Source organism: Erigeron canadensis, chromosome 8 (assembly GCF_010389155.1).
Source record: "Erigeron canadensis isolate Cc75 chromosome 8, C_canadensis_v1, whole genome shotgun sequence".
In the NCBI taxonomy this organism is placed as follows: Eukaryota; Viridiplantae; Streptophyta; class Magnoliopsida; order Asterales; family Asteraceae; genus Erigeron; species Erigeron canadensis.
Window position 1 is genome coordinate 37,132,356 of NC_057768.1, and position 54,411 is coordinate 37,186,766.

At 33.0% G+C, this 54,411-nt stretch overlaps 6 protein-coding genes and 1 non-coding gene across 8 annotated transcripts; 5 read left to right on the forward strand and 2 right to left on the reverse strand.

Moving 5' to 3' along the window:
- Window positions 1-5,786: 5,786 nt before the first annotated feature.
- LOC122578260 (protein kinase PVPK-1-like) lies at window positions 5,787-10,090 on the forward strand. Its single transcript, XM_043750176.1, has 3 exons — window positions 5,787-6,032; window positions 7,353-8,349; window positions 9,145-10,090. Exons 2-3 carry the CDS (start codon window positions 7,394-7,396, stop codon window positions 9,965-9,967), a joined length of 1,779 nt encoding a protein of 592 aa, XP_043606111.1. The 5' UTR covers window positions 5,787-6,032; window positions 7,353-7,393; the 3' UTR covers window positions 9,968-10,090.
- A 3,964-nt stretch (window positions 10,091-14,054) lies between these two features.
- LOC122610756 (secreted RxLR effector protein 161-like) lies at window positions 14,055-14,600 on the reverse strand. The gene has a single exon (XM_043783716.1). The coding sequence runs from the start codon at window positions 14,598-14,600 to the stop codon at window positions 14,055-14,057; it is 546 nt and encodes a 181-aa protein (XP_043639651.1).
- A 4,017-nt stretch (window positions 14,601-18,617) lies between these two features.
- On the forward strand, window positions 18,618-23,067 carry LOC122579615 (altered inheritance of mitochondria protein 32-like). Of its 2 annotated transcripts, none has more exons than XM_043751818.1 (5): window positions 18,618-19,089; window positions 19,203-19,288; window positions 21,228-21,527; window positions 21,625-21,708; window positions 22,430-23,067. In XM_043751818.1, exons 1-5 carry the CDS (start codon window positions 18,745-18,747, stop codon window positions 22,767-22,769), a joined length of 1,155 nt encoding a protein of 384 aa, XP_043607753.1. In that variant the 5' UTR covers window positions 18,618-18,744; the 3' UTR covers window positions 22,770-23,067. The 2 variants fall into 2 exon arrangements, with proteins under 2 accessions (XP_043607753.1, XP_043607754.1); XM_043751819.1 differs by having other exon boundaries at window positions 18,986-19,066.
- Window positions 23,068-24,638: 1,571 nt separating this feature from the next.
- LOC122578451 (putative glucose-6-phosphate 1-epimerase) lies at window positions 24,639-29,591 on the forward strand. Its single transcript, XM_043750422.1, has 8 exons — window positions 24,639-24,837; window positions 25,796-25,870; window positions 26,618-26,674; window positions 26,754-26,911; window positions 27,029-27,160; window positions 27,794-27,896; window positions 28,624-28,723; window positions 29,159-29,591. The coding sequence occupies exons 1-8, from the start codon at window positions 24,757-24,759 to the stop codon at window positions 29,374-29,376; spliced, it is 924 nt and encodes a 307-aa protein (XP_043606357.1). The 5' UTR covers window positions 24,639-24,756; the 3' UTR covers window positions 29,377-29,591.
- An 8,784-nt stretch (window positions 29,592-38,375) lies between these two features.
- Window positions 38,376-41,841, forward strand: LOC122579576 (serine/threonine-protein kinase STY13-like). The gene is made up of 6 exons (XM_043751765.1): window positions 38,376-38,670; window positions 38,856-38,988; window positions 39,087-39,282; window positions 39,521-39,645; window positions 39,956-40,114; window positions 41,246-41,841. Exons 1-6 carry the CDS (start codon window positions 38,537-38,539, stop codon window positions 41,561-41,563), a joined length of 1,065 nt encoding a protein of 354 aa, XP_043607700.1. The 5' UTR covers window positions 38,376-38,536; the 3' UTR covers window positions 41,564-41,841.
- A 295-nt stretch (window positions 41,842-42,136) lies between these two features.
- Window positions 42,137-42,208, reverse strand: TRNAD-GUC. Its single transcript has one exon. It is a non-coding gene; the product is annotated as a tRNA-Asp (tRNA).
- Window positions 42,209-49,197: 6,989 nt separating this feature from the next.
- On the forward strand, window positions 49,198-52,853 carry LOC122580477 (SUPPRESSOR OF GAMMA RESPONSE 1-like). The gene is made up of 6 exons (XM_043752749.1): window positions 49,198-49,311; window positions 50,490-50,625; window positions 50,721-50,904; window positions 51,274-51,758; window positions 52,085-52,246; window positions 52,519-52,853. Exons 1-6 carry the CDS (start codon window positions 49,304-49,306, stop codon window positions 52,570-52,572), a joined length of 1,029 nt encoding a protein of 342 aa, XP_043608684.1. The 5' UTR covers window positions 49,198-49,303; the 3' UTR covers window positions 52,573-52,853.
- The last annotated feature ends 1,558 nt before the right edge of the window (window positions 52,854-54,411 follow it).

Here is a 54,411-nt window from a genome sequence, read left to right on the forward strand (position 1 = left end):
ACATTATATCCACATTATTTGTCTTATAACCCCACACCCTCCTTCCAGGACATCTCACCAACCAGCATTACCAGCCCAACCCAAAAACACATGTGGTCTTGGTCCAAAGCTCCAAATGCATGAACAAACCTTTTCACAAGTACATATTTAATTTGTTTCTTTCCTTTTGATACTGTTACTTTGCTTTTTGGGTACCAATAGAATAATAGAATTATATTATTTAAGACGCTGATGAAGAATTGCATAAAAAGATTGGCATGTCAATATGTCACCAATAATATATATTATTTAATATTGAATTAATAAAATCGAAACCAAAATCAAATTCAAATCCAAGTTTTGGAATATTGTTGAGCTTGAAAGCATACTGAATCGTGTGTGTATTGTTTTTGTTCAAATAGAAGTTAGCTAGAAAAGCATACTTATTAGGAAGAATACTCGCTATAATTTACTTCTTCTAACTAAATTTCTAAACAAGGAATACGATCGATGGATAAGTTAAATATTCAATTAAAAAAATGATGTGTTTAACATAATAGACACATGTCCACGCAATGCGAGTATGCGACGACGATGTCGGTAGTGGTGGTAGTTGTGACGACGACGGTGGAGATGAAGGGCAGTGATGGTGGCCGTAGCGGCGGCAGTGGTGTGAATGTGTGATCGTAAATGTAACAGTAATTGATGTAAAAATGATAGTGTATTTATTTTAAAGGTTGAAAAAATTTATGTTGTAAATTATTTCATTGTAATTATCATATGTATATTAGGTGAAAATGTTTAAGCAATAGACGAAGTTTAGGGGCATAGTAATGGGGAGGGGACGGGTTCCCCCTCCATAGGTAATATAGATATAAATAGGGTTAGGGTGATCATGTTAACATCACCCCTTATGGCGACGACGTCTTAGACCTGATTATGACCTAGCTTGTGTCTGATTTGGACGTCATTTCTTCTTCTTTTATTTTCCCTTTATTTTCTTATTTTTCTATTTTTCCAACTAATTATATACTTGATACTATAACCTGACAGAAATCCCCTCACCTTTGGAATTCCACCATTTTGGAAGGGCTTCTTAGGTGGTGATGTGGCAACACATGGCGTAAGTCTCGATGCCTCACTTGACTTATTTCCACTAGCCTGGGCATTACACTTTGCTGTTTGCTTTCTAAGATATTTTTATTCTTTTATGCTTCAAAGTTAAGTGTGCGTAATCTACCTACTCTAGCTTCAGTTGAGTGTGATCATCATTTGGAATGCGTACGTACTTCTTAAAGATGTGTTAATTCGTATGATAGAGAGTATAATTTAAAACCTTGAACTAGCTAATGTTGCGATTTTCAAAAGAGTTGACAAGCCGTATCAACATATATTGTACATCTGAATCTGAATTTACAAAATGGTAATGATCCTAGATGGAAGCTTTCTCACCACTATTATACCAACTTTTGTTATGGATGCTCCGAGATGGAAGTTGTCCACCCCATAACTATTACATATGCTTTAAGAGGGGAGGGAGTGGTCACGGGGTGTGTGTTCCCCGCTAGCGGCGCCGCGCGGGCACACCGCCGCCGGCCATTCACCGCAAGAGAGAGGGAAGGAAAAACGGGGAAAAACACAGATGGGGGAAGAAAGGAGAGAGAGAGAGAGGAGGGAAGAGAGATGGTGTGATTGGCTGATGGATGTGGTCATAACCTTTCTCTTTCTTTTTCTTTTTTTTTTTGTTGATAATGGTGGGAAAAAAATAAATACATATGTATATATCTATACAACTGCTGCAATGGAGAAGAAGCAGATCTCAAACTTTTCTTTTATTAATTCTTTATTTATAATAATTACATTTCAGTCCATGTAGTTTGTTTATATATAAAGTTTGTCACTACATTTTTATCATATTAATTACAGCTTAACCCCTATACTTTTATTTTGTTTCCTTATAAATTATATGTATGTATGTATGTATATGTTTTATTTTTATATAGTTTTAGATTTGATGTATTAAAATAAATAGAAAAAGAAATGATGAGGTGGATATGGGGGGAAGATAGGAGAAAAATGGAGAAAAATGAGGTGACAAAATTTTATTGGTTAGTGTTGGTGGAAGAGGAGTGACCACTCCCTACCCCTAAGTTTAATAGTTTTTCTATTATTCCAAATTTCTATTTGTGTAGACTCAAGAAAAATAAAAGGAAAAGGAAAGAGCAACCAAAAGGGTAAAGTCATGAAAAGAAAATGTGTGTTAGAAAGGAAACCTCTTGATTAGGTTGGTCATAATCATGTATTCATGTCATGTGGAGTGTTTTTGGAAATTATGTTTTTATAAAATATGTTGCCAAGAGAATCCTGCCCCTTAATCTTGTGGCACACCACCCACCTTTTTAAGTCATCAATAAGTATTAACCATTCTTTCCTTTAATCTTGAGGCACACCACCCACCTTTTTAAGCCATTAATAAGTGTTAGCCCTTCTTTTTACATATTCATATTCATTCTCATAAGGTAATAGTTAAGTGTAAATAAACTTATAAAAGTGCCTTTATGCTCTTTGGATTGAATGGACAAGCAGCATTCAATCTCAATTAAGTATATGTTTTCTAAAGATGACCACACCAGATTGCTTTATCAAATGAAATGTCAATTGAGTAAGATAGATAAGAGTTTTTCCAAGGTTTCTATAACCTTTTTTATGTCCTTAGTTTAATAAATATACCTGAATTGATATTTGAACTATAAAGTAGTAATTAAGTACTCCAGTCTCCATCACATTTTAAAATAACTTTTTGAAGCTGGCATGACCCATGTCACTCGTTGAACGGAAGAACAAGCAATTCTATGACTCCTTGAGCTAATTCCAAATGGCAAATGGCATATATGTATAACCAAACTAGTAAACTACCAAAGAAGCTGAATCTTTCCGTGTGGCATTGATTTTCACTCCTTGAGCTTTCAAGTTATTGTCAAAATTTGACTTGCAACTTAGTCAAGTGTCCAAGGAGTACCTTAAAATGTTTAACAAGATAATGTTTTTTTTATCGGTTAAAATCTTCTAAAATTGATCCAACTTTACCTATAATATATATTTTTATTCACTATTTATATTTGCATATCACATATGAGTATTAGTGTATTACTAAATCATTCCACATTTTATTCCTACTCCAACATTTCTAAGTATAGAATCAATGCCATGTCCTTAAATCTATTTCTTTCACCGTCACGCATTATGTTATAGATTAGTTACACAAATTGTAAAAACAAATATCATTTCTATCGCCTATATATCATTTTTGTCTTATAATGGGACAACAATATCAAAAGTATAACATTGTAACTTGAAGACTGTTGCTCTGTACATATTTATCGTACCTTCTATCTTTATCTATAAGTACAAAAATATAATCTTAAATATGAAACTACAAATGATAATTTTACTTAATTAAAACAATATTCGATGGAATGAAGCTTTACGGTGTCGTTTCAGGGGCAATGAATACAATAATAAGCGCCGAGCGGCCAATGACAGCCGGATGCACATGGCTCACGTGGCACGGCGGCACTATTTGCGGTCATTTATATAGTTTAACAATAAAACCCATGTGATTACTTTTATTATAATTGCAGTCCCTTTATAATAAATAAATAAAAGTTAATTTCCATTCACAAATTATTTCGACACGAGTCAATCTTGTACTCTCTCACCTAGCTGTCTCTGACACGTTACACTATAAAATCCAATGTGCTCATTCACGAGGCAACCAATGAATTACCGTTACAATGTTGTTAAAATGAATTACTCTCATCTTATTTTTTTTTGTAAGTCAATTACTAGCATCTTATGGTTTCCAGTGTTCAATAGTGAGTTAATTTGGATAGGGCCTTGTAGTTGATTTCTACGTTTTATTTGTAATCACAATAAATATTCAATTTACTTTTAGTACCACAATATTTGTTAGGATAGTAAAAATTTATTGTTAACAAGTCTAGATCTCTAAGATACCTTGTTAAAATATTAATAATTTAAGGTAGCAGAGTCCCTATTTAACCAAATTGGGTTAATTATTGTAACCACATTGGTGCGTTCGTTTATCATTTATGATACGATAATTGACGATAACTAAAATCACTATGTCTAGTAAATATATAATGGACGTATTTACTCTTAAAAACATACTATAGGGTTTCCCATTAGGTAATTGAAAATAGAAGACTAACAGTGAACACATTAAACACCAAAGAAGTTGAAAGTATAAATACTCTCATTATAAATAGAGTCATTAACCTCAAGTGAGGTTAATTTTTTCACTAATCCCTCGCTAAATTTCGTGTGTTTTCCTCTGGGAAATTCATGCAGTACTTCTAACCGAATTTCTCATCCCATTATCACTCAATCATTTTGTTTTGGAAATCCCGAAATCAATAATAAATATATTTAATGCCCTTACAGGTTTCACAAGATCAACTGGTGAGTATTATTACTTAAATTGAATTATGTTTATTCCAACCGTAATAAGATATATTTTGACCTTACTTAGATAATAATTAAAAAATGTCGAATTCTTATTATATTAGTAAGATCACACGATGCCAAATGAATTATGAATCCTCAAGTATGTTAGTGGTATTGTCTCAATTTACCATTGTAGTCGTTACTTAAGAAGAATGTTTGATATATACGAGACACGCAAATTATCAAGATTAAAAGCAAATATTTGTCCACTTGTAAGTTTGGGATCAAAACAAACCTTTTCGTTAACAATGCTCGACAACATAATTCAAAAAGCCTTACACTAGATATTTTTAGAAGATAGACAACTCATCAAAGCATTGACGATTAACTCTAAGCACATGCCTCATTCAAGACAAAGTGAAGTAGCATTCACAAGGCCAAAATGTAGACAAAAAAGTGAAACACATACTATTTATTCTTAGTGTAACAATTGGTCCATTCTTACATCAACAAGCATGTATTAACATCATAAGAAATGGCCAGACAACACCACGATACCAGGACTTTGAACCCAGTTGTAACTTGAAGATATACGAAATCAATATGAATTTTGAAGCAGCATGTTAGGTCAAAAACACTAGATGACGACTTAAAAACAATTTTTTCATGATTCATTGTGATAAAAGGGAGGTGAATATACCTCACATCACTTCAAATAAACATAACTTATACAATACCTTGAGAAGAGCTACTTATATTCATACGTATTTCAAAAACTTATAACGGGCCATGCTAACAAACCATCTAATTTCTCAAGCGTAAAGTTCTTCTTTTCAAGTCTTAAAACTGACTTTGCATATTTTCTAGATATCAAGATTGTGTTTAATAAGTAAACATGTAAGAGATGTTTATTTTTTTTTATAGGATTATTAGGATTATCTTAAATTGAAATGAAAGTTGATTACTTAAGAATATGGTTTATTGATTTATATTATGCTTTCATGTTTGTATATATTTTTAATATTACAGTATCACTTAAAGAAGATAAATGATATATCTACAATAATTATTTATCATTTACAATAATATAAGCTTTACACAGTGATAAACTCTACGGTAAAACATGTATATTGGTTATAAATGGCTAATAGATGTCGTCCTCTAACAATTATTTGGTTTATATTCCGGATAAAAATGCTACGAGAAAAGGGCTCTTATAGAAAAGAGAGAAAACATTAAGGACCAAAGTATTAAGTTGCAAATAAAAGACGGCTTAATAGCTGCCCTGTTCTTGTGCTTTGCTTTGTGTAGTTCTTGCGTACAAAGTTCTTAATAAGAAAGAGAGAGTAGAAGAAACAAAGCACATTTCCTGATTCTTTTTAAACCAAAAAAACTACCATATCAATTACACCAGATTATCATTATTTTTATTAACCTAATACTATCAATCCAGCTAATTATTGCACAAATGCCATCTGGGTTATGAAATTAATCCCAATTAGTCATCAAGGATTCTATCTTTTTTCGATCTGATCTGTCAAAGGAAGCACAAGTTCATTTCTTTTCAGTTATGAAATTTTAATCAGGTATGCTTAATGTTAATAAAGTTTTAATCTTTATTCAATGATTTAAAAAACCCAGTTCAGCTTTTGGTGTTTTTGGATTTGTTGTGCATTTCTGTGTTCTGTGTGATTAATTTTTTGTTAGTTGTGTTCATAAATCTTGAAACTTTTTTTTATGTTTGTGTTAATTAGTTTTGTTGTGGTCTAATAAATGGGGTTGTTTTCTTGACTAAGTTGGTGGATTTATGAAGTTTTTTAAGGATTTTGGTATGTATAAATTATTGTACTTTGGAAAAATTCGTCAGCTGAAAGTATTTACAATGCTTTTGTGATTGTTAACCATAACCCTCAGGGCTATCAGTAATTTCTTATGTTAACTTGGAAATGTTGAATAGTAGTTTGATGTGGCAGTTTACAATGAAATTAATTTACTTTCACTTTGATTTAGAAAATCTTTGCTTAGATGTTAAACTTCCAAAAGTCGTTATTTGGATGTTTAAATGACATCTACATGTATTATTTTCTTGTTAAAATTACCCAAATGATCATTTTGGTGAGCTAATGTGATTATAATGAAGGTTTAGAAAGTCAGGTAAACCAATTAGATACAATTACAAATAATATGTACTACTTACTAGATGTTGGGTTTGCAGATTTAAGACAGTTTTGGTGATTTTTTGTCAGCTTTTAAGTCCCAAGGCCATTTCCAACTATATCTTTATTTCTATAAATATAGAGGAACAAGAGTATCTTTAAAGCATATTCTACCTATAAAAAATCGTATCTCCAACCATTACTCTATAAACCTTACTCTATTTGCAATAAGCATATAGATTACAAACAAAAAGTAGTTTTAGAGGATGTATAGTGATCCTTTATATATAGAGGAAAGTTGGCTTCCTCTAAAAATTTCTCTAAATATAAAGGACCAGTTGGGGTGAGTTTTTGGTCCTATAGAGATAGAGGAGAGGATAGAGCATGCCATTGGACATGACCTGAGTAAGTTGATTTGAGTGAAGTGCAATAGGTAGCTTATAGCTAACAAACTGGTATTGTATTTGTAACTTAGTCACTGACTCATTGAACTAGACTGATTGTATATAAATACTATCCATATTTAGAAATCCATTATAGAGATCACGAGTTGGTTGCATTCTTTTTGTTAGTAATTAGTCAAAGCATTCAATTTCAAAAACTATAGTGGTTTTATATATCTCTATTTAAATCCATGTAACCAAATAAAAGTTTAAGTTGAATTATGTTAGCGTTTATTGCAATTTTTTGCTTTTGAAGAATTTGTAGGTAATATTGTGTTAATGTATGCTGATACTCTTCTTGTTATAGTGTTTGATTTTATCTGATCAGGGTGTGGCAAATAAATTTGAATGGATTCACTTGTTGATGGAGTCGGTTCTTTGTCAACTAGCCATGCTTCCACAACATTGTTAGGGTTCAATAAACCCGGAAAAACCCGACCTCCCCATCACCCTTCAAAGCACTCAAAACCCGACACAATCCACACGTCCACACACTCAAGTGGCACATCAAAACGATCTCATAAAAGCTCCTATGATCATAAAGGAAAATCAGAAATTGTGGGACCCAATACCGTTCTTGATCAAACTGCTAAAGAATACTTTCACAAACAAATATTAGCATTAGAAGCCAAAGCTGGCATCAAACATGATGAGCCTGAAATTATATCTTGCCCGAGCCCGCAAAGTAGTTTATACTCCCTTGCTAACTTCACTGAAGCCAAGCAAAGCTTTACCAACACCGAAATTAGTGATGGTGGTAGCAGCATCGAGAAATCTATTGAAAGTGGTGACGTCGGGATTTCAGGTGATTATGTTGAAAGCAATAAAACGAGTGTATATAGGGAAAGCACCGGAAGTGATCTTAGTGAAGAAAGTAGTTCGGGTAGTTTCACCAGTGCAATATACAAACCCCATATGCAAAATGACTCAAGATGGGAAGCGATTCAAGTTGTGAGGTCTATAAATGATTCTGGTATGTTGGAAATGAAGCATTTTAGGCATTTGAAGAGATTGGGATGTGGGGATATCGGGAGTGTTTATCTTTCTGAATTGATTGGGACAAGAAGTTATTTTGCCATGAAAGTGATGGATAAAGCGGCTCTTGCAAGTAGGAATAAGCTATTGAGGGCCCAAACGGAAAGAGAAATTTTGCAATCTTTGGATCACCCGTTTCTTCCCACTTTGTATACTCACTTTGACACAGAGAAATTGTCGTGTTTGGTGATGGAGTACTGCCCTGGTGGAGATTTGCATGCGCTTAGACAAAAACAACCTGGGAAATATTTCTCCGAGCATGCAGCAAGGTTAGTGATTTTCTTTCCATTCTCATGCTTTGCGTGCTAAATGCTTTCAGTATAACTCACTTTCCTAATTTGTCTGCCATTTTAGTTTGCTAAAACGAATTTTGTGGATTGTACAGTAATTTTTGTCATAAAAGCAGGTTGGATCGTGTTGAGACTAAAGTCCTAAGCACTTTCATTCACATTTTTATACATAATTGCTAACTATGAAAGCTACATTATTACAAAGTTTAATCTAATTCTGTATGGCTAATCGAACTTTTTATATTATATGATATAAGAGGTTGTATGCATATTAAATACGCTTTTAGATACTTCCTACACATTCCAACCCTAAACCTATTTATAAGTAAATGGATTGATAATGCTGCCTATAATATCTTGTTTTGTGGGAAGTTGGGTTGGGATGTCCAAGGCTTGAAGAAGCTATACATAGTGTCATTAGGAGGACACAATACAGGTGTTTTTCTAACATGACACTGAGAAAACATAAATTCTCATGTCATGGTGATTTAACTTTCAACAACTTAGTTACGATGATTTAGTTTTGTTAAAATTTAGGGGTCTATTGATGTGTAGTTCAATACTTTTAGTGTACATTGTCACATAATTTCTACCTATTAAATTATCATTATCCTGACCTTTTTCATCGTTTAAGCATCCATTATCATCATCTGAATTACAAAATCGGAAACATAGAGTAAAGATCAGAAAGAGAGCAAATCTTCGTAGCGCTTTAGTAGTGAATATTTGAATTTTCCACTTTTCAACAATTAATTTAAAATCAATTATTTGTAGGTTTTATGTGGCGGAAGTTCTTCTTGCTATGGAGTATCTGCATATGCTTGGGATCATTTATAGAGACCTCAAACCGGAAAATGTTTTGGTTCGTGAAGATGGTCACATAATGCTCTCAGATTTTGACCTCTCTTTGAGATGTGTCGTGAACCCAAAGCTGGTTAGATCTACAAATGCTACTGTGGAGACAAAGAATTCCGGCTACTGTATCCAGCCGTCTTGCATTGAACCATCTTGTGTGGTTCAAACCGCCTGCATTCAGCCCTCATGTTTTGTTCCCCGATTCATGAGCAAACCCAAAAAGGAAAAGAAACCAAAGCCCAAAACTGAAATATACAATCAAGTCTCGCCGCTTCCCGAACTCATAGCCGAGCCTACAAGCGCCCGGTCAATGTCGTTTGTTGGGACCCACGAGTATTTAGCTCCAGAAATCATTAAAGGTGAAGGCCATGGGAGCGCTGTTGATTGGTGGACTTTTGGGATTTTTCTTTACGAGCTCTTGTACGGGAAAACTCCCTTCAAAGGAAATGGTAACCGGGCGACTTTGTTTAACGTGGTCGGCCAACCCTTGAGGTTTCCCGACTCACCATCAGTTAGTTTTGCGGCGAGGGATTTGATCAGGGGTTTACTTGTAAAAGAGCCGCAACATCGGTTGGGTTATAGGAGAGGGGCCACGGAGATAAAACAACATCCGTTTTTCCAAAGCGTGAACTGGGCGTTGATCCGTTGTGCTACTCCTCCGGATATCCCAAAACCATCATCGGAAAATGTTGGAGTAGATGTGAAGCCTTCTGGTAACTACTTAGAGATTGATTTCTTTTAACTTTTTTTTAAGGAGTTCATTGATTTCAGAGGAACACAAAATATGTGTTTTCCTTTTCCTGTTAATGTTTATTGTGGGTTCCAATTGGCTTATGAAATTGCAAATGCAGTTTTCTTTATAACACTTTATCTAGTTTTATTTACGTTTTCAAGAGTCACTTTTTTTTTTTTTTTTTTTTGATAACAAAGTTACAAGGAGTTGTCTTTAAATAAGAATACTATATTAAAGGAAACTTGGTTAAATATATTTTAAAAAGTTTTTGAATTCTTAAAGCTTAACATAAGTTGGACGTAATTTCAGTATTTCATGTTTAATACGAGTAACATTTTTAAGCAATAAAATTGAATAAAAAAATAACTCATATTATCAAATTTGTGTCTCTGTCTTAAATTTTGTTACACATGAATATGTCAAAAGAAAACAAAGAAATGCGTGCATCCCATTGTCACAGTCAAGACTAGAATATACTCCGTTTTTAGGCTAAGTTGAAGTTGAATTTAATAACTGGTTGAGTTATATAAAACTTAAATAGGTAAACGAATAAAGTCACTATTCAATTATTTGGTGATGGCAAATGTTTTTTTACTAACATATATATACAAGAATTAACCATAAGTACGAATAGGATATAAAAGTTTGATAATATTTTTGGCTAATATATAGTCTTTTCATTTTACCTGAAGTGGAATATGTTAGATTAGAACAAATAAGAATGGACTTATTATTTGATGAAAAGTCTGTGTGTCTTAGAGAACCAAAAATTTGATATAAAGATATGGGTATCTTTGTAAAAGTTTATTGGTCACGTTATAGATCACGAGACATGATTGATGAGAAATTATAGAAAAGATTCTCATCCACATAAGATGGAAAGTTAAGACCATATATATGCATAGCCACGTGTAGCCTAATTCATCCAAAAGCATTATATACCATTTTTTGTCGACAACTAGATGATTAAAACTAGATTAATACCTATTCGAAAACAACCTATTTGACCCGTCAAACCCATTTTGAGTACTTCATCCAAAGCCAACTCAATACAGATCGACCCAATTGACAGCCATAACAATTTGGGCTATCAATTGACTCAACCCGAAACCATAACTGGAACCCGCACGAAAATAACCGAGTTAGGGTTGTGAAATCTCGAAAAGCCAACCCACTAACCTTATTTTTCGGGTTAGGTTTCGGTTGGCCTATTGGGTTAACAGGTGGATCCTCCAACGTGAAAATAATTTTAAGTTTATATAAAATTTTTTTAACAGGTCGACCCATCAACCCATTTGACCTGAAATCAACCCACCAACCCATAACTCATATGACCTAACCTTAAAGTCGCCAACCCGTCAACCCACCAGCCTATTTGACCCGACAGCCCAAAATTCGACCTAATAACCCACCAAACCAATTTTTTTTTCAAGTTGATGGGTTGGTTTGGGTTGACATGTTGAAGGTAAGAGTTGAAATTTCTGACCTGAAATTTTTAATAGGTTGGGTCAGGGTCACAAGTTTTTTACCCATCAACATGCCAACCCGAACTCATTGACAACTTTACTAACAATAGTCGTTATTTACATATCTACATACCTTTTATAAACCACAAAAAAGTTGATTTGATATTTTTATTTGAAAGTTAAAATAAGCTGGGCCTGTGAACTCGCCAACCCATGTATTAGTCTGGTTGATTCGAGTCGACCGGAGTCGGGGCCAGGTTGAAGTATCTGATCTTAAATTTCAACCCGCCCTAGTTACCCGATCGTTAAAAGTTACATAATAATATGTACATATAACAGACATTGCAAAAAATATACGTCTTATCATATATCAAAAATGATGTTTAGTATGAAATCGAACATACATTTAAGATAATCTTTAAACACTTGTACAATTTCAAGTATAGTATGTAATATATAGAATGGGTTTGATATACATAAATAGGGTTTTATGACCTTTTATAGTTTAAAAATATTATTATTGAAAAAAAATTATAATTATAATTTGAAAAACATTTACCATAAGTAGTTTTAATAAATATTAACTATTGTGTATGTATAGAGGCTATATACATTACTCCATTAAAATGTTGTAAATGTATGATTAAGTTGTTTATACACAATAGTCAAACTGTCAATAATTGACTCAACTTGAAACCCGACTTGAAACTATTAGAGATATTCAACCCGTTAACCTACTAACATGATATCTCGGATCGGTCCAGGTTGAGTTTTCAAGTTGTTAAGTCGACCCGCTAATCAAAATTTTAAGTTTGTTAATGATATTATTGATATTTTTTTTTAAGTTCAAGGAGTTGTTTAAGAGAAACGTATTTTTTTGGTAATGAACATTTAGTTATATAATATTTGAAAGTAGTCAAAATATTGTATTACTTGGGTTATTATATTCAATCCGTTTTACAAAATACTTCATGCCAATAATAAGATAAACTCTGTTAATCAATTAGGGCTAACTCTTCAACTCTCGATAGCCTTCACTAAAATGTGAAATGTCGCGAGGATGAAGTATAAACAAACACAACTTTATAAACGTTTTAGAAACACACATACCATTATATTAAGCCCATTTCACTAAAGTGTAAAATGTCACGAGGATAAAGTTTAAACAAAAACAACTTTATAAATATTTTTGAAACACACGTACCGTATTAGATTAAAGGCTTTTTAATTAATTTTATATAATCTTAGAACAGAAAAGAATGTATCTAATATCAGTTCATTTAATGTTTATTTTAGTGGGGGAAAATAAATAATCATTGTTGATAAATAAATAATATATATAAATTGATAAATTTCTTAGCTACAAACAAAATATAATTTGCCTTTTGATTTTTTTTAATGTACAGATGTATTACAAAAGTATGAATTTATGAATGTTAAGTTATATTATAAGATTTCTAACTTATTAAGAATTTGAATCTATTTTTTATAGTTTTTTCTTTAAATTCAGTTGTTACCAAATATAAAGATGACATTAATTTAATAGTTTCTAAATATAATCCAACCAATCATAATACAAGAAAATAAAACTCTCAGCCAATCAGAAACGGAAGAATTCATTTTTTTTTCTCTCTACTCTATTGGTAATATATATATATATATATATATATATAATATATATATATATATATATATATATATAAATTTCAACAAAGATTTCGATCAATGTTATGTTGAAGATAACGAATTTATCAAAAATATATAGTATATTTAATTTTTGTTTTCATTTGTTAATTTCCCTTCCTCAATTGATTTAGTAACGACATTATTGTCGTAGTTTTTTAAACTATGAATGTACTACTACAAAATCTTTAATGTACCTTATTGATAATCTTATGAATTTTGAATAACAATCTGGATGACATATAATAATAGTCATAAATATGTTATACTACTAATTTAGTTCTGGGTAGGTGCTAAAATGTGTACTTTTTATTGTATTTCTAGACTTTGTAATTGTGACCTTTAGCGACTTGCTAGTGGTTATTTATTATTATTATTAATATAATTTTTTGCTGTTTTAAAAAAACTTTTGATTTAGTGAACTACAAATACTACATGCTACAATTCGATTTGTCAAATATTTCACAATGTGTTAACTTGAATTAAACTATCACAATTATAACCTAGTGGTTAGGTGTTTTTTAAAGAATTCAAAGCCTGGTATCTTTTTTAGAGTATTATGTTCGGTACACAGAAGGAATAAAACCTCCTGATATATATATTACATATAAGTTGTCTTGATGAATAAGAAAATGCCTAAACTTGGTAAAGATATGTACTTATCAATACCACAAAATAAGAAACTAAATATGGAGGATATACTCCATAATATTCGAAAACTAATACTCCCCCTCAAGCTGGAGTGTGTAAATTAACAACACCCAGCTTGTCAAGTAATGAGCGAAGTTGAGCAGCTCCAAGACCTTTAGTAAGAAGATCAGCAAGTTGAAGTTTAGTATCAATAGGCATAGGACAATCTCCTTAGATTCAACCCGTTCATGAACGAAGTAATAGTCCATCTCAACATGTTTGGTGCGTTCGTAAAAAACTGGATTGTTAGCAATGTGTCATGCTGCTTGGTTGTCACAGAATAGTGTGGTGGAGCTAAGTTGAGGAAATCCCATCTCTTGTAAGAGCCATCGCAGCCAAATGAGTTCACTCACAGTTATGGCCATTGCACGATACTCAACTTCAGCGGAAGAACGCGAGACAACATATTGCTTTTTGGTTTTCCACGAAATGGGAGCTCCACCAAGAAGAACAATGTAGCCGGTTCTGGAGCGTCTAGTTAGAGGACACCCTAGCCAATCTGAATCAGAGTAACCAACTAAATTTGTACCGCCCTCCTTTGGTAAAAGTATGCCTTGACCTGGAGTAGTCTTGAGATATCGAAGGACTCTTGTACCAGCATCCATATGACTTTTACGCGGATCTGAAACAAATTGACTAAGAGTGTTAACCGAATAAGCTATATCAGGTCGAGTAGCCTCGAGATACAGAAGTCGTCTTATGAGACGACAATAAGAACCTGCATCAACTTTCGGATCCTTTTCATTAGTAACAAGTTTTAGATTTTGCTCAATGGGAAATGAACTTGGTCGACACCCCTCCATTCCACTATCTTCTAAAATATCAAGAGTGTAATTGTGTGACTCAAAACAAGACCACGATCAGTTCTGGCCACCTCTATTCCTAAGAAGTACTTGAGTTGCCCAAGGTCCTTTATGCTGAATTTGTCATGCAAACATTGTTTAAATTCTTGTATCCTTTGGAAATCATTTCCAACTATTATAACATCATCAACATAGATGAGTATTGAGATGAAAATATCACCAGCCCTATAAAAGAATAGCGAGTGATCTGCCTTGGACGATACAAAACCAAGACTAAGGAGGGCATTAGTAAATTTTTGATATCAGTTGCGAGAGGCTTGCTTGAGGCCATAGAGTGACTTCCTTAGGCGACAAACACGTCCTTCCTTTTCAGTTGAAAAACCTTGTGGTAGTTTCATATACACTTCCTCATCAAGATCACCATGAAGAAAGGCGTTGTTGACGTCAAGTTGGTGTATGAACCAGTTCTTCTTAGTAGCTATTGATGGTAACGTGCGAACAGTCACCAATTTAGCCACTGGAGCAAAAGTATCATGAAAATCTTCTCCTTTGACCTGAGTGAAACCCTTGGCTACAAGCCTTGCTTTATATCTTTCGACATCTCCATTGGGTTTGTACTTGATCTTGTAAACCCATTTAGAATCGATAGCTTTCTTTCCAATTGGCAAGGGCTCGATAGTCCATGTATTATTTTGCTGAAGAGCTTGAATTTCTTTCTTTATGGCTTCAATCCATTTTGGATTGTGTACAGCTTGCTTAAAAGTTTTTGGCTCATTAGTAGTGGTGATGGCCGCCAAGAAACGTTTGTGAGTTTGAGAAAAATTATTATAAGAAATATAATTAGTTGAGGGATGTACCATCGAGGTGCTTTGAGTTGATGCGGGATGTACGTGGTCAACCGAAGGAGGAAGATTGACAACAAAATCAGTCAAGTATTTGGGTTAGGCTCAACTTCTTTTTGGACGATCATTACCTGTTTCCTGGTTAGAAAGTGCCAAGTCTTCATTAACATGATCTGGTCTTGTTTCACTTCTTTCAAGGTTTTCTGGGTTATTTTCTAGGCTGAAGTCAAGCTCATCATCAGCCCTTTCATTTGGATTAAGCCCCTCACAATTCGGACCTTCAATATCTTGGTTTTCCAATGGAACAAAATAATCCGAATGATTCCCAACTTAGATTTGGGCAGGAAATATAAAGGTACCTTCATGGAATCTTACATCTCGTGACACCACCATTTTCTTATCTCCAATATCATATATTTTGTAACCCTTAGTCCCTTGAGGATAACCTAGGAAAATACCTGGTCTCTCCCTCACTTCGAACTTGTCACCCTTTGTTTCAATGCTCCAAAAATAGGTAAGACAACCAAAAACTCTCATATGATCATATTCGGGTTTTTGATTGTGTAGGATTTCGTATGGAGTTTTATCACCAAGGGTTTTAGAAGGCAACCGGTTAATAATATAAGCCGCCGTCAAAACACATTCTCCCCAAAATCTTTTTGGCAATCTAGCTTCAAAACGTAAAGCTCGAGCCGTGTCAAGCAAATGTCTATGTTTACGCTCAACCACCCCGTTTTGTTGAGGTGTGTGAGGACAAGTGGTTTCTAGCAAAATGCCTTGCTTAGTGTAAAAATCCAACATAAGATTGGACGTGAATTCCCCACCATTGTCACATCTTATTCTTTTAACGGCTTTACAAAATTGAGTTTCAACCATTTTACAAAAATTCATCAAACAAGTACTAGCATCACTTTTATACTTAATGAGAAAAATCCAAACATTCCTACTGAAATCATCCACGATGGTTAGAAAATAATTTGCCCCAAAAAATGAAGGAACTCGATACTTTCCCCATACATCACAATGCAATAACTCAAAACAATCATTTGTCTTAATTTCACTTAATGAAAAAGGAGTTCTGGTATGTTTAGCCTTTGAACAAGAATCACAAACATTATTCCTAAGATCGAAAGAAACACCTTTCAAAAAATCAACTTTAGCTAGTTTTTCTTGAAATGTGTGACCCAACCTCTTATGCCATCTTTCAATAGTTATTGCCATTGCTTTCCTTCCTTCCGCGAACATCCCCATTCGGTATAGACCTCCTTTGCACTTACCCGCACCAATCAAGTTCCTCGAACGGAGACCCTGCATAACACAAAAATCAGGAAAGAATGTTATAGAACATTGAAGATCCTTGGTTAATCGGCTAACCGATAGCAGGTTACATGTAAAATTTGGCACGTGCAATATGCCTTTGATCTTAGTGCCTCCCGGGAGAGTATAATCACCCTTTCCCTCAACCGAGATGGCGCCACCATTGGGAATAATCACATGCATCTCATGTTTATCTTTTCTTTTATTAACAAGGATGTCACTTAGGTGGGTTGTGTGATCAGTAGCCCCTGAATCAACTATCCAATCACCATTATCATTACACTTACCTGTCATGTTGGCTAAACGCTTTTTCTCTTCGTCACCTGTGATAGTCTGATCTTCAAACTGTTTTAAGAATGCATTATATTGATCGACAGTGAGTCCGAGAACTGGGCTGGAACCTCCTTCCACATAAGAAACCTTTGGTTTAGATTTGTTACCCTTCGCCTTTCCTGGCCACCAGTCAGGATAACCAATTCGTTGAAAACATCCTTCACGAACATGTCCATCTTTATCACAGTAGGCGCAATGAGGTGTTTCTTCTTCATGTTTTTCAAGTTTAAAATATGGTTTGGTTTTCTGCTGTGAAGAAGATGAGTTCCCGCGTTTTTGAGGAACAAAAGTCTTAAAAGCTGCAACTTCCACAGAGGGTTTTTTTTCTTCCGTTATTTGTTTCTGCCGTTCATCCTCCGCAACCAGATGATAGGCTGTGGCGAGACCAGGGGTCGGACTTGTAGCTAGGATTTGTGTTTTGATAACTCCGAATTCATTGTCAAGTCCCATAAGAAACTCATACAACCTCTCCTTTTCTTTTCTTGATGATCAATGAGCCGCTTACCAAGGTCACAAGTACATCCGTTGCAGGTGCACTTTGGGATGGGAAGCACTAATTGAATTTCATCCCATAAAGATCGAAGCTTGGTATAATAGGCCGATATTGAGGCTCCGTCTTGTTGCATGGCAGCGATCTTGTTCTTCAATTCATATGCCCTCGGTGCACTCTCTTTTCCAAATCTTTCACGAAGATCCTTCCACATCTCCGCAGTGGTAATTGCGTATTTGACACTACCCCTTATTTCTTTCTCCATAGCAGTAGTCAGCCAGCCTTTAATCATAGCATCCACTCTCATCCATGACATGTAGTCCTTGGATGTCTTTTCTGGCTTTTTTATCGATCCGTCAATGAAGCTGATCTTGTTCTTTGCAAATAGAAAATTCTCCATCTCTTGCACCCAATCCGTATAGTTTTTATCTGTCAAAGCATCGTTAACTTGTTGTCTTGGATAATCGGAAGGGTGAAGATAATATGGTGAATTATAATCGACGACATTGCCGCCACTTGTTTCTGCATCACCGGATTTATCCCCGGCCATGGATTTTGTCAGAACAGCAGGATCACTGTTCTGAGACCATAAAGAATTCAAAGTCTGGTATCTTTTTTAGATTATTATGTTCGGTACACAGAAGGAATAAAACCTCTTGATATATATATTACATATAAGTTGTCTTGATGAATAAGAAAAGGGCTAAACTTGGTAAAGATATGTACTTATCAATACCACAAAATAAGGAACTAAATATGAAGGATATCCTTCATAATATTCGAAAACTAATACTTTTAAAAAGGATTTATGTTTTAATATATATTCAACAATAAGTATACTTATGTTAAGAATGGTTGAAAAAACATGAGAATGGATAACCGATATGTATCACATACATCAACTATATTTTCCGTATAATCTTGGAACATAAGAAAACGAAAAAAGACCTTATCCTAAACCATTTATTTATTTATTTTCAATAAAAGAGGGGGGTTTGAACTTTGAAGTACCTAAGCAGTGAAATACAGGTTGTTCAACAGTAGAAAAAAACACAAGATAGATAAAGTCAGACTGACCTACCACATCAAGGACTCATCGATACCTCTCAAAATTCATACATCAATATACCCCTATCGATATACAAAATACATATAAATACAAATGCTAACAAATCCTAATCGGTTTCCCGCCGTTCACTTTACTATCATCTATTCTCTCTCCCCCTCTCTCTTTCACTCCGTCGCTATGGCCGCCTTACCGGAAAACGGTACAACTAACGGAGCTCCTTCTCCTCCGACTAACGACAATCTTAACATCGGTTTCCAGAGGCCGGAAATGCACACCGAAAAGCTGGCCGGAACAGCTATAAGTTACGACCGGCATGTTATATTGTGTTACAAGACGCATGACACGTGGCCATCACGTGTTGAAACTTCAGACTTACATCCGTTGCCTAAGCTTCTTGCTGGAGCTCTTAAAGCTCGTAAGAATGATATTCCTGTTAAGGTCACTCTATTTTTTTTTTATTAATTCACTTTTTAATCATTTGTGAGTTTTTGTGATATGAAATTTTATTAACTCTTTTTTTTTTTTTTGAAAAAAATAATTTTTGTGTGTAGACTTTGTTGACGATATGTGAAGGAAAGGAAGGTACGGAGATGTTGGATGGAGATGTGTTGTTGTTTCCTGAAATGGTCAAGTATAGGTAATTTCATATACCATTCCTTTTACAGATCCAGGTTTTCTAGTTCAGGTTATCCGAGTCGATTTTTGACTCAGATGTAACTCTAAAGTGTCATTTGAGTAAAAAACTAATTCTAACACCAAGATGTTTATCTAGAGAGGTTTGAACCCGAGACCAGGACTACACCTGTGCCCTTACTCAATAATTGTCCATGCTACTAATTTACTTGTTATAAATTATGGTTAGCTTAATTCATTGATTAAGCTTTCCATATTATCTCTAGTTAAAAGTTAGTATTACTAGATTCAAAAAAAGTATCAAGTAATGACTTGAGTGTAACAAGTAATTCTATAGCATTTACGTTTTTCTTTAACCGTGTGTTTTTTTGTCAATTGCATGATTTCCCTAAGGTTTTAGTTTTGTATAAATATACTTTTATGTGCAGGGTATTTAATTATTTTTGTATGTAAATATGCTTGTTTAATGGATTGAGAATTAGGTTTATGACTATCATCTATGGCCTTTTATTTCTGATGTGCAAATGGACAAGACCAGGAATATTTGAGATTATCTGTTCTGTATAGTGTAGTTTATAGCACATGTTTGGTTTCAATGCTGGTTTGATCTCAAAATGTACTGTGGACAGGAGTCTGACCTAGTGATTTTAATTTTAGCCTGGCTTTTAACCATAATGGACTCGTTTAACTAGAGTAAGAAGGAAAAAAGGTCTTCACTATTGACCCGGATCGTGACAGACACGTTCCATACTGGAAACTAATATTTTGGACGCTGTGAGTTTTTGGTATCACTATTTCAGTTTGAGCTTTACACATTTCTAGTTATTATGAATCTGATATAGAATCTGGTCCATAGTTGGCATAGGTATCAATTTATTGAGGCTTTTTGTTCATGCTAAATGTTTGTTTTATATATAATTATGTTAAAATAAAGAGACTAAAAGTTACAAGTTTGCTTGTTGTTACTGCTCTCTATTGGCTTCAGAATCACTTATTGAGCGTTTCTTTAACAAGGTTGGCATTTTATAATGTCCATGTATAAGTGAATTAATGATAGAAGCTATCCCACCCTTTGGGTCCCTCCACCTCGACCAGTCCCATAGCCAACACAAGGCTGCTGAATTACCTAGAGGTAGTTAATGATGTTGTTCATTTTTGTATCTGGCTAGTCATTTGTAAACAGGAATTCGACAATTGTTTTGCTATGTGGCAAAGGGTTCAATGGATTTGGGTGTGTCTACATGGATACTGTGTACCACATTAGCTTTATGGTTATCGAAAAAACAGGGTACCAAATTACTAATCTATTAAAAAAATATTATTGTGCATATACCCTTCATCACAATATAAAGAAGTGTTCAACTATTTTGTATTCTGAAAGAGGTACGTGACTATTTGTCAAATTTATAAATTGGTTTTTGCTAAAGGAAAAGTACGTTAAGAAATCTTATAAATTCATAGTTCAATTATTAGTGATGTTAATGGTAAGCGAATACAAAAAGGAACCTAAATTTGTGACATCCTAAAAGAAACTTTTCAATTTTGTGGGGTATTCCAATGATAAGGTTGACCCAAAAGTATAGGGTATTAGAGTAATATGATATATAAAAACAAACACTAACAAACATCTTGAAGCTTTTAAAGAGAGAAGAAAAAAGAGAGTATTAGTGGATTGTTGTATGATTTATACCACACATTTTTGCATTAGAAGATAGAAAGATATCTCAGGTAGTCAACTTATTAACAACTAGAATTTATCTATTGTTTTCACATCTTGTCATTGTCTATAGTGTTGAGGAAGCCATGCAACTGTGCTGCTATCTATTATTTCTAAATAAATTATATAGTCTTGGAACGTAAAGCTTATAAGCATGTAATCCTATTGTTGTCTGCAATTTTAAAGTGACCTGATAGTTTACTTACCTAAGTTCCTGTGATTGAAGGGGATTGAAAGAACCAGACATCACCAGTTTTGTGGAGGAAGTGATTGTGAATAGAAAACCATGGTCTACAGGAGTTCAGGAGACCATGACAGGTTCACATATATTTGTCTGTTCGCATAGAAGTCGTGATAAAAGATGTGGCTTTTGTGGACCGATATTGATAAAAAAGTTTAAAGAGGAGGCTGAAGTAAGGGGTCTGGAGAATGTGTCTGTGACTGCTTGCTCACATGTTGGGGGACACAAATATGCAGGAAACTTGATCATTTATACTGTTCGAGATGAGAAAGTTTGTGGTCACTGGTAAGATAATCTATTGCGATAGTTAACTTTTATGAATTTCAAAAAGTCATATCCATTTTGATATGTTTTAATAGGCTGTGCGGTTCTTGCATTTCAGGTATGGTTATGTTACCCCAAATGATGTGGCTGATTTGCTTGACAATCACATTGGAAAGGGTGAAATTATTGAGAGGATTTGGAGGTACCATCATCTTATGTTTTTGCTTGGCTCATTTAGTAATTTATTGATATTAGTCTGCTCTATTAAGAAGTTGATATAGATTAGTTTTTTATCTTGAAATTCTGAATTGCTAGAGATGGTTAGTTTTCATAGAAAGTGTTGGTATGAATTGTTAAAGTGTAGTGTGGTTACTGGTTACTAACTGAACTAGTGTGGGACCTGAACACTTAGGCATCGACAATATTTGATTGTAGTCATAACATCAACTAGATTCTTATGTACCTTTCAGGATATTCGTTCCCGTATGTAACAGTTATGCCAGGCTTTTGTTTTTAGTGGCAACTTTGCTTTGTTGGTAGTAACAATGTCCAGGACTCAAATTTACCATCACTGGCAATTTCGACGCATTTACAAATGAAGTTTATTTATTACTTGTTACTGGCAAAATAAAATTCAACTAAACAGGAAGTGGTTCAAAAGTTACCCAAAGTGTAATTATGCATAAAAACTCGTAAAACATCTCAGTTGAAAACCTATATCACTAATTCACTATTGAAACAATTAAATATTCTTTTGTCAAAGGACTATCTGAGACACTAATTTTATATGTATATATTGAATTTATGGGGCAGAAGTGTTTTAAGGTCTACCAAACCTGACATGTTTTGACGTGTCTCCGAACACGGTCTAATCCTTCCATTTTGCCACTTGTAACATTTACGCTCACGCCAATCAATTGCAGGGGCCAAATGGGCATTCCCCCCGTCAAGAAAGCTGAACAGACAATTGAACAAAAACTTCCAAATGGAAATGATTTGAAGGTCAATGAGCAGAGTAATAAAGCAAGCAATACCAAAGAAGAGACAGAAAACGGGGGAGGCTGCTGTCAAGGTACCGCCAATGGGTTCTCGTGCTGCAGAGACGAAATGTCAGGAACAGAAAAGGAGGTAAAGAAAGAATTCAGTAAACTTAATATCTTCACGAGAAAATGGGAGAAACATGAGGTGCTTACAACAGCTGCAGTAATTGGGGCGGTCGTAACTATTGGTGTGGCCTACAGCTTTTATAAAAGGGTGAGATGAGAAGTGGTCACATATCTTTTGGTTGTCGGTCTATTCTTGCTTTGCTTTTGTGGGAGATGTGTATATATGCTTACTGTGGTAAAACAATCTTCAAAAAGCCACATATTTGTGAAGGTAAAGCACACAGAACACAAAGCATTCCGTGTGTTTCCAGTTGTATAAAGTATTTATGAAGGTAAGAACATGAAACGTAACACTTTTGTGGTACCAGTTGTTATGGTACTGATGCACTTACCTTGCTACATGATGATGTCCCAAATGATTAATGATATAGAAAGGTGCCTATTTTGGATTGCTATTCCTTGTGAATCATGTACTCAGACTAAGAACATACATGATCGATATGTGTGTGTGCCACACGCATTAGCACTTGGCAGATATATTTTTTGAAGTCCTAAATCTGAATGCTGCCTTATGACCAATTGAATTTGGTTATGATCAATGGCCAGGCAAGAAACACAAATTCACGTTTCATTTTTTTTTTTTTTTTTTTTTTTTAACAGCAGATTCATTTTGTATTGAAGCACAATCTTTATCATGTTGCCAATTGATTGCATCTGTAGACTAGGATTAGGATTTTATGATTGTTGTGAATGTTTTAATGAATGGTTTAAACATGATTGTTTATGAATGGTTGTAAGTCTAGTAATGAGGAACATGTAGCGTGAAATTATAAGTTTGAGGTTCAAATCCGACCTCATGTGCCTTTAATCATAGTGCTACTTAATTTACATCTTTCTTATGTTGGAAACCTGTTGGTGAGGACTTGATAATAAATTAGTTATCCACTACTATAAGAAAAAAAATATATATATATTATAAACTTAATTAAAATTATATTATAAACTTAATTTATCTTTATTTTTAATATAACAAGTTATTTTGAATTAATAGACATGGGTTAATTAATATATAATACTCGTATATAATTATTTTAGGTTTAAGTATGGAATATCTACATAAGTTTCTTGTTGAATATAAGTTAGCACTATAAAAATTTTATCATCTTATGCGTCCAATGAACTTTAAATTTTGTACACAAATTATACTCGGGTGATCTATTGAGCAGTTTAATAGGTAAAATTCATAATTAAACATCCCTTGAGATTGGTATGCTTATCCCAATTTCAAATCCTGGTGTTAGATCTAAAGGTTTATTATCTCACTTTTTGGATGAATATAATATTAAAAACATGTAATTAGAAGGGATAGGCTGATCAAGATTGAAGGTTTTTTTCTACCTTTAGTAAAACCTTTAAGCAATTTTTTTTTACTTTTGTTAGGAATAAGACTGTCTATATCTCAATCTCCTCATTACACCGTCAAAGACCGTATTAGGATGTAAACATGTGAAAGACAACGTTGGGCTAGATCTCAACCTCCACATAGACCGTCGATTGAGACCCAAAACATGTGGAAGACCGCACTGAGAGTTACTTTTAAATTAAGATGATAAAAAACGCATCACATATAGTATTTTAATGAATATAAAAAAATGTTTCAATAATATGAAAAGATAAAGATAAAAAGAAAAACTAATAAAATCTAAACAGTAGCATAGTTGTTGGCCAGTCACTCAAAGACGGAGCGAATCGATTCTGTTATTATCATTAAACAAAAAATTAAGCATACCATTTTATCTAGTTTATATCTTTTCAAACCTTAAGAATTAAGATAGTGACGTTAATAGTTATTTTATTTATATAAAATATAAATAAATAATCATCTATGTTGTTTTTTATTCGATTTTATTTTAGTAACAAGATTAATTAAAGTATGTCAAAATATAATTAATTAATTAATACGAGTAAAAAATGAACGGATGGATGAAAAAATACGCGCTAATGTAATATTGTTATATGAAAATAAATATATTTTGGGGTGGTTATTTTCTACCACCGTTTTCACAGAAGATTCTCGTTCTTGTTGATCATCATAATAATAAATATTTGCAGATTTTGTTAATTGGTGTCACACATATATAAAAATGTCGATTAATATCATCAGCGATGGCGATCGTTCACCCAAAATTATATTGCGTGAACCAACAACTGGATCAACCGCCGAGGTGGTTTCTCATTATATATATTCTTTCTGTTTCTATTAATATTATTATATGTATAAATAATGTGTATGTATTGTTCGTTTCGTTGCAAATATATATTTTGATATGTTGATTGTTGGACATTTGGATAGTTTTTATGATTATGTATCAAAGTTTATATTATATGAAATGATGATGTGTATGTATCTATATATGTATCATACTTTGAAACCTAACGTCTAATGTCCTGGCCTGATTGTGAGACCGAAGGGATTTGGGGTTAAGTATAACCGTGAATAGGAGTGCATACTTGTTTCAGCTGATTTGATTCCGGCTTTTTTATTTTCGTAAAACTAGTATACCAGTTTTTCTTGTCCCGTTATTGGTGCTTTTTCGGTTTAGATTTTTTATCCAAAAGACACACCTTTTCACCAAAATGTGTGTAACCTTTCATGCACTATAAATGCAGATCTCTGGTTTTAAGATTACGAACGAAAGCTCATATACTCTCTGTTTAGAGTTGTGCTTCTTTGCATTGAAATGAAGTTTCAACATTTATCTTATCCCCATTAAGATTTTGGGATATTCTACGGCAATTTGTAGGGTTGAAATACTTTATTGTACAAGTGTACAGACACGATATCCAATTTTTCTACATCATGATATGTAAGTAAACTTTTGATGTGTTAAACAAAAATGATATAAATTTTTTTGATACACGGTACAACATTTCATGTAAGTATGATTCATTGAAAAACACTTAAATGCATTATTTTGTGCATACTTTTTATTGTTGGGAAATATCATAAAGTTGTAGGGCGTTGACTATGACGGTGAAACTGAATGGGCGCCTTCACTTTACATTTCACATTTCATCTTTTTTACTCTATTGCCATTAGGGTATACTAAGCATCACCATACTTGGTTTGTTAGAACGGTCTTTGGTTAATGATTTGGATTCATTATATTTATTTTCATATAGGTGCTCCTGTATGGAGGTCAGGTTGTTTCATGGAAGAATGAACGTCGAGAAGAGCTACTTTTCATGAGCACTAAGGTGAGACAGTTTTGTAATTTTTATATCCGACATATCTTTATCTGGAACCCTTAAATTCATCTATGTTACATTGTTACAGTGTTCTATTTTTATGTTCCTCATATTCTTTACTGTGGGGTTTTGTGTGTATTTACATGTAGTTTTAATGGGTACCATATTCACTTGTCACTGCATCAAATAAATTTGACTGCTAATCACATCATGTAATTATGAAAATGGCAAAAAAGCCAAATTGGATGTTAGCAATTGATTGAATATTCCACCACAAAAATGCAGAATTATTTGATATAAGAGCATCTTGTGTATAAATGATTTGGGTGATATTAGAGGATTCTATTTATGCTTGAAAGGACTGATCACACTTTTAGGTTGACTATGGCTCTATGCGTGAAATGCCTAACTGCCAATGAACTAAGCTTTTGATAACTTGGGATCAATACAAGACGATGCAATTCAATGTTGGTTATAAGATAAGATTTGACTGTATGAGATTAAGATACGCATTAGTTCCATTTCTATGTGACCATGGAAAATTACCACAGTTTATGGATATGTGACATTGCAATAACAGTGCTAGCCATGCTACACGGGTCCAAATGTTTTTCATTGTGAAGTAGGTTTTGACTTATGTGGATATTGTTTCTTTTAATTACTGAGATATTGCTGCATTTTTTAGTTGGTTCATGTTTCTGTCTCTCTAATATTTCAAGAATGCATGATGATCATGATGACATGCTCTATTTGCAGGCTATTTCAAAGCCACCAAAACCTGTTAGAGGAGGCATACCCATTTGCTTTCCTCAGGTTTGCATTCCAACGGAACATTATATCATTTTCATCTGTCTAGATAATGTAGTTATTAACTGTAGTTTGCATATTGTAGGTCGCAAATTTTGGCACACTGGAGCAGCATGGATTTGCGAGGAACAGGTTATGGTCGTTGGATGAAGATCCTTCACCTTTGCCTCCAGCTAACAATCAATCAATGGTAGATCTTGTATTGAAATCTACGGATGATGATTTGCATACTTGGCTGTATAGGTACTTCTTACATGGTGTGTTTTAAATATTAGTTTTGGTTCCTTTGGCTGATTATGTAACTGGAGAATCATATTGAACTGGGAGATAATAGCTTGTTTGCATTTGTTTTTCTTTTAGATTTGAGCTGCGACTGCGTGTTTGTATTGGTGCTAACAAGCTCACTCTGATCCCTCGTGTGAGAAATGTGGATAGCAAAGCCTTCCCATTTACTATTGCTCTGCGTAATTACTTTTCTGTATCAGATATCAGGTATGCCTTTGATTTAATAGTTTAATTTCAGATTTATCATCCAAATGAACTAGTAGATATGACATGATGGGTGGGTTGGGTGGTTGGTTAAAGGGTTGAAATGGGTCATTGTTAGTATTTGTCGAAATGAAATAGCTGGGGTAACTGGTAATGGATTTGGACCAACATCTTTGTCTATATCTTTATTGTTTCTTCATAGCTTATTGATTTCATTAATATGATAACAAAAACAATATTATGTTAATAATAAGTTAGTTTTTTGAAAAAAAGTTTTACTAACTTATATGCACTAAGAAAAGAGTATTTTGGTGACTTTCAACCCATTTAACCTGTTCTTTCAGGGTTATATCTTTTTAGTTTTTACCCCTTTGAGGTAAAATCAACCATGTGTTAAGCAGTTGTGTCAAAAGTGCCTACTCTGTGAAGTAGCATCATAAGAACTGTTAGTCATTACACTAGAGTTGGTGTAAATAACTAAATGACATTACTGTCCAGTGTCCACTACCATATTATATTCGGATGATGTCTGATATGCACTTGGTCGTATATTAGGTTCAAAGTCTATGACCATGCTGCAGAATTCTCTATCTGTATTCATTTCAGACAGGTTTCATAATGTAGTTTAATTTTCAGTGAGGTACGTGTCGAGGGTCTGGAGACACTTGACTATCTTGATAATTTGTTAAAGAGGGAAAGGTACACCGAGCAGGCAGATGCCATTACCTTTGATGATGAGGTAAGATTTATACACTACCTAGAGTGGCAGGGGGGATTGGGGGAACCAATGGGGTGAAACCCCAGTGGTACCGCCCCCTAACTAAGAGTTCTAGGCAGCTAAAAGGCACGGGTTCGAATCCTTGCTAAGCAGATTCCCTCTCACCTAGTTCTCTGGGGAGTCACCGGGCTGTAGTCAATGCGGTAGTGACTCAGGGTACTTATTCGGTACACGGGACCAGAGGGTTCCCACCCATTTACCCTTTTTTTAGAGTGGCAGGGAGGAGGGGTAAACAGGTCAACATGGTTTCTGGTCAAAAAACTTTTTTTTTTCATCGGCTCAAAATGGGCCAGATTCAGCATATCATTCCATCGTTTTGAATTTAACAAAATCTAATGTATTAAACATTGTCGCAAAAACTATATAATTGAAATGATATCTAATTTGTTTTGAATTTTAGGAGGTTGAAAACTGTTGACAGTTTGTGTGACTTTGAACCACTCGACCAGTTTCATCTTATGCCAAGTTTCAAAATGTCTCTTTGGGGTTAAAACATAAAGAACATCCAGATGAATCCATTTTGAAGTTAAATGACACCTCTGGTCCTTATAATGAGTAAATTATCTCATATAACATATTAGAGCTCTACAAGTCCTTTCATTTTTTCTAATGCTTATGTGTAGTTTTTTTTTTCTCTGGTAATCCATCATCTATCTTCTTCTGTAAAGATTATCATGCTCTATTTCAGATTGATCGAGTGTACTTGAGCACACCTACTAAGATTGCTGTAATAGACCACGAGAGAAAGAGGACCATTGTCCTACGTAAAGAAGGCATGGTGGATGCAGGTTTTCCTCATAATCTGACGTTAAAGTTGATCTTTTTGTGGTTAATTATAGAAAAGTAACTATCTTTGGTCTAGATACATTTCCGATATCAGATAATCATCTTTCATTTTAGACATTAAATCTTAAAACTTTCAAGAAATTGATTCAAGGTCATCTAGCAATGACACTCAGTATTTGTGAAATTGTTGACTTTGTTAACAGACTAGGATGACTTGTGCCTAAGGGTGCAATGAATTCTTTCCTTTTTTCGGTAATGCCAGACAAATTAACAGAAACTGGTCGGCTCCGTGACAGTTTAGCTTCAACCAAAATTAATTTTTCCGAGGCTTTTTATTTGTGAAAAAAAGGTGGTTAACTAAATTAAAAAGCCAAAAGTTCTACAATTAACCTCTCAGAGTTTTTGCATAACCTATTATGATGTCTTGCACTTTGTAGTTGTGTGGAATCCTTGGGACAAAAAGGCAAAGGCAATCCCAGATTTAGGTGACGAAGACTACAAAACCATGCTATGTCTGGACGCTGCGGCTATTGAAAATCCAATAACCTTAAAACCATGTGAAGAGTGGAAAGGTCGCCAAGAGCTGTCTATTGTGTCCTCTAGTTATTTCAGTGGCCAGCTAGATCCAAGGAAGGTTCTTAATGGCTTACGCTGATATTTCATTTCAAATTTGGATATCAATTTCATTGTTTTGCTCCGTAGTAAGTGCATCTGCTGCTAGGATATTACAGAGTTAGAATATAGCTAATGGGATGAATGTTACATTTTTGTCCGTAACTGATCCATTAAACACCATTTGACATGCACAACTCGTTTGGTTCAACTGAAAATATCATCTTTGCATTGTTAGTGTATTTGGAATAATTGAAATGCATGTATCTTGCTGCTGTTATGCATGTAGTCCTGGGAATCGCAAACCATATGGTTAGAGAAGTGCGTGCTTATAAGTAGGTTTTTTTAGCAGTTTTTCTACTAGTATTATTTTGTGGGTTGGCATACGCACAGTTGCTCTTTAGATATGGAAAACTCTATTTGTTAAGTTATGGGCCACATTAAGTTGTTCATTTGACATTATGTGTGGAATAGGGCTATGGGTTTATACTGGGCCAACCTTCTTAGTGTTTCATTGTGTTAAAGTGCTTTAGTCTGTTTTTCATGGTTTTAGGTCTCAAGTATGTGATTTAAACCCTATTACTTAAAAGGTTGCCCAAGGTAGTGTTACTCTTTAGATCCTGAACACTATTCGACTGGTGTTCCAACTTGTGTATTGCTACTTATAACATAAGTGATGCTTGTGGCTCCAAGCTAGCTTCAGCGCCGAAGTTGTAAACAGCTCAAAGCGCACTATAGCCCAAATAGGTCAAGGACTTGAATCGCGTAGTGCACGTCCGGGCACGGACCTCATACATGTAAGCCGCTGCACACCGTGTGGAAATAATGTTATAAGAAAATGTAAAGAACCCAAAAATCATCATAACATTCAAAATAGTATATAAATATGGGATTAATCAGAGGATGACCAATGTATTTTTCCTAAATGTTGATATGTATTACCAACACACTTTTCAATTTGGAAATGGTTGACCATTTGTTCAAATCATATTTATCACTGTTTATCTCTCATACTCATGTCTTTATATATGTTTCTGTCTCTTCTTCCAAAAGAAACCCAAATTCACTATATACAACCACGATTTCAATTATTTCTCTCATTCTAGTTCACTAAATATCTCAATCCATAACAAAAAAGAAAATAAGTAAATGAATAAAGTGGACTTGTCATCAACAACAACACTATTTGGATTGAGATCCTCTAAAGTTATTATTAACTTTAAAGGTAAAGTTGGTGATTTTGACCTTTGGATAAAAATCAAAGGTTAATATTCAAGGTTAAGATTTTGACCTTTGGATAAAATCAAAGGTCAAGATTCTCTCAACTTCACCTATGAAATTAATAATAACTTTAGAGGGTCGTAATCCCTATAACAACATGTGGGTCTTTAAATCCAAGGAATCTTGATGTTAAGCTTACTAATCATAACCTGTCATTGGTAGTTGAAAACGCGATACACGTGTTGCAGCTGGTTCAGATTTATGCTGATGGAAAAGTGACGACGGATAAATCTCCAGTGGAGAAGGTGTGGCGGAATTTGACGAATAGACGTTTGGAAGATCTAGATGAACTGATGAAGGTTCAAAGTTAGGTGTTATTCGGTTGTTACGGTGATGGAGGAGGTGTGGTTCTAACTTGACTTTGTCTTGAATATGCTTGAAATTAGACACTTTTTACTTGATCAACATTTTAAGCCGTCTTTTATCCGTTTTAGCTTCTAAATAGCACCATAAACATCCAAATCTCCCAATGGACCTGCAAATATATTTATGCAAATAATAAGTCGCTAAAATCACATAAATGAGACTTAAAATATACACAAATAAAAGATATTAGCCAAGAATTGGGTATACAAAATATGTATAATTGGACTAATATCAAGTTCAAAGTGTTATTTATTGATATAGAAAATTTATGTACACTTTTTTGCTCCATGAAGGTTCAAAGTTTTCATATAAAAATGATTTTGAGCAGTTTAGGGATATCTGGTTGTTACGGTGATGGATTGATCTAGGGGTTAAAATTTACAGTGAATTCCTTTTAATTTTATTGTTGTTAATTATTCAAATTAGAAGTTTAGGGATATATGGTAGTGGTATGTTCACCTGTTCGGTGTATATGGGTTTTTTTAGAAGAGAGAAGGAGATATAAAGACATAAGTATGAGAGAGGAGCAGAGACGCATGTGATTTAAATATTCAGTCAACCAAAATATAAATTTGAAAAGTTTGTTGATAACATATATCATTAGTTTAGTTTAATGAGCAACCATATACAAAATGAAAAGTACATTAGTCATTCCGTGATTAATCCATAAATAATATATTAAAAGATGCATAATATTGCTCTATTGTCATTTTTGTAATTTTCGTGGTTGAAAAAAAAGTCTTTTTTAGTGTATTTTTTTCTTACCATGTTTTCAACAATTGAAGTAAACCATTTTTTCAAACAAAAAAAAATAAGGTTTTCCAATAAAGATTACCTTTTTTAAAATAGGAACTTACCTTTTTGACTTCAAAAATTGGCTTTTCTGTAAAAAAAAAAAAAGAAAAAGTAATTGAAGGAATCCTAACCTCGGTATCACAACCCATCAACTCACCCCATATGAGTCATATGGTGTCGTTACAATACCTCTATCTTAATCCCCACATGATCAGGACATCTCGAGTGATCGAACCCGCATATTTAAACCTCACATGTGAGCATAGACTTCATTGGTAACAAATACCTTAAATGAATTATTTTTTGTGCAAAACAATGATCAAACCTGAGAGCTTAAGCTCACCAAGTGTTTTCCTTATTACTACACTAACTCTTTATTGGTAACTGGTTTTCTGAATGAAACTATGAATTATTCAACAAAATATTTTTTATATAATTGTCAATATTAGCCACTCAAACAATAGAAATGAATAGAATTATAGCATCCAAATATTTCTTTATCATTTAGATCCTAAAATACCTAAACTATCTATATTTTATCTCTTAAAATAGTTACAATATCCTTTCAATAAAAAAATCTTTGTTCCTAAACCGTACTCACATATTGCCTACGCCTCCTTCACCACCACCGGTGCTCGTCAACATTGCTCCGCCACAGCCATCGTCCCGACACATTACGTAGACAACTTACTAGACACTAGTATCATATTATACTCTCTACGAAAACATTTCTCAGTGGCTTTACGCCTTTAGTGTAGTCACAGTATCACATTACATTTTTATGGATGTTCTTAGACGATTAAAACAAGATTTATGGTAATCTCTCTATATAACAAAGAGAGAATAGTTTTTTTCCTAAGTGACACTCCTTTTTTCGTGTCAACTAAGCTTTTTGTTTATGTGGCATTTTCTGGTACTGTTCATGTTTTGTCGATATATTAACATTTAAATCTATATTTTTTAGCGCTTATGTGTCACTTAATTTGTCACATCATCATTTGTCTACATGGATATTTGTTTTTTTTAATCAATTTTAAATAACATATAAAAAAGTCATATACAAGATTAAAACTCATGACCTCTAACTTTTAATATTATGCACATACCACTTGATCTAACTTAATATTTGTTTATTTTTTTACAAACTACGATAGATATTTAGTGAATATTAAAAGTTATTAAAAGGCATTTATTAATACTTTTAATATATATATATATATATATATATATATATATATATATATTAATTAATCATTGTCTTCAAGTAATATTACATAAAATCTTATATTTTATAATCAATTTAATGTAATGTGTATATTATCATGAATCGCATGAACTTAATCTAGTAATGTAATAAACGCTTTAAAAGTCTTAACTTTGATTTTATAATAAAGAGTGGGCCTTAAATAATCGTGGACTTAAGGTAGATATTGAAACTTTCAACTAAAACTCCACCGCACACACACAACACACTTACTAACCTACGTCGTCTATTCCTCGTTGCCTAATTCCAGATTTAAATTTTTCATATTTGCTAGAAAATACTTATTGCAACCCAAACCTTGTCCTTGTAATAAAGTCTTTATACTTAGTGGTGTCCTCCACAAGCAGAATTCAAAGGTGAATGTTTATTATTATAACTTTATAAGAGAAAAAAGTAAAACAAATGAATTTAATTGTAGACTTCATTACATAAACCTTTCATATAGTTTGTTCATATGTGATATTTTCATTATCTTTTTTTTTTTTTTTAATTTTTTTTTCTGAACAGCAAATATTTCCATTATCTATTCCTCATCAAAATATTTGTATTACCATTCCCAAAGGGCTAGTGAGGCTACAAAGGTAAAGTTATAATAAAAATCGTCCATCCTTTAACTAATATTATTTAAAAAAATTATTTTTACATGCTTATTTGAAGGATGGATAGTTTTCACTAATATAGTATCATCATAATAGATCTACTCGTATGTTTAAAAGACGCATAGTTTATGGGAGGTGATATTAGGGGGAGAGGTGTAGTTGGCAAATTGGTTAAATTGGCAAAAATTAAACCAATAAGGAGATGCCAAGTGTAGTAACCAAAAACTTGTCAATACTAGCCGAAATATTGCTAATTTTGTGGGTATAGTGCTAAAACTTGTCAATTTGTCAATTCCAAAAACTTACAAAACACACCCTAAACTTTTATTAAATTTAAAAAACAATACAAATACAAATTAAAACTAGAATTAAATACAATACAACTAGAAAACAAATAACAAACTAAAACAAGTTATCACATTGCCACCCGTATTTTTTGGCGATGTCGCGTTTGCGTTGCAATTGTATGCTCCGCATGGGCTCGACCAAGTGTTCGTGAGGTGCACCAAAGATTTGGAGGTCTAGTTCCATCGTTTTTTGGCGTTGAAACTCGAGTTGGGATTGTAGCAACGCTCGTGCAAGGTTTTCACGTTCGAGGGTGGTTTCCCTCTTCCTTTGGCGTTCGAGTCTCTTTTCTTCTTTGTGTGCAATACTCACCTCCCTATACTCCTCAACCGTACCAAGCAAGCCTTCTTTGCTTTTGGCCGAACTTGTGGCCTTGCTACATGATTTTCGAGCAAATGAAGGCATCGAGTCCTCATTCAAATCGGGAACTCGAGTGTAGTGGCTCAAAGACTCATCGGTTCGAGCCCTTTTCTCACTCCTGTTAGTATCTTCGGTGCGAGGAGTGTCGGCCGTAGGAGTATTAGGCTCGGTCGAAGTAAGAGTAGTACCAAAACCACTCGCCGGTGGAACATACGCAAACATGTCATGTTCCTTCACAACTTTCCAAGCAAGAATATGCTTGAATCCATTGTTCTTTTTGCGTTTCGTCCACTCTTCCAAACTCTCGGACAAGATTGTCTCATCATTGGCACTGCTAGCCCATCTATGTTTCTACAAACACATAAAAATAACATACATATATATATATATAACATAGAACAAAAGTATATATATATATAAAACATAGAACAAAAGTATATATATATATTAAACGTAGAACAAAAGTATATATATATGGAAAAAAAAACTAACCATTTGATTGTAGATGCTGCTAAACTCGTTCAATAGTGGTTGCATTTTCTTCCACTTTGTGTTCAGTTGATGGTATGTTCGTTGATGTTTTTTTTGTTTGGTATTGTAGTATGCAAGAATCCTATTCCAAAAGGATTCATATCTTTGTTGATCGCCGGTGGCGGGATCCGTAGAGATATGGAAATAAGTTTGGGCCAATAATTCTTCATCTTCGGCACTCCACACGATCGGGGGTGCTCTCGTGGAGGTGGAGATTTTTTTCCCCTTCCCACGACCGGGTGGAGGTGGCGCCTCCACCTCATCGCTAAAGGTGTCGCGCACATCATCATACGCCTCATCATACGCCTCGTCGGGTTGTTCTTGGACATCATCATCGTCTTCAACAAAAGTGATTGTGGGTTCAGTAGGTCTCGTGGGTTGGGAAGGAAGTTCAAAGCGGCACATGTCAACTTGGACGGGGAACCCATCGCTTAGCAATTGAGAGAAGTCGTGGTCAAGGTTTTGGGTTTCGTTTTGATGTTGGCTAGAAGAACCGCCGAAATCGCAGTTTTGGTATTGGTTTGAAGAACCACCGAATTCAATGTCTTGTTTGACGGGCAGAGGAAGTTGAAACGGGAGTTGATTTCTTGGTGCTCGATATTTTTTGGATGATTTTCTTGTTGGAATCATTTTGAAGATAATATGTGAAAGAGATGAGATATATGAAGAGTATAAGTAAAATTTTTAGTTGGAAATGAAAGTATATGTGTTGTATATATAGTAAATAAGGTAGGGGTAAGTTTTGTAAAATTTTTTTTAAAAAAATCGGTCACTTTGACCAAAATTAAAAAAAAAAAAAAACGCTCCCAACATTCACTTGCCTATGCCCAACGTTCACTTGCATCGCCCAAAACTAGCCGATGGAACTAGCCAAACTTGCCGAGCCAGATGCTATAGTGTAGCCGATTTGCCGATTTTTGCCGATGGTTTTTGCCGATGAAACAAGCCGACTACACCTCTCCCTTTAGTACCACAAGTAATGATTTATTTACTACACAATATAAATTTTATAACAAACTGTACAAGTCAGTAAGGTACATATATGGTAAGTATATTAATTCTTGTGGTATGAATATCACTTTCTTATATTTCATAGTTTATGCTACAATTTTATTCTAGCGATATAAATAGTGAAAATAGTTTTAACGAATGATTGATATTAAGAAAAACACGATTTGTGTAATTAAATCTTTATTTTAAAAACATTATCAACTATTGTCAAATACTACTTTCAAAAGGAAAAGGGAAAAAAAATATTATTGTCAAATATATAGTGAGTCCGAAAAGAGTCAAAAGACTGGTAGAAGTCACACCGACTAGAGATACTGCTGCAAGTTAGAAAATTTTGGAAGTCATAAAAGTCAAACATGAATAAACGATGATTTTCTCATTTTACAAGTGTGAAATGAAAAAAAATCAATTTCAATTTCAATTTCAACCTCAATCTCAATATAAATATAAATTATAACCACCGACGTGCCATTTCAGACCAATCTTTTGCTTTTGACATTTTGTTTTTCTTATTAGTACAATGACAAACGATAAATTAAGTTTTTCATATCCAATTAAACTTAAAACATTTTTACAAAACGTCAAAATGTTAACCGTAAGACCATGTTGTAAGTGGTTTATAACTACATAAATAGCATGTAACTTATGTTTTAAATGCTATGTTTAGACATTTAAAATGCTAATGTTTTAAAGATATTATACAAACCCATCGTCGATTTAATATACTCTGTTTAATGTTTGCTAAACACAAACCCATCGTCGATAGCATGTATGATGTAACTAATGTTTGCTAAACACAAACCCATCGTCGATTTAATATACTCTGTCTACCAGTTTTGATATTTTCAATGAAATACATTATGTTATGTTGGTAAGATAAGATCATCATTTCTTTTTATATTACTACCTGGTTTACAAATGGATAGTATTTGATGTAAGAAGATAAATGTCATTATTTTAATTTCTAAGGTATCTTATTCTAATTCTTATTCTTAAAACTTAATCTTAATCTATATGATCACACATGAAAACAATGAATAGAAATTTCATATTTAATTATCCCCGACCCCATGCATCGTACGCTACGTTTGTACTTTGTCACCCACGGAGACAAAATCTTAGGACACAAATGTAAACGTATAAAGTACTCGTAACATTTATCACTACCAAATTTTGATTTTTTCTCCGTTGACTTTCAAAGTCTTTTTGCTTCAACTTTGACCATAAATATTTTTGTTTGTATTATATAATAGTTGATAAAAGTTATATCATTGAAAAGTTTGTTTAAAGTCAAATTTATATATATATATATATTTTATATCAAGTGTTGTATAATATAAACAAAAGTATTTGCAATCAAAGCTGTAACAAAAGACTTTGAAAGTCAACAGTGGACAACTAAAATGAAATGAATGAATAATTGGTTTAATAATCGACTTTGTGTGATTTTTTTAGCTACTCGCTAGATTTCATATTAAAAATATTTTAATGGTAATTTTTTTTTTTGATTTTATATCTTTTTAAAATTTTCCTTAATAATTCTTTTAATATAATAACTATATAATAAGTGTATTCTATTAATTTTTCTTTGTAATTTTATTTTTTGATCTTATTATACGTAGTATGGTTTAGATCAGTGGTAACACTCTGACTTCTGGGGACAGAAATCAAGGGGTCGATCGTTATCTTATGCATGCAAAAGCAAGAGGATTTTTTTATATACAATTTAGGTAGAATTTGAAAGCAATCTCTTTATATATGTAGATGTAAGGCTGTCACTCTGCTTACATCTTGACCTCCCATATACACTATCGAGATATGAGGATTCACAATCCACAAAAACGACAGTTAATTGTTTCTTTCTTTGTATATATGATTTCCGAAAAAAACTTAAACAATGATTGTATAGTATAGTTGTATAGGCATCTCATATCATAAATATAATATCAAAAATATAGGTTTTAGATAAAATAAAACATGTATTAAAATAAAATAAATAAAACAATATATTTCTTTTCACTGAAGATTATCGTGCATCATGTGAATCACCATGCATCAATCGCTTTGTGAATCTTCGTTTATCAATTTAACCATAATCTAAAAGTCAAGATATTATCCTATTTATTTTACTTCCCAATAAATATATTCTTAAAAATCACTATAAATAATGCACACATGATTCTATCCGACACACACTTACTTTGCACAATTACTTTCCTATCTTTAAATCCCCACATCATTAACTCAGCCACCATCTTTTTACTTGACACTTTTTTATATTCTGTACAAAAGAACCCATTTATTCATCTTGCTCAAACCTTTTTTGTAATGTATCTATTTAAATTATGTGATTATAGTTTGTTGTCTTAATGAACATGGATGGTTTTATCTTTTGTCTCCTAAACTAAAGGCAATCTTAATACACCTTTTTAATTGTATGTGTTTATATATATATGTTTGTGTGTGTGAGATCTTACATTATGGGTTTCTGACATTATAAGTTAAAGCTTACTTTTTTAAGGTTGTTAAGCTAACCTTGTTTCTGGGTTTGTTTATATAAGTTGTGGGTCTTGATAAAAATGTATACTTTATGATTAATATTTTTTTTTTTGGGTTGTTAAGTGTGTGATTTTGGTTAAAATCTTGAAAATATGGGGTCTGTTGGAAATGGGCCTTTTTGTGTAGGGGAGTTTTATTTGGAAACTAAATGGTTGATTGATCCTAAGCATTTATTTGTTGGTCCAAAGATTGGTGAAGGTGCACATGCCAAAGTATACGAGGGCAAGTAAGTTTAATCACATTTTAGAAATCCCATTTTTATTGGAATGATCTCATCCTGCAAAATTGCATTTTTTTTTCTAAGAAGTTTTTTCAAGTGGTTTGCCTAACACCCTACTAATGGAGTATTTCTGGGTTGTTGAAGTTGATTTTGTTGTATTTTTGTAACTATTTGTATGTATTTGTTTTTAGATATAAAAACAAGATTGTTGCCATTAAAATTGTGAATAAAGGCGATACGCCAGAGGAGATAGCGAAGATAGAAGGCCGTTTTGTGCGAGAAACTGCAATGTTGTCAAAAGTGCAACACAAAAATTTAGTAAAGGTACCTTTTGGCATTTTGATGTATAAGGATATGAGCTTAGATTTCATATGTCTCTGAAGTTATAATAAAAGTTGTTGTATCTTTTGTGTTTCTATTAGTTCATTGGAGCATGCAAGGAACCAGTGATGGTCATAGTGACTGAGCTTCTTACTGGTGGGACTTTAAGGAAATACTTGTTACATACGCGCCCAAACAGATTGGATACATGTGTTGCGATAAGTTTTGCACTCGATATCGCTCGTGCAATGGAATGTTTACACTCACACGGGATCATTCACCGCGACTTAAAACCAGGCAAGTTTCTTTTTGTTTTGCTGTTATATATTATGCAAAATGTAGTAGTTCTCTACTATAGAATCTTGTTGGCCATATTATTGCATATTAACAATCTGTTATGTTTAGACCTTTTAGATTGGTCATTTTGTTTATTCGCCTAATTAATTTAGTAGCCGTTTTTAGATAAATGTTCTGATTAGATGGGTCTATTATACTTATAGATGCCTCATAACTTCTAGAAAAAAATTATTTTCAGAAAATTTGCTGCTTACAGCTGATCATAAATCCATTAAACTTGCTGATTTTGGTTTGGCACGGGAAGAATCGTTGACTGAGATGATGACTGCAGAAACTGGAACCTATCGCTGGATGGCTCCAGAGGTATTCTTATGATCACCATTTGTTACTTTCCTGTAGATGTGGCAAAATTGGTGGTCGGAAGGCTTGGGTTGACCCACTAGCACTATAGATAATTAACGTTTGAAATATGATTACAAAAAGTATGTTACAACTAAGAACATCTAGTAATATGATTCATGTTTTTTTAAGTCAAGTTAGGATATTGCAAGATTTGTAGACTTTTTTCGTGACTTTCAACTCGTTTGACCTATTTGGCATAACACTCAATGACCTATTATTTAGACAAGTGTAACTGGTTTGAGCACTAACAAAACTAACGATTATTATGTAGCTTTACAGCACGGTAACCCTGAGGCAAGGAGAAAAGAAGCATTATAACCACAAAGTAGACGCCTACAGCTTTGCAATTGTGTTGTGGGAGCTCATACACAATAAATTACCATTTGAGGGCATGTCAAATCTACAGGCTGCCTATGCAGCTGCTTTCAAGGTATTCATCCTTTCCAACTATAGGTGGCAATATGGGTGGGTCGGACATTGATGTGAAATTTTGGGAGTAATGTTCACTTTGGACATGTTCAGTCACTGGGTCAACACAGTTTTGAGTCAGTTTGAGTTGGCTCGCCAACACTTCGTAGTTCTATCCTTTTTTTATTTTATTTTTTTATTTAACAAAAAACTATATTACTCTGTAATAATTTACTGAATAAAGCAACTTTGAAGGTTTTAAACACTTGTACTTGCATTAAAATTTAAACTATTTGACCACTTTCCGTCTTTAATACAGTAGTTTTTTGGTTTGAACTGTAAATTAAAAAAAAAGTTTTATGGTCCACATGTTTATTTCACATAAAATTGACTCAAAACATCCCCCGTTTACTTGCATATAATATTGTTTAGCAATAATTTATGTTTGAATTGTGGATCCTTATCTAGATAAGCCAAATTGTAGTACCAAACAACCTCAACTAGAAAATGTTTTAGTTAGTTATTATTGATTTAAGTAGAATATAAGCTACTCCACTCAGATTTGAAATCTTAACCGTCACTCATCATATCTGATCATTAGATAAGAAGGCATTTCATCAAAAAAGGTTCAATTTTAGGTTCAGAAAACATTTCAACTGACTAGAAGAGCTTTCATGATGACCATATCAAAATGGGGCAATAATGTCAATAAAAAGTCAATTGTTTTGGCCAAGTTTGGTGCTCATACAGGGGTCCTTTTGCTAGAATATCACCAAGCTTTTTTTGGAAAGGAATAATTGCAACAAGAAGTAATGTACTTTATGTTTAGTTTTGTTATAGGCACTACACTTTAAAGCCATAAATATGGGATTATACTTTGTTTTTTGATGCCTAACTTTACTATTGTTTGGCTTTTAGAAACTACAAATGAATCACTATAGGTGAAATGGTCTCTCAAATAATACTCCATCATTTGTGGGTTTTGTATACACAACGGTTAAGAGGCTTAAATAATGAACTTGTTGTTTCTTGGACTTATTGGGACTTACTGCATTCGAATACTCTATGGGACAATCATCGAGCTGTTGATTTTTAAGTAAATAAAAAGACTATCATGTTGATGGACTTATTGTTTCTTGAAAAATTTTCACAGAATGTGAGACCGAACGCTGATGAACTCCCTGAGGATTTGGCTCTAATTGTGACATCATGTTGGAAAGAGGATCCAAATGCTCGCCCAAACTTCACTCAGATAATACAAATGCTTCTTCATTATCTATCAAACAATGCACCACCTGAACCCGCAGCTATCCCACCTCGGATTTTCACTTCCCAAAATGCTGCATATTTACCAGAGTCTCCTGGTACAAGCACACTAATTGGGAAAAGAGATGAATCTATTGAAATGCCGAAAAATCCCCAGGAAAACAGCCCAAGAGGCCTGTTCTCCTGCTTTTTTCGGTGTTTTTGACTGTATTCCTCAAAATGAAGTCTTGAATACTTACATCTTATATACAGTAATAGTAGTGAAGAAAAGAGAAAACATTAGTTGGGTTGTTTATAGGTGTTTTCTGTTAACTCTCAATGTCGAAGTATGAAGTTGTATAATAAGTATGCAATCGCTTAGATGAGAAAGGGGTAGTAGGGAGTTGCTGTGATGTTGTAGTTGTAAAACATAAGGTGCATCCAAAAGCCCTTTATTATTCCCCCCAAGTTACTATTATCAATGTACCAATTTTTTTATACCTTTTTTAAGTTGTGCACTAATGACACAAAATTGTTTGTGTTGCAACCAGAATACTTTTTTCGTTAAATTTCAATGCATCACATCATTTTGTACGGTATGTCGGTATCCATTCCTTGGACGCTTCGGCTGATCTTGTATTGACAGGAGATCGTTCTCTGATGATATTTACTCTGTAGTTTCTTTAGTTGTAATCATTTGATTAGTAACAAACGTTTGATTGGAAAATATACGAAGAAGTTAGAAAAAACAATGTGATGTAAATGAAAAGTAATATGGTCGGTTATACAAAAATAAAATCGCCGTTGCCGGGGATCGAACCCGGGTCACCCGCGTGACAGGCGGGAATACTTACCACTATACTACAACGACTTAGTTGTTTATTAAACTTCATGTTAGTAGATATATAACAACAATACACCTGCATTTCGCTTGTCAATAAATTTATATGTACATCTACTCTTCATATATCTATAAACATCGATCATTTGCATGTTCTTATAACTTAATATACTTATGTTTAATTACATAACTAGCTAAAGAATCTGGGTTAAACCCGGGTTGTTTAATAAAAATTTTGAATAGTGAAAAAATGATAATGGTTATATATATATATATATAACCATTATATATAGGAGAGATGGGAGAGAAGGTGTGTTAAGGAGAGATGTGAGAGAAGTATCTATTGGGCAATCAGAGTGTGACACGTCGCCTCTAAAAAAAATACGCGGTGACATTTTTGTAAATAATTTGACTTCAAACCTAATCTGACTAAATCCACCTCAAGCTGACCCAACTCAAGATGACTCAACCCAAGCTGACCCACTTTAACCTAACCCAACCCAAGCTGGCCCATTCCAAGCTGACCCGACCGAACCCCAAGTTGACCCAAACCCGTAGTCTATATTTGTGTAGATTATGTGTAAAATGTGTCAAGCTAACCCAGCCCCAAGCTGACCCAAGCTGACCAAACCCCAAGCTGACCCAACCCAGATCCCAAGCTGACCCAAAACCCATAATCTACATTTGTGTAGATTATGTGTAAATTGTATCAAGCTAACCCAACCCCAAGCTGACCCAACCTGACCAAACCCCAAGCTGACCCAACCCAGAACCCAAGCTGACCCAAAACCCATAATCTACATTTGTGTAGATTATGTGTAAATTATGTCAAGCTGACCCAATCTGACCAGACCCCAAGCTGACCCAGACCCCAAGCTGACCCAACCTTGACCAAAGATGACCCAAACCCCAAACTAACCCAACCCCAAGCTGACCTAAACCTGACCAGACCCCAAGCTAACCCAACCCTGACCAAAGATGACCTAGACCCCAAAGTGACCCAGCCCCAAGCTGATCTAAACCTGACCCAGACCCCAAACTGACCCAGACCCCAAGCTGATTGATCAAGCTGATCCAAACCAAGCTGATCCAACCCAAGCTGACCCAATCCACGCTGACCCAATCCAGTGAGAGCCCAAGCTGATCAAGCTTCACAAAACTTTAATTTATTTACAAAATTGCCACCGCGTTTTTTTTTTAATTTTGACACATATCACGTTCTGATTTGCTAATAGGACCTTCTCTCCCTTCTCTCCTTAAGACACCTTCTTCCAGGATCCTCACCCTATATATATATATATATATATATATAGTTAAAAGATATCTTGAGAATCCTTTTTTTTCGAGAACATTTGAGAACTTTTCAAATTAAACCCAACCGATGATTATTCTTTACATGAAAATTGTTTTTTGATTGTTTTCTGAATAACTTATGTGTAATTCTGAAGTTTATAATTGTGTGGAGGCATGGATTATCATCCGTTATACAATTATGTGAAGATTTGAATTCTTGATCACATGTGCACAAATATTGCTATAATTACATGTGATCATAACAATATTCGTGCACATGTGATCAAGAATCCAAATCTCTACATAATTGTATAACGGATGATAATCCATGCCTCCAGACAATTATAAACTTCAAAATTACACATAAATTATTTAGAAAACAGTCAAAAAACAATTTTTCACGTAAAGAACAATCATCGGTTGGGCTTGATTTGAAAAGTTCTCAAATGTTCTCGCAAAAAAAAAGTTCTCAAAATAACTTTACCCTATATATATATATATATATATATATTCATGAAATAATGAAATGTGAATTAATTGATTCAATTTTGTCATGTTAATTAAAAAATATATATTTTAAGAATATGCATAAAGATATCGAAAAATATATACTTTAAGAATATACATAAAGATATTTATTAAATTATATAATAAGAATTTAAAAAGTATATAATAGATTAAGGGGGTGTTTGTTATTGTGATTACAAATTAGATTTTGCGTTTTTAAAATAAATTATACGTTTTTAAAACTGCGTTTTGCGTTTTAAAAAAGTAGGTAGGTACATGCTTCTGCAAAACTGTGTTTTCATAGCAGATAATCATTTTTTTCACAAAAACACTTTTCTAGATTATTTACGTTTTACGAACGTAATAATCAGATAATCACTTCAAAACGCATTCCCAAACACCCTTTAAGTAATTTAGTTTTAATGGTATAATGATGTCATAAACTATTTAATAAAAAAAGATAACTTTTTTTAAAAAATGTAGAGTTGCCAAGTAAGATATTTAGGCAAACTAATAATGTAATAACAATTGTTTTTTATTATATATAAAGATAAAGGAAATGTGAATATAAGGTTGTCCGGTATCTATGCTTAAGCGTGTAATCCCTCACATACTAATTTTTTTGTTTAATATTTTCTGTTTAATGAATAAATACTGACCCTATGAATTTTATGAATTAAAAAAGTAGTATGTGAAAATTCCACACATAAACTTAGATACATAACAGATTTATATAACCATTCCCAATAAAGATTACATAAAGTATGATTAAAGTTCAAGTCCCTATAGATTTGGGTTCAATTAAATATACAATTTGCAAATAAAGCTTGAGATCTAACTTAATAAAAATTTAAAAACTTAAGTCAGACATGTTAAAAAGAAAAAAAAAATCTCTTATCCCCTAATACATGAAGCGTTGCTTTTTTTTAATTTATTTTGTTTTACTTTGTTATTTATACCAATTAAATACGGACTATAATATATTTTCCCATGTATATAATTTTTATAGATTTTTGGTATTTAATATACTGAGAAAAGTTTAATTTTGAGGTGTATTTTAGAATATGAACACTTACAAAATTAGTTTTATATTTGGTCAAACATTTTTTTTACCTACCTCAGTTAGTAAGAAAAACAAGTTACCACTAATTAAAATCAAGACATGTAGAATTAAAGTCTTATGTGTCGATGAAAGAATTCTGATTTGGTTTGGTGGATTAACAAAAACTTTAATTATTTTTGATTAAGTTTGTACGTTATATATAGATTTTGATTGGTTAAATCTGTATGGAATTTTTTTTGAAAAATGGCCATGTTTCCCAAAAACATTTGTAGGAATGAAACTTGTAGTCAACAAAGTTACAAAACTGATAAGCTTTACTTTTGCAACTATATACCACTTTCCAAACCCAGACTATGGAATATATATATTCTTGAAAAGTAGAAAGTTCCCAGCTTTAAGGTTTGTATTAGTTTTGCTGGTATCCATTTTTGTGTGAAATTTGAGACGTATAGCAGTATATATAGCACAAATAACAATAGTACAATACGTAACACAAACCTTCTTGACTAACAAGACCTCTAAAGTTAAAAAACTTTCAAGACTATATAATCATGAGAAAGTGGGACGTATTTGCAAAAAATGGGGATTAATGAATTACATCTTAAAAGATAGAAGCAATTAAGGAAGAACCAAAGAAGTTCTGTTTTGGTTCCCTAAAGTGTTTCATACAAGAAAAAAGTAATAAGTAGTGTAAAAGCTATTTTAATAAAGATAAAGGGGCAAATTTGTAACATACAGCTTAACTTTGCTATATAAGTAACTTGGGGAGCAAGCCTTATGTGGGACCCGTATTTCCAGCTTATTATTTTATTTTTCCGAACCAAATACTTCGCCACGTTGTTCGAAAAAATCTTAGCTTCGGATTCAGGCTTGGAAACAAAGGAAGATGTTAATTCCCACTTTTAACGCTTTGGCCCATTTCTTTCAATTTACCATCATGGTTTTGGATTTTACATTTTAAACAAGTTGCCATTTCGTTCATATTATGTTTTTTTTTCCCTTCATATTTCTTACATTTTAATTGTTATGCTCGTTAACTCTACTTACAACTTAATATTTAATTTATTATTATTATTATTGATAATAATATCTTAAGTTGTATTTAACCAAAAAGTAAGATGATGAATTGATGATTTATATATGTACGTTGTTCACAAAAACAAGAATGTTCGTAAAGAAATATGATGGCTAATTGGCTAGACATGCAATGGTGTTATTTGTAATTTTACTTTTGTAACTAAAAGCTATAAGGTGTCTTTGACTAAAATGTCACACTGTACATAATGCATAGTATTTGGGAAGTTTTTGTTAGATTGAACAATCAACATAATCTTATTTGACATATTTTGTTCATATTTAGTATGAGAATAATTTTTTTACTTTTAAAAAATTAAAATGTTAACTACAGTATTTGACAAATCAAATATGATAACTTTAATTTGAAAGCCTTTTGTACCATTTTATCTTTAACAAGTTTAGTTAAAAGATATATTTAATGTATTTTAAAAGATAAAAATGAGAAACCCGGTTAACACAACGTAAGCTAGATTGTTATGTTTTTATTGATATATGACATAAAGATGACGTGATATGAGGTTATGCTATAATTTGAGATGTAAATAATGTTATCCTCGTTTAATATATAGCTTATACTAGATTTTTTATTTTTCATATTTCTTACAATCTAACTGTTTCGTTTTTAACTTTACATAGAAGTTAATATTTAAGTTATTATTATTAAAAATAATGTCTTAAGTTTTATTTAGCCAAAAAGTAAGATGATATATATACATATATATAATTCACAAAAATAAATTGTTGTATAAAAAGAAAATTGTTAGTAAAGAAACATGCTTGTTATGTAAAGGTGTTATTTGTAAAAGAAAACTATAAGTTGATGTGTGTTTGACTAAAATGTCACACTGTGTATGAAGCATAATATTTGAGAAGTGTTTGTTACAATGTATAATTAAATATTTTTATTTGGCATATTTTGTTCATATTTAGTATGCGATTAACATTTCTTATTTTTAAATAAATTAAAATGTTCAGGCTAATCAAATACGATGATTTTAATTTGAGAGCTTTTTGTACCATTTTGTTTTTAACACAAGTTTAGCTAAAAGAAACAATCGATGTATTTTCCAAAATTAAAAATTTAAAAATTGATAGACCTAATAAATAAGTCTACATAGCATGACTAGACTCATTATTAGGTTTACTTATCAATACTTTATTTTTGAGAAGATTGGTTTTTGGTTTGATTTTGATTATGTTTATTGTTCTTTTACAGTTAATATTTTTTTTATCCAATTATATTCAAGATTAGTTTTTGTTATAAGAAATTTTTATATCTTTTTATAGAATAGTGATTATTTTTTTGTTGCATGTATTATTGACCATGATAAAGATGATTTAGTTGCCTCCTCCTTCATATTATTTATTTTCTGATTATTATTTAATTAAAAGTGACAATAAATTAACAGGCTTGGCCTAGAACATGTGCAAGTGGCTCAATTGGGCTGGGCATCAAAAATTTATGAGCACCAAAATTTATACCATATAGGCTTATATATATTTTTATATGGAAATAGGGAGTGATAAAGAGATAGTATATATAAATGTTACCCCCAATGCAAATATGTCTTCTAATCCAATAATAATAAATTAATGTTGTGTCTGAGATGTTATTAAATTAAGCCCAGTTATTTATTTTAAATTTTATGTTTCAAATACTATTCTGTAAAATAAAACGAATCAAATACTATATCATCATCATCATTCATCAGTTTATACATAAACACATGAAATCATTTAATTACGTTTGAATATAAACTATATGCATCAGTTGCTTAGTTTACAATCCATTACATAAGATAATAATAACGAGCATGGTACCCGCGCAATGCGACGACGGTAACGGCGACGACGGTATAGTGGGGTTGGTGACGCGTGGTGATGACATCGACAATTGGTGTCGAGTGGTGTAAGTTGATGTTAAGATAATAGAACTATTTTATAAGATAAGGAATTAGAATGTAAATTAGCAAGATAAGGGTTTAGGATGTAAATTAATTCATTAAGGGCAGATTTGGTAATTTATAAAAACCCTTCCATGGTGGGGTGTTTATTAAGGACATTTTGGTAATTTTGCATGTGACATTTTGGTAACACTTTCCATTTTGAGGGGGGTGTATAATCTTTAATAAGGAGTATAGATAACAATAATCTCTTAATAATAATATATATTTTTTGTCGTTAATCTACGGAGCAAGTAAAAAAGATCCAAAATCACAAAAGAATTATTGTTCAAGCATATATATTGACTTACGATATTATTGCCATCAGGGGTGGAGCTAGTAGGGGGACTAGGGGTGCTTAGTCCCCGCCAACCATTCATGTTTTCCATTGCAAGGCTAGCTAAGACAAATGTTTTTTTGAAGCAAGCCACCCCAATCAATAAATGTATGATTTTTAGCCATGATAGTTCAAGTAAAACTTTTACATTTGGTCCATAAAAGTAAATCATCGCAATAAAATTCTATTTTACTAACATTTTATTAAATGATTATGTCTTTCACATTATATTGTATATAACTATAGGAAAAGAAATACGGCTGAGCTCCCCTCAACGTGAAATCTTGGTTTCGCCTCTGATTGCCATAGTTGTTTTGATTCTTTGAAAAATACGTACTCGTTAGCTAATTTATCTTCAATGAAATTTTTTGGTGTTTAGTGGGGCACTATTCATATTTTCGAGCAGGGTACCTAAAATTTATAGGACGGGCCTGTAAATTAATAAACACGGACGTAAGATATTGTAATAACTTATAAACTGTACAAGATTGTGAATATGAAAGTATGTCAATGAAGATAATTTAAGTTAACATATACAAATTTAAATAGATGCACACAGCACATACTAGTATAAGTATACCGCTGAAAATGAAAAAGAACTAAACAATAGTGGTGAAGTAGTAAATTAATATCCAGTTAAGTAATTGAAAAAGAAACTGTTACCAAACCTGAGGCTTGGTAAACGTAGCTACAGGTATGGATCAGAAACACGGCTTCATTCTCCCGCTCCGATATTTGTCTGTCTATTTAATCTCAATCTATCTCTCTCACATAAATCACACACACACACATACACTATTGCTTTCTCACTAGTGAACTTAGTTTATCAGGCGGATAATTAAACATGGAGAAGCTGCTGCTATGATCATCCATTCGTATTTAATTAAATCAATCATCTTCTTGTAATGGCGAAGTTAGTATATATATCGATTATAAAGTTTTAATTTTTTGTGTGATATATGTATATTGAAATTTTTAAGGTGTATTAATGTTGCCGTTTGGAAATTTTCTTATAACTAACTAATGGGGGTACAATTAAGTTAACGCACGTTGTGCAAATGATTCTAGATATGTGTTTGTGATTTTGTGGTCTATATATATATATATATATATATATGCTTGAGATATTTACAACTACTCTGGGACATTGTAATGAGGCTAGTGATGTACATTTGAATAGTAAATGTTTTGGATGCTTGAAATGTTGCAAACTATTACCCGTAATTACCCAATCCCGTCAAAGGCATTGCGATTTGTATGAGCTAATTAAGTGAATGAATGGAGGAGATGTATATATAAGTTTAATTTTGATGTGTTAGTTATCGCAATAGTATTGTCGAGTTTGAGGCTTCAGTCGACTGATTTCCAAAAGTATATATATAAAAGACTCGAAAGTTGCTTAGCTAAAAATGTAGGCTTCCATCAGTTGACTGATTTCCAAAAGTAGTCCCTTTTATTAGGAGTATATTGTTGGTTGAGGTTTCAGTTGACTGTTGATAAGTCCTTTTATATATGGTAAATTCCAAGCTATAGGTACATTTTTTATTCACCTTATCATTTTGTTTCTATATTTGGGTTACAAAGAGTACTAAAGATTACAATTTAACCAATTTAGTTTAGGTACTACCTTTTTCATATATAGCCAACCTAGCTAGGTACAATACTTAAATGTAATTAAGATCAAGATAGTTGAAAGAAATTAGAAGTGTAAACAAATATATATATATATATGGGTTTACTCGTGCTGATATATGAATTTGCGCTCCTACTTTATACACGTATGTAGGTGGTCGTTTGGATTGGGTATAGTTTCCTTGTTGTGAATAAAAAAGGTGAAAAAAACCTGGAATGGAACATGAAAATTGTGTGGAATATAGAACAATATTTCTTCTTATAAATATAGAAAAACAACCAGATTTGATGCTTACACCAAAATAAAAGTATACATAATATTGATCTGGAGTTAATCTTGCACATGATGATGATGATATATTATCATTAATTATCTTGCTACTTGTTAAATGTTTGTTACTCTGTTGCTTCTCCAATATATATAAGTCTAGACTAATTGACATATGAATGTTGTTGCAGGAGTTGGCTTATTGATGGTACAACTATAGCGACGAGTATAAAAACGTGTGGTCTTCATACAGAGCATCAAGTCATAGATCACAGTAAAGTATATTTGGAATGCCCACAATGCAGTTGCAGGATCGATAAATGCAATGTACGTATAATTATATATTTCGTTTCTTATAGTGTTGTAGGCTAATTTTGATGAACAAACTAGAGTCTAACTTCTGTGAGACATATTTATTGAAGGAAAATGAGTGGCCTGGACTTCCGGCTGGAGTGAAGTTTGATCCATCTGAAGTTGAGCTGTTAGAACATTTAGCAGCCAAATGTGGAGCAGGGAATGAGAAGCCACATGAATTTATTGATTTGTTCATCCCAACTTTGGATGAAAAAGAAGGAATTTGCTACATACATCCTGAAAATCTTCCTGGTAATTAATTAGCTGATCGAGTTTCATTTTCCATATTTCTATCATGAGTATGTTGTTAACAATACGGGTAAAGGGAAGAGGTTTTCCCTATATATTCAGTTTACATACCCGGTGAGGGCGACTTTTTGAATAAGTAGCTAAGATGTACTCGTATGATCCTAATGCGGTATCCGTGATAGTTTCCTAACTCTTGATCACCCCAAGATACAGAGGTTTGAACCTGAGCCTTCTTATATGAGGACATCAGGACGCCATGAGTGGTTAACAGTTTCAACCATATTAGTCAGCACTTGATTTAATTAAAATTTAATAAAAACCAACATGGTAAAATGCAAAATGAATAACACTAATTAAAGTAGTCATTTGTAGGTGCAAGAAAAGATGGAACAGGTTTTCATTTCTTCTATCGAACCACCAATGCATACACTAAAGGTCAACGAAAGCGTCGGAGGATCTGCGATACATCTGGTTTGACGACAGATGTTCGTTGGCACAAAACTGGAAATACAAAGGCAATCTTTAAAAATGGACAACACCTAGGATTTAAAAAAATATTGGTTCTTTACAAGGACGCTGACGGAGATCCCAAATCTTGTCATTGGGTTATGCATCAGTACCATCTAGGAACCAATAAAGATGAGAAGGATGGAGACTATGTGGTTTCTAAGATAATTTTTCAAGCAAAAAAGCAGACGGAGAATGTTGTATCTACTGTAGTTGAAAAATCAGATGCAATGATGAGTCTAACCACTCCTACAACTCCAATTGCCAATGCTCCTGATCCACCACGGCCGGGAAAGACTCCCTTATATGAAGATGTCAGTGGTGATTATGTTATCCAGTCACCGAACCAGGTTGGTAGCCAAAAATTGAGACAAAAAAGTTGAATTTCTTTTGCTCGTGTGTGTGTGTCTTCGAGACCTTTTTCATGAATTGATTGTAGCTTTGTTACTCTAATTATCGGTTCAAAAGTACTCATGTTGCCATTATATTGTTTCATGAATAATGTGTTAGCCAAGTTTTTAATAAAAAGCAAAGTTTATGAGGGATGTCCAGAAATGTAGATGTATAATCACAAATATGTTTTTTGTGATACAATACTTTTTCTTGATACTACACTAATAATCTTGATACAATACTTTTTCTTGATACTAAGTGATGTTTTTTTCTATATGGTTAGGATGCAGAGTACTTTGAGCAGAAGTACCTTCCATCCTTTTCTAATCCTGAGAATGATTCACAAGCCATCGACTGCACTGCAGGAGCCGCTGTAAACATAGGTCCTGGAACCACATGCTTTGAGAATCTGGACATGGATAGTCCGCCTGATTTTTGCATTGCAGTAAGCTCTCATTCCTTTCCTATGACATGTATTAGGAGGAATATTAGGAGTACTTTTACCAAGATTTATCATTTTTGCATTGGAACGAAAGGATAAGATGAGAGATTGAGTAAAGTACACTTATCATGTAATCATGGTATTAGGAGGAATATTATAAGTATTTTTAACATGATATATCATTTTCCCCAAGTAAACTAATATCTTTTACCACTATTTATAGTTCTTTGATCCATGAAAGCTGATGTAATACTTTGGTTAATATTTGTATGCAGGATTTGTATTTTCCACCTGAAGATAGTTATTGTGGGTCTTTGGATTGGTTATAGAGGAATAGAGGAGGAAGCTTTAGCCACCAATTTTTGTCCGAATTCTGATATCTCCCACAGAGACAAGTGAGAGAGCATTCCATATTGCCTGTTGTGGTTTGTGGTCATGCTACTACATGTACATAGCAAGTTCCATAAGATTGGTTTATGATGCAGAGTCATATATTAACCTATCTTGTGGTTACTGACTTGAGACTGTTTTTGTTAGTATGTAATATTATCATGTAATATGTATGTAGTGACCAAGTGACTATGACTAATTTTAATTTCCTAGTTCTAATCTGACAGGTAATTAGCATTGTTGAACAATTTATATGATGTACTCCTATGTTCTAAGCAAACGTATGATTAGTTTGTGCAACAAAAACAAGTGTATGATTAGTTCTAGGCAGCACTTTCTTGCTATTCGTCCAAAAATGCAACACCTACCAGCGAATTTGGCCAGAATGCAACACCTCCTTGCGGTGTTCTGATTTTATGGATATTTTTATATAAGCTCAAAAAAACTTGCGCATTTTGGTATATGTAATATGGTTGTAGGTTTTCTATGCTATATGCTTTCTTTAAGCGTTAAATTTAGGCTAACGACATTTTTGTTCATATACTTAATTTCAATTATAAAAAAATCTCTTTTTAAAAAAAAAAATCCACTTTTGATTTTAAGTTTTCTATAACAATAAGATGGTAAGTTATAAATAGACATAGTACTCTTTAGTTATTATATAGATATAGGTAAGTTATTATAAGAACTCTTAAAAAAAAACACGTTAGATCCAATCTGAACCACGCATTTTATTTTTTCACAAAAATAATAAAATTCCACCTAATTCTTAAAATACTTTTATCTTACAATACCTAAAATATAGGTTAAAGGATTTCGTCTTCTTTCATTAGAGTTGTGTAAGATATCTATATAAATTAGTTCATTTGCACATGTGTAAGTTAAACGAAAATTGTGATTCGAAGCGGGATTCGCTCTTAAGGCATTTCATAAAGGATAGCTGGTGGGAGTGATAGATCATAGGGTGATGGGTCATAGGGGTGATAAATCATATGTGTCATCGGTGATGGGTAATCTACCTGACGAGCTCCGCTCTTAGTCGCTATGACTTTGCCATAGACTGACAGGCTCCGCTCTTGGCCACCATTGCCCCGCCATGGATTGATGGGCTTCGCCCTTAACCGTCATTGTTGTATACGTATGTCTATTTAGTAATTTACGTGTGAAAACAAAAATCTTACATATGTGTAAGCACACAAGTACAAGAAAAAAAAAACAAAATTAAAAAGACATCAAAAGTATATCGAGTTGCATTTGTAATGAAAGAAGACGAAATTTTAAGACTACTCATATTTTTTTTTTCTTGTCTAACGATGTACGGTTTGTGAGATAAAACATTTTGAATGAATTTTTATAATTTTATTAAGAAAATGTATGGTCCATATATAATAATTATCGTTTTTCTAAAGGTTTTTAAATAACCCTTTCTTTATATAAATATTGGTTATTGAGACTAGCAAGATATAAACCACTTTTATGAAGTATTTAATTTTAACATAGAGTTGTTGAGTTGACATAATTTTCAATTTTGTTAGCCTATATATTTAACTACATATCTAATCCTACTCTAAAGTTATCTCAATTTATATTGTTAGTCTCTAAAGTTAATAGCTTTTACATTTAAAACAAAATAAACTTAAATCTATGATTTAATTTGCGATGATGTCAATGAGCTTGGTGATTCATAAAACCATTGATAATATTTTTGACATTAGAAAAATTCACTAAAATTTGAATCTTAGTTCTTTCTTAGAGTATAATAAAAAATCAAGAACCAA

Coding starts and splice junctions, on each gene's coding strand:
- LOC122578260 (XM_043750176.1), top strand. CDS start 7,394: ATGGATTCACTTGTTGATGGAGTCGGTTCTTTGTCAACTAGCCATGCT. Junction 8,350..9,144: donor TTCTCCGAGCATGCAGCAAG/GTTAGTGATTTT, acceptor AATTATTTGTAG/GTTTTATGTGGCGGAAGTTC.
- LOC122579576 (XM_043751765.1), top strand. CDS start 38,537: ATGGGGTCTGTTGGAAATGGGCCTTTTTGTGTAGGGGAGTTTTATTTG. Junction 38,671..38,855: donor GCCAAAGTATACGAGGGCAA/GTAAGTTTAATC, acceptor ATTTGTTTTTAG/ATATAAAAACAAGATTGTTG. Junction 38,989..39,086: donor AACACAAAAATTTAGTAAAG/GTACCTTTTGGC, acceptor TGTTTCTATTAG/TTCATTGGAGCATGCAAGGA.
- LOC122579615 (XM_043751818.1), top strand. CDS start 18,745: ATGCTAACAAATCCTAATCGGTTTCCCGCCGTTCACTTTACTATCATC. Junction 19,289..21,227: donor CCTGAAATGGTCAAGTATAG/GTAATTTCATAT, acceptor CTGTGATTGAAG/GGGATTGAAAGAACCAGACA. Junction 21,528..21,624: donor GAGAAAGTTTGTGGTCACTG/GTAAGATAATCT, acceptor CTTGCATTTCAG/GTATGGTTATGTTACCCCAA.
- LOC122580477 (XM_043752749.1), top strand. Junction 50,626..50,720: donor GCAGGATCGATAAATGCAAT/GTACGTATAATT, acceptor TATTTATTGAAG/GAAAATGAGTGGCCTGGACT. Junction 50,905..51,273: donor ACATCCTGAAAATCTTCCTG/GTAATTAATTAG, acceptor AGTCATTTGTAG/GTGCAAGAAAAGATGGAACA.
- LOC122610756 (XM_043783716.1), bottom strand. CDS start 14,600: ATGGAGGGGTGTCGACCAAGTTCATTTCCCATTGAGCAAAATCTAAAA.
- LOC122578451 (XM_043750422.1), top strand. CDS start 24,757: ATGTCGATTAATATCATCAGCGATGGCGATCGTTCACCCAAAATTATA. Junction 26,675..26,753: donor TACCCATTTGCTTTCCTCAG/GTTTGCATTCCA, acceptor TGCATATTGTAG/GTCGCAAATTTTGGCACACT. Junction 28,724..29,158: donor AGAAGGCATGGTGGATGCAG/GTTTTCCTCATA, acceptor TGCACTTTGTAG/TTGTGTGGAATCCTTGGGAC.